This window comes from Amblyomma maculatum, chromosome 11, assembly GCF_055883805.1.
Source record: "Amblyomma maculatum isolate TAMU_Amacu chromosome 11, ASM5588380v1, whole genome shotgun sequence".
Lineage (NCBI taxonomy): Eukaryota > Metazoa > Arthropoda > Arachnida > Ixodida > Ixodidae > Amblyomma > Amblyomma maculatum.
The window spans coordinates 118,377,614-118,449,702 of NC_139354.1; the positions used below are offsets into that span (position 1 = coordinate 118,377,614).

At 48.7% G+C, this 72,089-nt stretch overlaps 1 protein-coding gene across 1 annotated transcript; it reads right to left on the reverse strand.

Moving 5' to 3' along the window:
* Positions 1-7,347: 7,347 nt before the first annotated feature.
* Positions 7,348-52,895, reverse strand: LOC146174848 (G1/S-specific cyclin-D2-like). The gene is made up of 5 exons (XM_084584019.1): positions 52,476-52,895; positions 48,145-48,360; positions 35,961-36,117; positions 10,231-10,376; positions 7,348-8,951 (listed from the first exon to the last, which is right to left on the reverse strand). The coding sequence occupies exons 1-5, from the start codon at positions 52,683-52,685 to the stop codon at positions 8,739-8,741; spliced, it is 942 nt and encodes a 313-aa protein (XP_084440145.1). The 5' UTR covers positions 52,686-52,895; the 3' UTR covers positions 7,348-8,738.
* Positions 52,896-72,089: the final 19,194 nt, after the last annotated feature.

Consider the following 72,089-nt stretch of genomic DNA (forward strand, 5'->3'; position numbering starts at 1 on the left):
AATCACCTCCGGAAATTGCACAAAATAGGGAAGACGGAATAAAATTAACATGTTACATAGCTTGCTGCTTCTTATGACCAGCGGGCACTTCATCACCTTGCTAACAAATGTGCATGGTGATTTTCAGATACCTTAGGCGTCCATCATCAAGAATTTTGATAAGTCCAGGGTTTTGCAGGAATCACAAGGCACAAAGTTAATAAATGGATGGGGACTAATAAAATAAAGTTATTGACGCTCTAAAGTAAGCACTAGAAGTTATTTAAACTTTGGTAGTATATAAATAATGAAAACACGGGCAGGCACTGAAAACAGAATAAATAAAAATGTTTCATGAGATTCTGTAAAACTATTCATACTTTCTGTTCAAATGGACGTGCAAGGTAACCAGCCAAGAATGCAATCGGTGCTAACTCTATGTCAGCTGCTAGTTCGCACCACACATGAATGAGTCCAAGCTGACTCGAAAACTCTCTCGCAGCAGACGTGATGTGGCAGTTGGCAAGGTACGACTTTCATAGTCACGAATGCCAAGTTTTATAGCTGCCTATTGTTGATAGGTGCATTTGCAGACAGATGCTTGCAAGTTGCTAACCTGCACAAAGCATGGCAAAATGTGTATAATCTCAGTCGATATATATTTTTTTCGCTAGTGGTACCTTCAGTATTTTCTCCGAGGTGAAAACGGCAGCCCTTGCTTCAACTTTGTCGTTCCCGCTATTGAATTGCTTTAGGCTGCTAAAAAGCGATACTATAGACCCGCTTTCAGAGCCTGCTTTAGGGCGTATCGGAAGCTGAAAATAAGATTCGGTTAAATGCAATGCACTAGTAAGGCACACAGAAGACATTGTTGTAAGCTAGTTGATGTGATCAAGAAGGTACTTAATTTGCGCCACTGTGGATCTGGTTGTCATGATTGTTGCTTCGTACGTTTGTTTGGTAAGCCTTTGCTTCGACGTGCCTCCTTGGACCTGAATGTCTTCGATATGGCAAAGTTCAGCTCTTACCAAGAGAGTCGCTCGTCATATCTGATAAATAGAGCGGCTACTCTTGGTGTCTCCATGGCTTCACTTATGCGATGTTGGGAAAGGCATACCATTTTGATATCATCGCCATAAAATTGATCGTGGCGCAGCTATCTTGAAACATACATGCTCCAGAATGACACGGGGGGTTGTCCAGGAGAAAAGGAAGTGTAGCTATAACAAGTGGCGAAAATAAAGCTATTGACCTGCGCACATTAATTTTTTTTTTTTCAAGGTTGTTTGGCTCAACATGAGCCCGCGTGAGTAACTTAACTTGTAATGTGGGCAGTTCGGGAACACGGAGGTGACGGCTGAAGGAAGCAGGATCTTCAGTCTTATGTTCTTCCTGTAATCGTCATCTGTGAAGTGCAGTGGAGTATACCAGCGACTTGTCACTCGGCTCCCATCGGCTTCCTTTTCCGTCCTAGTCCTCCCGAGATATGTTTTTCAGCCATGCTGCTCGACGTTGTGAATCGCACGGGAACTCATGGTAACCGATCTTTTCTTGCTTTCGTGGTGCATAACGGCACACATCAGTTGCCTGGCATGGTGCTGCATACGCTTAGGACGCTGTTGACGCAGACACCGATGACACGCATGCAGAACTATCAGAACCACGCGGTTATGCTGAGTAGTCAAAACGATAACATACGCCAACCCAGCCAGCGCGCTCCTTCCGCGTCGTCTGCTCGTCCGTGCGGGCGGCGCCTTGTCCTGGAGTAGTGGCGCCCCCGCGGAGAATGACGGCGGAAACTGTAACTTCTCCCAATACGCTCTTCCCCAGCCATTGAGGCGCGACGCGACGGGCCGCACCAAGTGCGCCTCCATTGAGCGGCCGTGGATAAATTCAGCTCAGCCTTAACCAAGCCGTAGGAAAGTGCCCTTATGTCGTGGAGGTGGTGTGTCTGATCCGGGGTCCGTGGGCCCCGGAGGGTGCGATTTCAACCTCACACTCCCTCTATGAGTTGGCAGGCAACTCAGCCGTGTCATGTGATCTCTAGCATGACATCACACAAACCGCCAATCGGTGACTGGCATGTCACATTGCCAACTGCAACCCGCCAGAGGCATGATCGTAAATTCTCGCTGGAGAAGGAGACCTTCAACGCTCTCTTAAAAAAAAAAGAAAAAAAAAATCCCCGTGCGGGGATATTTACCCAAAAATTACGTATGCTAAATTTGTTTTAATACCTCTTTGCTTCTCCTTCAAAGAGCTGCGGCCTTACGGCAGAAGTGAGGTGCTCTGAGATGGTGGGGTTACTGGGGTGTACATAGACCCCTCTCCCCTTCCTCGAGGTTTAGCTAAATTTTTGGTTGCAGGGTTTCGCGTCTTTCAAACGGCGCTTATGGCATTATAGTGCACAGAATACCAATAATTTGCATGCACCTACTGATGAAATTTCTAATAAGGGAGCAGTTACTCATTGACGTCCACTCAAGCGCAGCCATGCGACTACAAAGGGAAGCTGTACACCTTTCTCAGAAACTTCGTAGTTAAAGAAAAATTTGTCCTGGTCGATCCTGGTCCTAGTCGAAATTCGATCAACACCATTCCCACTTCAAGTCATTGATCGATTCGCTCTCGCCCTACCACCTGATTTGCTGACCGTCCTGGTTAGCTCAGTGGGTAGAGCGACTGGCCCAGAAATGCGGTGGTCCCGGGTTCGTTCCCCGGAGCAGGACAAATTTTTCTTGAACTACGAAGCTTCTTAGCCGTATGGCTGCACTTGGGTGGATGCCAATGAGTAATTACTCACTTATCACAAATCTACTCCACCTTGGGGGATTCCCCAAAATATTCGATCAAAACTAATGAAATTTGAGTCGAATTTCTTTCCTCTCATTGTTCGCCTTTTAAGAAACAAGTACTGTATGTTGCACGCCGCGGTGGTCTAGTGGCGTTCCGCTGCCGATACAAGGACCGGGGTTCTACCACGGTTTCGGGAGCCGCGTTTTGATAAAGGAGAAGTATGAAAATGCCCTGTGCTGTGTGATGTCAGCGCACATGACAGGGCAGTTAGCGGTATGTATTAAACCAGAGCCCTATGAGGCAGCGGCCCTTCAAGCAGATTTGTCACTTCGTGGCGTTAAAACTCATAACTTAAAGCCCTTTTCATCAATTCTATAACTCCGAGCCCGTGGGCTTGCTTTTTTTTTTTTTTTGTCACCTTAACCTCCGCGATAATCTCCGCCGAATTCCGCTATGACATCGAATGAAGAAGCAGCTTTAGTATAGCAACTCGTGTATGACTCACTTGACTTCGATTAATATTAATTTGGCGTCATAAATGCGGTTCGACTGCTGAAAGCTGAGCAGAAGTAACATGACTGATAGACTTCAGTTACAGTTTATCTGGCGTAGGAGAACCTTAGTGGCGATTACTTTTACCAATACTTTTTGTTGTTGTCAAGTTCGCCACATGAGAATAGTACATGCATAATAAATAAATACAAAAAGAGATTCAATAGAGAAACATTGCACCGGAACTGTCTGAACTAAGTAGAATGATTTATGAACTTGAAAAAACGCACAGTCAAACTTTCCTGTCTGTACCCCTTCACTGATCAAATCCTTCGACGACTATGTATCGCATAATAGTTTGTATCAAGCGAATAATTATTTTCCGCTCATTGTCGGACCCAGAGCCTTTCTAAGGCTGCGATGGATGCTCTTTCGAAACGCGTTCCCCCGCAAAGCTGGAGAACTAGAGCCAACATCGGCAGAGGTTAATTTTGTAATCCGCGAGATGGGCGATCGGCGGCGATTTCTCGATTCAAATGACAATAGAATGGTGAGGCCGAGTTGAATGTATGAATAAGCGCCCGTTACGCAGAGTAGAATATGTGCAACCTGAACCAAATACATCTCAGAGAGACCGCTGACGCAGACGGCCTATTTGGTGTCCAGTAGCGTCGTAGGCCTTGGATTCACTGCACGTATACAAAGTTCGTGTTGAGTATCTGCTACGTCACAAGCCTCCGCAAGCGTCGAAAGATTTTCGTTCCAGTTTCTGGTAGATTTAGGGGATATAAATGGGTATACAGCCTTAAATACGAGTCACGTGCTTAACAGCAGTACTGGATTACCCCTTGGCGAAACGGCACGAAAGTAATGTTGCTCTTACTAATTCGGAAAAATAAAGCAGCGCTGCAAGATTAAGCCTATCAAATAAAATGACGTTTTCATCATAACAAACGGTGAACGCTTGGCGCTGGGCATCCCGAGGCTGTGCAAGTGGCAATGTGCCTATTGTAAGACGACCACTGTTGATGGTAAAGCACCTGATTATCCCACGAACTGAAGGCATCGCATGATTTAGGCATGCCTTGTCTGTGACGTAGGGAATCAGAAATTTTACGAGATAGACGCTCGCGGAGTCGGAGAAAATGTTAAAGAATGCAATGCCGTCCACAACGCCGGAATGCCACCTCTCTTTGCTGACAAGAGTCGCCACCCATACGAGCAAATGCAGGACGTCATCCTCGTCGCACCCGAGTAACTCCCGAAAGTGAGCACCAAAATCCAAGCATTGCGTAAGGTCACATTGTAGTAACAACAGGCGAACGGACTACACTTGAGGGTCTCTGCTCTCCGCTATTCAAATCCAGCTTTCCTGAGATATGGGCCCATGCTAATAACGTGTTTACTCTGGGGAAAATTAATGCAAACAGGGGAGCGGGTAGGCGTCGCTGTGCTCCTTTTTTTTTTTTTTATCTCCCGTGGACACCAACGTTAGCGGCGACGAATGTTGAATCTTTGCCGCAGACAGGAATCACTGACCTGAAGTCAAAAAAAAAAAAGAATAAAAATATTAAAATAACTTCGAATATTCTCCCCGGAATAAAACGTCGAGTGGCTGCTAAATTTTGAGGAATAATTTAAGGAACAAGAAATCAACATTTCAAGCTTCAATAGAATATAGTAATGCCGAAACTCTTTCGGCACTGCCCTTTAATAGTTCATCTTAAATCAGAAATGACATTGCGCTTGGCCCCAAGCTTCCGCCAATCACATTACCGCATTTCTGACACATGCCTTCTTGAATCGTGCACCATCTACACGCGTCAGTCGCGACAGAGGGTGAGCTACATCAGACAGCGCACTTCTCCACAGAGCCAAGCTCTTCCAGTTTTCGCTGCAACTCTCTTGCACAAAGAGGGTGGAAAGCGTGGTTCACTTCCCGTGCTTGGATTCGTCATACAATCGGAGCTCTCATCCTCTGTTGGCACAGAGGCATCTAATGCCATTATCCATGGCATCGGATTTTATGAAAATACACAAAGTTCAATAGAAACTTCTTTTATTATAATATATTTCATTTCAAAAACGCACTTGAAACTGTCCAACCTGAACATCTGCAGTGAAAAATTCACAAAAAAAAAACAACAACTGCAAAGCAGAAACACGTCACATATCAATCTCTCTGTGTATGTAATCAGACTGGTTCTGCAGGTGATATCCGAATGAAGGGCAAGGAAACAATGGTGTATGTACAGTAAAAAGAGAAACCGTGTAAGCCGAACAAGAATGTGAAAATGGCAAACATTTATGGAGCAGGCCAAGCTAAGGTCCTGGTATGCTGGATGAACATGTGAAGGCACATAGGCAGTGCTTAATTAAGGCAAGGAACAACGGCACTTCTCACCTGCATCGTCAAAACTGGAAGGCTAAGTTTAGTTTGCTTAATTTAAATCAATGTATAAGTTAAGTCATCAGCCTATATTTGGTCCAGGCAACCAGATTCATGTAAAGGAAACAACAGCGTTGTACACTCACAACTGTTCAGAACAATGAACTTGGAAAAAAGCTGAAAAATTGTGAACACCCGTGGTATGCAGCTTTTGCATTGTTTCATACGATACAAAAAACAAATGGTTTCCGGGCATATAACAGTACACTGGCACGCCAAAGGGGAATGCCTTCAGGGAGTCTTTGGCAGTGGGCTGTGTCAATAGTGGAATGTAATTATTAACCCTGCATATGAACACGACAAAGTACAATGAAACAGTAACACTTCTCAACAAGGCATCAACTCGATGCTCAAGAAAGGGTTTAAACCACGCAGAAGAGAACAGCAATGAGTTGTACAAATGTTTTTCGTCAGTGCAACAAGAGAACAAACTTTGAACATCAGTAAGACGCAAAATGCCCAAAACATCGAACACAACTTGTGCGGATGTCTATGAAAAACGCAGCTCGGCCAAAAAAAAAAAATCATGGTTCATCACAGACGAGTAATGTGTGAGGGGTAACGATAAGGTAAACAAACGACCATTGAAACGTCATAAATGTATTAGAAAAAGGAGTATGAAATACTAATCAATCCAGAACAACATTATCGCAAAATATTGAGCTTTTTTTTTTTTTTTCATTGAAAATTCACTGCAGAATCAAATCTGTATTAGGTATGCCACAACCAACTTGAAAATGGGCACACAGAGAACTTTTCTGTTGCCATTGCAGTAGAACAATTCATCCGACAACTATCTTGTTTCAAGTCAAAGTAAAGTTTCTGTTGAGTAATTTTAAATGCTTTCAGCTACATACCTATGGTTGGAAGCCCCGTTCTGGAAGGTAAAATACCTCATTGAAGTTGGCAGGACAGGTCTGCTCACATTTCAAACAGCGGTGACATTTCGTTGACAGAAAGGAAGACATTGGAAGGGACCTAGTCAGCCCCCAAATGGGACTTTTCTGACTCTGTTCCACAGAGCGGGCAAGTCAAGCTTTATAATGCTCAACTCTGAAAGCCTGAGTACACTTGTGTTATCACGCAACGATTGCGCGATATATGAAGACAACTGTGGTCTCAGACAAAGTGACAAAACAATATATATATATAAAAAAAAACGTGTTCATCAAAGTGATAAGCACAGTTGGTGATTTATGTACATGTGAGGGTGCGTCACTGGGATGCTACTCTAGCAGCAAAAAAAAAAAAAAAGGGTATTGGACTGTTTATTTAGATTTTCTGTTTGTGTGCGAGGTGTAGACTAAAGATGTGTGATGCATAAAGGTGGGCTGGGATGGAATGCAGACTAGACACAGCTAACCATTTATACTATTGGTGCAGTGGTTAACTCAATAAATTACAACACAGCTCGTGGAACAAAAGACATACTATGAAATTACAGCATGTAAGCAGATCACAAACAATATATATTAAGACAAAGTTTCGGTAGCTACTCAGCGACAAAAGAGATGGTCTTCATGTAGGGAGTAATCTATAATAAAAATATTAATGTGAACTGTGTTTCAGCCAGCTTAAGCCATTACACTGCCTCCCCCTTCCCCCCACCCCCCTCTACCCAATTCTCTTCACACATGGAATGTTTCTATATTGGTCTATCTCCTTGTCAGTTTCGTTATTTTATCTGGGAATATTGAGATAAAAATATGTAGCACCGGTTTGAAGAGTAAATTACAGACTCTGGCCAATACATCACATTTCTTAGAATACATGTAATAATATGGACTCTCATACCCGGGGTTGGCCACAGAGAGGTGAGAAAATAGCATCATCTGTAGTTTCTTGAGATCAGATATAATATCGCTTATTTCCAGGGAAGGAATGATGCTTCTTCCCGAGTGTAGACAGAGAAGACAAACAACGAACCGCTCGCGAACAAATACACACAAAAAAAGAACACATGGACTAGTCGGTAAGGGTTGTAAGTCACGTGGGATAAACATCAATAACTTAGTTGCGTTAGGCAATATGCTGATCGTGATTGTGATGCAGATACTCTGTCACAGGTGCCACTTTGGTTTTGGTTTTGTCAGGCAACACATTACCTCATAAGCACATATAGGAGACAGTAGTGTGAACTTGAACACACAATATACACATATACATGAGACAGAACTGAGAATCTGAACATACTACTCCAAACTTATGTTTCCTCCGAACACCCGAAGTTCCAACTAGTTTTAAATATGTCAACTTCTTTTTTTTCTCTCTTGAAACATTCATAAGATCAGAAAATACTTAGCTCGCTAAAACATAAGCTGAGCAGCGTCAAACACAACCATACAAATACGAACGAATTAAAAACTCTTTTTTATATTATATATGAGTACGATATACTCTTTTCACCAGGCAAGCTTTGCACAAAAGTTGAATGGTTGCGTACAACCAGAGTACAATAAACTGAGAACACGCAAATACAACAGCGTCAGGTCACCGTTGTCAAACAACACACAACACGTTAGCCTCACAAAGAAAAGAACAACTGTGCAGACTGTGGACATAAGCTGAGTACATAACGGCTTTTGAAAGTACACAGTGCAAATGTGTATGACATAGGATGCCTGAACACTTACTGTACTTCACTTCTTAACAAGGTGCAAACCTTGGCTAAAATTGTGGTCCAAAATTGATGAGAGCGGATCGAACATGACAAAATTTTGTTTGATCACAAAATTTATCAAAAATTGGGAGGCATTCATAACCCAGGTGAGATCATTCGGCAGACAATGCAGTACTACTAATATTGCATTTCATTTTCTTTCTTTTAAACTTTCCCATAGGGGAAGTCCACAATCGTGCACAAAGCACTCATGTTAGAGAAACATTAGGAAAGACACTGTAAAGCGAGGTGCAGAACTGCACGGTGTCAAAGAACAGTTGTCACAGTGGACTTAACAAGGACGACTGGGAAGACGAGCGAAGACAAAAAACTGTACATAACAGACCAGACAGAACGAGTCTTCTAGAAGTTTATGTCTTGAACGTCTGTCGGCGTGTTCGGTTGACTGGAGGGGGAAGATGGCTCGGCACTCGGCGATGTCACCAGGGCATTGCTCTTGCTGATTGTGTACATCACCGAGGTGGCGTTCTTGCAGAGGGCCTGCTGCTGCTGAAAGGCAGCCACGCTGGATGCCATCAGCGTTTCGATTTCGAGGACGCAGCGCCGGATTTCAGTCTGTCGGACAAAATGAGAAAACAGGAAAAAAGTAAATTAGGTTACCTTAGTAGTCACATCAGAGCAGCGCTTCCCTCCTTTTGATACAACGTTATAGATTGGGGTCTCGGCAAAGTGAAAGCAATATTACTACGGTGCTCTGTAATGCAAAATTTGAGAGCAGCTGTTGGGATAAGTCAGCCATAACCAGTGACTGCAATGCAAACAAGCAGCGTCAAACTGGCTTGAATGGACGCAGTGCTTAGCGAAAACCTGAAAGTTCTACAATATGCCATATGAGTGCACTCCTGTCCCTAAGGCAAATTTTTTGCAGAATGTCCCCACTGTTGTCCACCTATGTAAATATATGACCATTTCTCATCCCATTAAGCGTGTTGCAGTGCTTTCCACTGATCTTTTTCTTTGTAAACATTTTCTATCCATAACTTGTTCAAGGTGGGAGTCCGCTTAACTTCTTGCATTTGCTTTCTATCGCCTGACATTTATTTACTAAAACATGGATAGTGTCTACTGCATGGTCGAATCGAAGCGACCACACTGTTCCCACAACTGGTGTCATTAACTGAACCTTTTCTGCCATTTTGCAAACAAAGCTTTAAGCGCCCTCAAATTACTTGCTAGCAGCTTTTCAACTGACCTTCTTCACTCATTTTGAACGGAGTGATGCTCTATTTAGCATGCACAGGTCCAGGTATCTGGTATGCTTCTCATTGTGAAGCATGCTGTGAGATTTCATAAGATACTGTTATGTCCATTGTTGACAGGAATGATGTAAGCTTCTGAAGCTTGGAAACATTTTGCATTTAAGATTTTTCCTGCACCCACAGTGAATGATTAAAACTGGCTTAGGAAACCAATGCAAAAATAACTGTCGGGCAACAGTGGAACACTGTAAGACCGCTTTTATGAACATATTAAACAAAAGTTTGCTTCTACATACCGAAATTTCGTGAGTGAACTTAGTGCAGTAATCGCAACGAGAAATCAAGACTGCCATAACGAACTAATGGGGCATGCGGGCATGCTTCTGAAAATGAATACAGAAGCGAGAAGCTTGCAAAGGGAAAATGTGCAGATCATTATCTCGATGTTAAAGAACCCGTGAAAAAACAAGTTAAATTCAAGGACATCCTTTAAAAATGTCCATAATATCTGAATATGGCCAATCATTCAGTAGATCCTGCAGTATTTGCGTCAGTATAGTTGTACTCGGCGTAAAGCAACACAGTGCCCCAGAGAGTCAGCCACGGTGACAGGCGTGCAGGCGAAAGACACTCACCGTCCGGACGGAAGTGATCCTTTCGAGGGAAGAGAGCAGCTGGTCTTGTGCGCTCGTTGTGTGCAATGGTCCGCTGAGCCCGTGGACGGCGGCGGCCACGCTCGAAGTGGCCAGGAGGGCGGGGCTGTAGCTGACGAAGTTGTACTCTGCAAAAGGTAAAACCAGAAGAAAACTCGTTAAAATTGCACTTTGAACATAACTCGCAATAACACGAACGTCGCGCGATTTTCAATGTTCATTCACACATCATCTCCCACAAAGTTCCAATTAGCTCCAACTGGCGCCACACGAGGTCCACCTCACCCTGAACTGACATCATGTAGTCACCTGCTGCATATTCCTCTTTCCGCAGTAGCCTCTTTGCAACTGAACAGTCTATCTCGTTACAAATGTATACCGTGCCAAACATGCAGCGCATTCAAAAATACCATCAGAAACTGAAACTAAGCTGCATAGTGCGCAGCTTCAAGCGAGTAAAGGCCAATTTTCGACCTATGACAGACGACTGGTAACACGTCAACCTCCAGCGGCAACATCGTGCGTGAAGCATTATATTTTATTCTCACACTTCATTTTACAAATGCAATCAAACATCCCACTCATTCATGTAAGCAGACTGCAAGATCTAATCGGTTCTTTATATATTAACAGGCTATATTATTTCAGAAGTACACACGACTACGATATTCAAGTCGGCAGAGACCTCCTCGGAAAGACGGCAGCGGTCAACTTGCGGAACAGGACATCAGCCCCAGGAAAGGAAGCGGAGGGGCTGCATCTGGGGTTACGTTCCGACATTCCTGGGCGGTTTAAAGGTCTTCCGTTAGGGGGAGCCCTTGAAGGAAGCACATCCCGGCCTTTCGTTTGAATAAAGTTAGCCGAAGGAGCGTAACGCCGTAAAAAGAGGAGCGGGACGCCACGCGAACAAAAAGGGGGAAGTACAGAGAAGAGGAAGGAAGTGTACTTCCGGTCGTCCGCCTGGCCCGTCGCGGCAGCCCCGCAGTAAATATCGACGACGCCACCAACGCGTTTCCTTATGGTTTTTATTTCTTTGTCGTTTTTTTTTTTCTTCTAAATCTCCTCCCACCCTTCTCCGGTCATTTTCTTTTCCTTCCCACTTCGGCGGGAGTCTGCCGCACTTTCCAGACGGCGGAGTACACAGCAAGCGACGCGCAATAACAACAATCAGAAGGAGTTCAAGTAACTCGCTGTAAAATGACAGCAGCCTAAAGGTGGAGTCCTCGTAAGCGGCAAAAGAGAAAGGTATACGCACATTAACTGGATAACAGCTTATAACGAAAACAGGTCCACAATCCAGCATTCCGTTTGAGGAAAGGGTTATATCTAGTAATGGCAAGCACGAACGGATGCAGTAATCAGAACGACGTAGGAAAGCACACGCAACGTATAAAGGGCAGTACGCACTACTAAAGGTGGTCTTCACTGGAACTCCCGTGGAACCTCGCAAAACGGTAGACGTATGTGATTGCGTGCCACGCCCATAAAGAGACAAGTTTATATTACGCGGATAGCCTTTAGTCGAAGCCTGTTTCGTATGTGTCAGAAACAAGACGCAATGCGGACAGAAAAGAAAAAAAAAAAAAGTCACGAAACAGGAACAATTTCATGCAAAGCTCGGAGGCATCGAAAAATACCTTTCCAGCGAGTTTATCTTTCTCGTCAAATTTCCTTTTCTGTTTCTTTTCCAAGCCTCGCCCCGAGATGGGTTGGGTCAGGGGAGCGCCTATTCTTCGAGAAAAGATTTTCCGCGAACGCAACCTTTTCTTCATCGTGTGTGCCTGCCTTGAGGCGCACGGACGTCTCTTTGAGAGCAGCCCGCCGCAGACAGACGGGGCCGGAGGGGGAACGAAAACGTGCGTAGTCACGTGACCCCAACCTGAATTCCGATGTTGTGAAGTGTACAGAGCTGCAGGGTTTGGTCGAGTAGCGTGGTGGAATGTTTATGCCAGCGCTCTCGCAAATACGAATAAACAAAAAAGAGCCTAAGTCCACCAGCACACCATCGAAAGAGATGCTAACGTTGCGCGAAGTAAATAATCACAATCACCAAGCAACCTTGTTAACTGCCATTGATAATCACCGTTCAAATTCATTTTCACGATAGAGTGTTCATCCGTACTATTCATTAGTGTAAAAAGAGCGGGGATGTCGTACCGAAGCTGCTTATAGCGAGATTTCTGTGTGAGCGACATAAAGTGAAACACACATTTCGAAACAGCAGTCTGTCGACTTCTGCAGCGCTCACCAGTGCAAATTCCAGCGCGTGGGCGCCCAAGGAGAAAAAAAAAAAAAAAATGTCCCCCAAAACTCTCATCCGGCCGAAACGCTGTCATCTCAGGGCTTTCAGTACACGTGAGCGTTGAAGACTCACGCCAACGCACGTGAGCAGAAGGTCGGCATCTTCTCCGATACCCCCTCACCCATTCCGCTGTACCGCCACCTTTCTCGCTTCGAACTGCAACTGACGTCTCTGCATACCTGTCCGCAGCGCCCTTTAAACGGTAGCGCAGGAATAATAAAAAAAAAAAAAAAAAACGCCAACGAGCCTTCCTCTCCCTCTCAAGAAGCGGCTTCCGAGCAACCAGTCCTGCGAGCGCGTCGCGAATGCGAGGCAGGGGGTCTCGACCTTTTTCTTCTCCCCGAGTAACCTTCTCCTTGAACAGAGCGAAAGTAAAGATAAGATAAACACGAAGCAAGCGAAATATGAGCGAGCAAAGAAAGAGCGGCCCCACCCATTTAAAGGTCCCCGCCGCGACCACCTGTCCTGGTTTCGCCTCCGGAGGTGGGAGCAGCTGAAAGCAGCTCCCATGCAGACGGCGCCATTTTTAAAGTTTCCGGCCGTATGTTCCGGAAGCGCTGGATCACCTCCCCCCCTTCTCGGTCGATCCACGTCGTCGTACGTTTAGCGTCGCGATGGGACGCCGTCGCTGCATGCGCACGCCGTGGCAGCTGGATTGCACGCCTAATGCCTCTGGCGACGCCGCTCGGTTCGGACACGTGCACTGTGTGGGCATTGCGACGTCACGTCCGGTCATCGGTTTAATTTCGGCACAGAGTCCGACGGATCTGCGACCCTATTTTTTGGCTAGCACCGTCCAGTTCAGGCCCAAAGACGGAGCCTGTATCTAGTGCGGTGAAGAATTTTCAGTACTAGCTGCACCCTCGACCACCTTTGGCAGTTTACGCCCGAAGAAGGAGGATTTGCACTACTATATCGGATCAACTGAAACGCGAACGAGTCATTTCAAACCGTAAATCATAAAGAAGCTGTAAAGAAGAAAATATTCTATGCAATGGTTTCTCAGAACAGCACATCTCGAGAGACGCCGTAGTGGATTGCTCTGGATTAATTTCAACCCCTGTGATTGCTTGTCGTGAAAGAATAAAAATAAAGGCCACTGTAGAAGTGCCAATTAACAAAGCACGTGTATAGACCTCCATCCAATACTTTCGCATTTCGTTGCTCGCATGCCAGTCTTGCCTTTCGCCTTTCACTTGGTCATGCTTCCCAGTGAAGTCAACTAACCAAGTTCGATTCAGTAGCGTTTAGCACCTCACCCGCAACTTCCAGCTTCATCAATACGCGTCTCGAGAGCAATGAATCAATGAACCAACCATTCGATTAAACTCTCACCGTGAAAAGGCGTGAGGTGCATTCCCGTTAATGCACTCCCGGCTGCAATATTTCTTTCGTGTCGCACTATATCTGAACGTTAAACTTGTCAAACTTTGGAATGGCATGACTGGTAGTCATAAATATGCGTAGATATTAGATATTAACCAAGCAAAAGAGCCACAAAACAGGCCCAATCAGGGTCAGTCAGACCTCGGTTGTGCGCAAAGCATCTCGCGCCGCAATCCGTGCGCCGGCCAGTTTTAAAAAAGCACACTGCCCTAACCTTCCTCCCATGGCGCCGCCTTCGTTCACTGTTCCCACCCCGTGGTCGCTCCGTACGAGCGTCGATAATGACCATCACCGATGAAACACCGCGAAATGAGTCAGCGGAACTTCCGCGGCCCTTTCCAGTGGCCACGCCAGTAGCGAATTGCCGGGCGTAGCCGCTACATTGCTTTTCTTTTTCTCTTTAACCTGCGCGGCTTTATTCCCTGCCTCTCGTTTCGGGCAGACTCCGTGAGGGACCCTCCCCGCTCAACCTCCGCGTATACCTCCGTTACGATTAAGGGTAGCGACCAGCGGCTTCCACTGCAATACCTGGCCGGACGCTGGCCGCTGCGCTGCCCATGAGAGACGGAATACCGTAGGAGGAATGAAAAGCAACAGAGGGTGAGAGAGGGGGCTTCACAATAGAGGGCGCCATCTGTCGCCGGGGCTCTCGCGCAGCAATCACGCAACCATGGCAGTCGTAAACGCGTATCCAACTCACATCTGCCTTTCTTTTTTCAATCTGTCTTCCCTACCCCTCCCCCCTTTCCCCTTTTCCAGCCTCCCTTCATCTAAATCCTCCGCCCACCGCCACACTAATGCAAGAACCCTCGTTAACTCTACGCCGGCCACAGCCGAGCGTAAACGCACGTCCATTACGGCCCCGTCTTTCTCCGCTAGTTCTGTTCTTCGTTGTGAGTTTCTGAGGTCTCGGCACGTAATGAGCGTCGAAGGATGATGTACGGTTCAGTGTAAAGTGAATAACAACCTTTTCGAATCTTAAAAGCGAAGATAGCACTGCGCAGTTCAAGGGCGAGACAGGCGCAGCCTACACGCCTGAAATGATGCGGGCCAAGACAGAGAAACAACTGAGAGATACGTTACTGCATGGACCTAATTTTCATTAAAAAAAAGGGGGAGGGGGGGGGGGGGACTGCGCAAAAGGAGTACATTCGCAAATAACGGTAATGATAACTGGATATAAGCGAAAGAGACAGAGGGGGGGAGGGGTGATCTTGGCAGCTTCAGTTCTTGGCATTATTGGCGGTCTATACGCAAGACGCCGTTTATACAGCGGACGGTCCCGCCCATTTCGATCACTTTGGTGACGCACGAATTTCGCCACCGTGACAGCACGACTGTCTAGGCATGTATCTAGTGATGGAAACAGAGCAAACCAGCCGAGACGTAAAATAGAAGATACTGAATTCCCTGTGTTGCAAACCAAACAGAAAAAAAAAAAAAAACACCTTTTTGTCCAATTGGAGGACGTTTAAAACGTCCCGTTTTTTTTTTGTTCTTTTTTTGTTGTTTGTTTTGTTTTTGTTTTCATTCTACAGTGCTGTCAAATTTCATTAGAAGCAATTTGAAAGGAAGCATGCTGAAATAACGACAGCAACCCGTGTTAAGCGCCATTTATCCGCTATCCGGACAATTATCCAGTACCCCTATCTCATAGTAAGATACGCCTTCGTGCGTTCCACACAAGAACAGAATCCCCCTATTTGCCAAAAATAATCAACAGTTTCCACATTACGTAAACTCACCGGGAACGGAAATCCCTAGTGAACACGTTCCTTACCACTATACCAATACTGATCACGATGATTCTTACAAATGTGTTTCATTATATAAGAACCGGCCGGTTTTTCCATGATGAGCAACACACACGTACAAAAAGAAAACAGGCTTGTGATTATTCTGTGCAACGTTTCTCTGCTCACACGCCACACTGGACTCCACAACATCTGCGCATTTCATTTCTTTGCACACCGAACAACTGACACGCCAGACCGAAAAAAAAGAGAAAAATGATAATAAACAGGCGAGGTCCCTTATTTCGAATGCAGCATCTGCCTCCTCCAAACAATCCGTTTGGCTCTTTCAAACTCGCCTGTCCATCTCACCCGCTCCTTCGAGCGATCCCAACTCCTATGCGACGCAGTCGAATAGCAACCCCATAAGTAACAACGACCGATGCGAAATTCAAGATGCCGGCCGGCTTACAGAGCACAGAACGTCGCCCCTCTCCGCTTCGTAACAACGCGAACTTCGCAAAAAGAAGGTTCTCTGTTTCAAAGAGGCGCGGGCCTTTTGATTTCTACGCGCCTCACGGACCGTCACAAGGGGGGAAGAAAAAAAAAAAAGAGTGAAAGGAGAGAAACGAAACAGTGGCGCCCCGTATATTCGAATGCAAGTGCGCTCGGCTAAGTCTGACATATCGTTTTGCTCAATGCGTCCTGGGAGGTGCAGTCGAAGCCGTATACGCGTCGAGCAGTCGCCTTCACCGGGGATGCAAATAAAAACGCAGATACGACCAAGGAGGGCCCCCTGGAACAAACGAAAGCGCGCGCCCGGCATATAGAACGCAACCATTGTTCGCGCCTTCTTCGCTTGCACCGTCATGCGCGCGCAAGGTGCGAGACTCAGCCAAGCCGCGAGTCAGGCCGAATCCGAGTATGCCGCGGAGCCCTTCTCTCTCGGTCGCTCTTTTAACAATAACAAAGCGTCTCACAATGGGGATATCACGCAAATCCCTCTTTCCCGCTCTGGCATTCCACCAGGTCGGTCTGTCCTTTCGCCATTGAATTCACTGGCACAGAAGCCAGGCGCCGACTTCCAAAGGAAGGGTCAGTTCATGGGAAACTATGGCTGGTATGTTCCCGTAGTCGTTTTTTCTGATGCATCTTGGCATTCTCCATTTGTAAGCTGCGGCTCCCTCCTTTTGAAGGCTTCGTTTCATTCTACTCTGGCGTACGCCTTGTCGTAAGGACGTGGCCAAGGTGTCGGTCGGAGACCGTTTTCCACCTCAGCTAGGGTTCGTCGACACCGGTCGCGAGCCTCGAGTAATGCTACTACGCATTCCAAATGCCACATTCATGTGAGGCCTGTCCTCTCTCACTTCCGAACTCTTTCCCTTTCTTTTGAACGCTTCAGCGAAAAGAAGGCTCTGGGGAAGGGACAATCAAACGTGAGCAGAGGCTAATTTTTCAACCATTCACGCAATGTCTTCAAAGTCCTGGACCACAGCCACCCCTTCTAGAAACTTCTGGTAGGCAAGTCTTTTCCTCCTCTCGGATTCCTGGCACGCCACTGACTGGGGCTTCGGGCATAGACGTTGGGCGGTCCGAACACTACAAGAACCCTCCTGGTCGGGCCTTTGGAGTAGTGCGTAGGTATGGTTTTGCGGCCGAAGAAGCCAAAAGAACATATACAGAGTGCAAAGAACAAAACGGAGTCGGCAAGCGCCATGCACCAGAGAGGAAGTCGATGACGTGGTTTCATGCTTCACATTTCTCCTGTTCTAACCCTTTTGTGGAGAAGACTAATCGTACAGCTTGTCCGCAGCCCAATGAATTGAAGATGGGTGCGAACAAGTTGACGCCCGAGCCGATGCTGGTTCAAAGAACTGCGGGTCTGAGGGGAAAGTAAGAATAGGCGCACCCGCATAGCACTCCACATTTTTCCACCGTTCGTTCGCACATACGGAGCTGGCTGGGCGAAAGAGACACGGCCACTTTTTCCGCAGACAAAAGCGACGCTGGGAATGCGATGAATCCTGTTACCCCATAGCGTACAACCACGGAACCCGTTCAGATGTCACACGTTTCACCGACGGTTCGACAATAAGCCGCAGCTATATTCGAATGGGAAACTGTCGAAATGGCACATTTGTCGACCAAACCTGCCGAGACAAAAAGATGGTACAACGGACGCGCACGGGGAAGAATCGGCAACCGGTGTCCAACTTTGTTATTTGCTCATTTCTTTTTTTCGTTTTCATTGCTCTATCAGGAAGCGCGCGAGGATCTCGATTCGAGTACGTTTGTCTTTCCGGTTTGCAAACCCCTCCAGGGTGGGATAGTGGTTATGGAGAACAAGGCACGAATCCCACACCACGAATTCGAAAAACGAATCTTCCTTTCTTTTCTTTTCTTTTTTTTTTTTTTTTGCCTTATTGGCACCGGGGCACAATGCGAGTTTGAGGTGCGGAACACGTATCGAGCAAAAGGAGGCATTGTTTGAGGCTTAGGCACGAGTGGTATGTGGTACGCCTTGGAAGAGTATTTCGACTACCAAAACGGGCTTTGAGTGTCTCGAGTGGCTAGATCGTTGACTTGGAAGAAGTCAGCCTAGGGAACCGGTAGACGCCACTTTGGAATTCACCCATTCGAACATCCGGTTTCTCATTGCTTTTACCGGCGCTTTTACGGCACGCACCTGGGGTTTGGAGGTTTCCGTCGACCGAAACCTCGGTAAACAAATTGAGACCGGGTTAGATGTTAGATTTCGAAGCTACGCGGTGGAGTTCGATTCTCACGTGAACGCAGAATGCTCTGGCAAGCATGAATAATTAAGCAGTACCATGCTACGCTATAAACTCGCGCATACAAACAGGTACACCAGCAGCAAAAATAAAAATACAAAGCTCTCAACGCTCCTAAAGCAAGAATAATAAACTGCAATATCTGTCAGGTTTGGTGTCCCTTACGTGACCTCTTTCACACGTGAGAAAGTATACTCACAACGCTATAGAACGTGACCGCGTACCATACGCATCCATTCAATGCAGATTATTCGGATCGACTTCCGAACCTTCATAGAGCGTTTTTTTCTTTTTTGCCCGGTTAATGTACTCTTTTGACCCCTCATTTTTTTAGGCATCGTCATCAGCATCGCAAAAAAAAAAAAAAAGAAGAAAAAAGGTCATCACAAACTCTTCAAGCTGCAACCACAGATACGTCTATTTTTTTCTTTCTTTCTCCTTGTTATTCTCGCGTTCTCAACGAGGGGATCGTTGTGGAAGCGCTCATAAATTTTTTCACAACAAAAGGCGCAAGGAAAGCGACGCAGTGCCTAGCCACAGAGACACATTGTTTCTTCGGGGAACCTCCCTGACTGCCTACGTTTTTTTTTTTTTTTTTTTACCAAGCATTTTTTTTTTTTCTCACTTTGCGCGACTCCTTCGAGGTAGTGATAAAAAAAAAAATAGAGCGCCTTAAAAAAACAGCGCGCGCATAAAAGGCGTGTAGCCGTAAGTTCACAGCCGAGTAAGCAACAAAAGCCGAGCCAAGCCCCGGGAAAAGCCCCTCTATACACTACAAGTGGTCGCCATATGGGGGTCCATCCTTTAGCCGCAAAAAGTCATCCCCCTAGTGAATCAATGCCTTTCGCCCTACTAGGCGCGCAGTGTCATTAATCGCATCGGGTGTTTGTAGCTCTGTTTATGCGCAACCTTTTTTTTTCTTTCTTTTTATTATAATCAATCCCGTATAAATAGTGAAAAAAAAAAATACTAAACATCATCTACGCGAACAGAAAACAAGAACTATGCCGTGTGGCAATCGTCAATTCTGCGATATGGTACGCTCGCACATACACTTCAGCGCAAACAATGTTCACGCAAAGGTGGCGAAAATACACGCGGCTTCGTTCTCTCCCGGCTGCCGCTGCTTGAGCGAACAGCTGCGTGAAAACACTGATGTTGTTTCGGTATGTTCCCGCCAAATTAATACTCTGGCTGGTTCCTAGAGCGATATTGCACGCAGAAGAAGGCTTCCTGATAATTTTCTCCTGGAAACTCTCAGTACCGATATCTAGTGAAAATCCTCATCCGTACTTCGTTGGATGCCATCACATATTATCTGTGCTTCTTCGTTACAGTGAATCTCTTAGACACCGCGGCCGTATTGATAGAACGTTGATTTCTTAAGGATCTCTCTACAAGAATATACTTTTATGCAATTTTAAATTTTTCGAAAAGTAAACGCTAGCAAGGAAGCAGAAATAAGCACAGAAGGAATAGAGAAAGCGAAATATGGAATCCGCGCGCACAGGAGACCCCGATACGGGCCGCCATGATACGAAAATGTAGTTTCCATCGTTGTGTGTACGGTAACCAAAGTCAATCTCTTGCATCGCCGAGGACACAACAAACTGGGTTCCAAAAGAGGGTAACTATAACACAAGGAAGCGAATGGTTACGACTACTGCCCGCCGAACTTACTTCTACATGGTAGATGATCATCATCGTCATCAGCCTGACTATACCCACGGCAGGGCGAAGGCCTCTCCCATATTTCTCCAATTAACCCGGCTCTTTGCTAGCTGCATCCCTTTGACCCCTGCGAACTTGTTAACCTCATCCGCCCACCTACCTTTCTGCCATTCCCTGCTATGCTTTCCTTCCTTTGGAATTTAGTTTGTTACCCTAAGCGACCATCGGTTATCCTCTCTTCGCACTTCATGTCCTGCCCTTGTCCATTTCTTCTTGATTTCCACTGCAATATCAGCACCTTTAGTTATTTCTCTGACCCACTCTGCACGCTTCCTATATCCTAATGTTACCCTACCATTTTTCGTTCCATAGCGCTCTGGGTAGTCCTCAACTTAAGTAGAACCCTCTTGGTTAGCCTCCACGTTTCAGCCCCATAGGTGAGTACAGGTAAGATGCAACTGTTGTATACTTTACTCTTGAGCGATTCATCTTGAGATGATGGCTGTACAGATAATCGCACTAGCAGAGGCAGATCTATGCGTTGCGAAACATCAGGTAAAAGGCATGCACAATAGATGCGATTCCCGAACTGGATGCAACAACACACGGCAGCGCTAGGGAACGATTGTTGTCCCAGTCAAGCGTTATCAGTCTGAATCTCTACGGGGAGAGGTATACACGAAACCAAATCCCACAGTCAACAGGAAAACAGGTAACGTAACCGCAGGATAACAAGCGCACCACTGGAAAAGATTAAAAAAAGAAAAAAAAAAAAAAGAACGGACTCGCATATACAGGAGTCATGAAAATAGCTGAGCGCGGAAAACAAACGGCAAAGAGAATGATAACGGGCCGGAACTGAAGCGAATCGAGCGAAGTCCGCGCATAACCCTTTAATAAGCCGGGAGGGTGACGGAGGACGCAAGGCCTGTAGTGGAGTGGGACCAATATATACGCTTTGTATTCAAAAACCAAAATTGATGAGTTAAGCCAGACAATTGAGCCTCACGACGGGTCCTTTCCCTCTGATTTGGCTGTTTTGTTGCTCAATTTTCAACCAGATATTCTCTTCCACTCTGCTAGAAACGCAAATGGCCGGAACAGTGTACGCAGCAGTGCGGAGATCGGCACTGCATGAAGCACACCGCGGGTGAAAGTGTGCACTTATTACACTCGCCCTGTTCGGGTCAATTCAGGTGGCAGCCGTGGTTTGGTGGCTAAATCCGCCTGACGAAGATTGAGCGCCTCTACTGTTCGCTATGCTGAGAACCCACGCTTGAAAAAAAGATCTAAAAAAAAACGCTTTTTTTTTTCTCTCTTTTTGTTTTACTAATTATCGGCAGCGCTGCAGCCGCGTCTGGATTGGGCGGCTAGCGAAGCGAATCCGCACCGGAAAGCCGCCCGCACGACACATGCTGACTTTCCGCCTGCCGAGCGTAATTGATGCCACAGCTGAGCGGCTCAGTCTTTGTTGTACCACCGACAAAAAGCCCACAGATAAGCGCGGAGCAAGACCGGTTGCTTAGCAACCGTTGCTACGGAACTTCGCGGCGCATAATAGGCTTAATTTAATGGATTTCCGACCGAACTAGCTGACAAGGTACGTAGCAACCGGACAGATCCGCGGATAATTGGAAGATAACGTGGGGTTTTCTAACCTGATCCTGAATCTTTTTACGCGCGTTTCGTGCGTTCGGCCTCCGCTGTTGCAACGGGGCCGGCTGCCGAACCCGCGTCCTTGCCATCCTGAGCAGAGTATGCAACCATTTAGCTACCGCGGTGAGAAGCGCACCTCTATAAAGTTTTCCTTCAATAAATCCACTCGTTTCTCTCTTTTGTTTTAGCCAATTTGGTGCCTTATCTGACAAGCGATAGTTGCAAACCAAAAATCACACGTGTGGTGAAAGCATTAAATTATAGTGGTGAAAGTACTGAGGCATCTTCCTCCGTGCGTTTCCCGTGACGTCCCTAAGAATATTAATGCCATTAAGCACATAATGCAGAATGTCGCACGTTCTTGCGTACAGCCCAAGTAACATTCGACAACAGGAGTAAATTTCGTGTAACGTATTTTTGTGTGACTATTCCAGCATGGTGACTATTGCGCTGAATACAACGGCAAGGTTCCCTTTCCTTCCAGCGACAAATGACAAGGACACACACACACACACAAAAAAAAAAAAGCAATTATAAGCCGGTCGCACGCCGTAAAACAACGGTCCCCGATGAGCAAGCACCTGCCCACCCCAGCCCGGGACCCGCGCACCATCGCCGACAGCAATACGATGAGTCGATTTATTAGTGCGTGTCGCGCATGCAGCAGAGGACCGCTCGACACAGTGTGCGTAGACGAGCAGCGGATCCTTCCCCGATCAGCTGCGTCCGGAAACAGACGCAGGACAGAAATGATGATGAACGCTCACGCGACTGCTCGAGAGAGAGCGTCTACAGGTGGACAGAGTGAGGGGGGTCATCAACCGTTGTCTGGCCCGCGCCGCTGCAGCAGCCAGATGCGCGAGCGGTCTCCGCCTCCAACGCAAAACAAAGATTGCACCGCAAGGGCTCTGTTTCCTATAAAGTCCCTGAAAGTTAGATCACAGAAGAATGGCGGCGGAGCGATTTCGCGCACACCTCTCCATCATGAGCGATATATACAGTGTGTGGCAAAACGTGTCAAGGAAGTGGTATTTCTTAGCTGATTGGCCGCGAAACTGGACAATTATTTTCTTGCGAAGCCACCGTCTGAAGAGTACGCTTATTGGTGACACACTTTCGCGCGCTATTTCTTCCTTTCCATGCGATAGTCCAGCTGTGTCAAATTCGACAGAACACATTCAAGGACTAATCGGTAACGAATGAAACTTATTTCCAATATCGCGCCGAAGGCAACGAAATCAATTCTCCATTTCTGCAAGCAAACGGACATATATCACACGCATCCCTCCTTCACGGGCGGCCTAATAGCCTGCGTCAGGCTTCAGCCAATGCTGCAAACCAACCAAATGTTCTAAAGTTCAGTCCAACTTATTACAATTAGAAGCCGGCGTGGATCAGCTAGGTTTAAATGGAGCCGTCTAGTCTTTAATAAGGCTTGCTCCATTCTGACGGAATATCCGTTACAACGTTCTAGATCATAACAGCAACGTATGCACCGAAAAAGTGAAATACACCTAGCTGTTACTCGTGTCCGTCAGTCGCCCCTCCGCTAAATAAAGCCTTGAACGCCGACAACCCGCACCACTAGTGCCTCCAGCGACACCTGCTAGTATGGGAAATTGCGACGACGGAGGGGGCGCCCGCATCGACGTCGGCCCGCAATGTGCGCGGTCTCTCGTCTGCTCGTCGTCTGCGTCGCCAAGTGAATGGAGACACCCACCGACCGGAGCTAGACAGACGATTTTTCACCGCCTCTGGCAGCGCCCTCTCACCGCCATCATATCGGTGTGACAGACCACTCTATTACGATGGGGGAGGCAAAGTTTTCAAGGGCCACATGCGAACCTGCTGCCACCAAGATTGGCCTTCAAGTACGGGAACAGAAGCGAGCCGTATTGGCGAGCACTGCTCAGATGGCGCGGCCGTCGCCTTTATATAAACGCCCGATTCGCTGTCACATCCCGTGTCTGCAGTTATACAGACGGACAAAGGGAGACGTGAAAACGAACACGTGACTGCATAGGTGACTTCCAATCATCATCCTGCAAAAACAGACCGCTGTTTTACACTTACTGCACACGTGCAACCCCTGCAAGCCAGAGTTCTTCTAAGCCTGACGACCACATAACCAGGGGAAGAATTTCGCAGACTGATCATTGCGTGCTCCTGTCGCTTTTGATGACAAGCTTCATCGAAAAAAGGTCCCGCGTTGGATCAGGCGCGCCCTGTTAAACACGGGTCAAATGTAAGTACCAATCCCTGCAGTCAGTAACTTGGCCCCACACCCGTGTAAAAGCTGCGGCGCATTCATTTTTTCATATACAGCGAAAATGCGGGATTGTATAGGCGGTCAAGAACTGACCAAAAGTCGTCAGCAAAATATCATGAACTCATAACAGCCGCACAATAAAATCAACTTGGAAAATAGAACGCTAATAAAAACGTTCGTGAATGCCACCTCGTAAGTTAATTACATTGGAATTGCTTTACACCCAGACGTACGCCTCCAAAATCACAGAGAAATGGAGGCTTCTCAATAAGCGCACTTTTCTTTTCCGACCGTCAGAAGTGAACGCAACGCGATGGCCAGATCACGACGCAGTGTGAACAACTAACTAGATAAGACAGCCAAACAAATGGCATAAGTTCATACACACTATACGCACCTTCAAACTGCTGACTGCGAAAAAACAAAATTTAAAAAGATCGGAACTTCCATTCGCAGAAACGCAAGTGGCCCATTGCAACTGTCGGAGAACGGCTACAAATGCTCTTCGTAAAAATAGTTTCGGTTACAAAACGCCATCGTTAAGAAAAAAAAGAGGCTCCCATTATATAACGTTCGTTCAAAAGGAGCGCGCGCGCGAGAGCAAATGATCTGGCGAGCAGAAGAAAAAAAAAAAAGGTAAACAAAGCTGTAAGCACCGACTCGTCTGCCCAGATGTAAATAAATGCACCAATCATAGTCATCGTCTGCATGAGTCTGTTCGAAGCAGACGAAATATGTGCTTGCATGCGTAGGTCTGCTTTATTGCATATACGAGCCGCAGTTTTCGTCTGCTGCCAGTGCTAACAGACGAAATATCTTCGCGCAAGGAATAACAAAGAGGACTAAGGAAGAAAAAAGAACAAACTTGGTGGACGCCGGGCCATCTGGCGTTGCGCTATAGTTTACGCTAAAGCGTTTGTCTCCCTAAGGAATATGGCGCCGTAGCGGCTCCCTTCTCATTTCCCCATTCTCTTTTTTTTCTCTCTCTCTTACTCTCGGCGCACGCCCGAAGAGGAGCAGCAGGCACTGGGAATTCGCCTGCTGCAGGAGCGCGCATTGTCCGTCTGCTACCATAGAGAGAACGCCCGCAGCCGTCTCCTAATTTGCATATGACGCTCGCGAGGAAGGGGTCCGAGCAGAAGGGTGGGGAGATGTGAAGAGGAATGGTCCCCTCTGCGAAAGCAAGGATTAAAAAGAAAAGAAAACGAAAGGAACGTGGAGAGGTAAAAGACCCGAATGATAGCCATAATCTACAAGCATTCGCACCGGAACGACTCTATAAGGTCGGATAAGAATGGAGCTAGCAATTACTGCGGCGCAGAATTCTTCCCTGAAGTAGTCCTGGCTTCTAGGTCGTCTTGTCACCTAAACAAGAATCTACGCATCAGAAGAAATTATAGGCTACAGAATTTAGATGCTCTGGCTTGTTTAATACAGTCAAACAATCAAAATCATACGCCCTTCGCTGTTGTAAATGGTGACAGAAGTGACCCAGAACGTCGTGGACCATGGCTACGGTATTATGTGTTCCTCTTCAAGTTGTGTCTGGTCGCAGCACGTATATCCCTAGAACGATAATACCGTAGTTCGAAAACCTTCTGCACTTGTCTCATAAACCATTGCGCTCCTTTCTAAACGTAGAGAACGGTATCAATGAAGAAGACAGAAAAGGGCAAATAAAGAAACTAATGAAGAGCTTTTTTTTTTTTTTTCATTTATAAGCAAGGCCGTGCGATTATCGTGGTTCCTGCGCAGAGAACAAGTTGGATGCCAAATAGTAAACGCAAGAAAGCCTTTAACACTGCCTTTCCATTATGCATTACTGTTGTTATTTCTGCTTAAATTATTTCAAATTTTAAACTATTTCCCTAAGATCAGTACCCATCCCAAACGCACGTAAACGCACCACAAAGCCTTCACTACAGTTGCCCCTCTAACACTCCTGGTACCAACGACCCTTCGCGGTCTATGACCGTCTGGCGTGCAGAGGACTCGGACTGGTGTGGCGACACATTTATTCCACTTCCTTCTGTTGTTGGTTTTTTAAATATTTATTTGAATGCGGGTTGTTTGAAATTCCTGCGCAAAGTCGAGATTTCACGTTACTACCCTGTCGAACGATCGGGCTTTTTCGCGACCACCGCAGGACGACGGCTACCACGTCGGACTGCAGTATAGAGCAAACATCTTATGTTACGGCGTAAAAAAGAGACACTTAAATGCTGTCGATGGAAATGGCGAATGAGATCACGATGGATGCATGCAATAACACCGAGGAGCAGTGGTGCAGCGCTTGAAGTTAGCAGGTCTGCCTTCCAAAGAGCACATCTGCGCGCAAAAAAAGATAGGGCTGAGAGAATACAGGACATAAAAGAACGAGACACCATACCCTTGCTGAAAAACGAAAAAAAAAAAAAAGAATTCTAGCAGCCTCCTGCAAACAGCGCATGCGCACTAGTGCGTGCTACGACACTTCCCGTACAACTAAGGCTTACCCCCCGATGTGGGGCAAAACGGAGGGGGGCACACTTTTGCGGTGCATCTGCCGCTGGTTTCTTTTTCCTTTCCAGAAGGTTCCCTTTTATTTCCGCTACCACCTTCCCGACATGCCCCGCGAGAGAGGTCACAGCGATACGCAAGCAGCTACCGATGTCCTCTCCTTCCTCCTTGCATCATTCCTCCGTAGTTGCTATCACCTCTCTATACAACAATACACGGCCGCTCGCCTGCCTCCCTTCCTCGACAACAAACGGAGCAGACGAAGCGCCGCCAGTCAGGCGCGTAGGCACAGGCCAAGCCGGGTTTGCTGTTGTCGCAAAAAGCCAAGCAAAAACAGCGCTGTACCCACTGCCAAAAGTGGACGACTGGGATGTAGGAGGGGAAAGGTGTCTGCCGACTGCTGGTTCTAAACAACGCGGAGTGCCGGCTGGATTAAATGACGTCATGCGTGACGCCACGTGCCGGGCGACACGCGCCTGTTGTCACGACACGCCACCAGCAGGCCGCTCCTGTCATGGCAGCAGCCACTTTCTCTCTTTTTTGTCGTCTGTCCGCCTTGTCTGCTGTTTGTATTGTCTCGTCTGCGCCAGCATGACGGCAGACGACATCATAGGTGTGTCTGTGTGCCGCCTGATAGTTGTTTTCTGATTCTTCGACCATGCTTCGTCAAGTATACATTACACCCCTATTTCTTGTGGCACAAGTTTCGAAACAGAACGCGTTCATCGAGAGCAGCTCCTTTTTTTTTTTTCTACTTTCAATAACTTGCAGCGTCGCGGGGGTTCCATGTTGTTTCGCGTATACTTCCGTCTTTTCTGTGAAGCGACTCGCTTTACTTGCTTTCATGAACATACATCGACAGTGAGCGCCGCAATGTGGTAACTGTTTCGACTACCGATGCTTGACCCGGCCGAAACGAGGAAAAATATTAAGGCACAAGAACAATAAATGGCTCAGCAAATAAGAAATGCCCCCCCCCCCCCCCCCCCCCCCCCGTCTCGTTAGACGCGATTCGCATTCCAGCACAGTCCAGAGCACATAGTTACTTTGTAAAGACAGTGCCCGAGGAGCTCGTTTACAGATCGAGTGAACACCTACCACCTCGAGCACTGCAACCACTTCCTAAGTCGAACAAGCAGATCGACGGCCGTTCTCAACCCTCAACAGCGTTGCCAGCAAGCGCAATCGGGGCACTTTGCGTCCTTTTTATGACCCCTCCTTCCATATTCCGGCTTGCACATTGGGCCTCTGCTCGGTCCGGCGTAATATTGCCATCTGCTCAGTCCCGCAAACAGAGGAGGCCACGAAGAGGAGATAGGTAGGCGAAGAGAGAAACGCCGCGAAGGAGAAAGGAGGATAGATTTAAGGTGAAGGGGACGAAGGAAGGCTCGACGCAGCAAGCTGTCCAGGTGTGTCGGCCGACCCCCCTCCTCCCATAAGAGGAGCAAGGTGAAACAATAAAAGTAACTGGCCCCGAAAAGACAAGACGCGGTCAGCAGCGCAGCCCAAAGCAAATTTCCAGCGTGAAAGCTGCCCGCGCGGGGTGCTCGCGAGCTCTTAACAAGCGTTTCCAGCTGACAACCGGGGGCGCATGAGGGGGTTAAACAGAGCTACGAGACAGAGGGGCGGACGGACGGACATTAGCTAAACGCCGCCTCTGCGGGGGTTCTCTTTTTGCGAGGCATGTAAGGGATTACGGTGCATAGGCGATCGGAGGTAGAAAGCGGAGGGCTACGGGCGTTAAGAAGACCAATGGGTGTCTCGGATGTCCGGAGCAGTTCCCAACACAGCGGGAGATCTGAGCTCTTTTCTGTCGGTAAAGAGCTTTGCGAGGTAGGTGCCCCCGGTTGGTGGGGGGCGCTGACCGCCCGCTAGCCCAGCCGTGGAGTAGGTGAACGGCTCAATGGGGGCTGCGGTCTGACAGACGTGGGGCGACGACCACTAGCGATACGTGGCACTTAACAAGAACGCCACTGTGAGTTAACTGTACCACACGCACTCGAATCAGAAGGATGAAAAAGTGAAAGTACTTGCATTTCGAATTTAATTGTTAAGATTACATACGCTGCATTTATGATCGCTTGACCGATAGCACAGCTGTAATCATAGCGTAACAGTATATGCAGGAATATATATTCGCTTGACTTTTTTTTTTTCTTTTTCACGAAGATCATGACTTCCCATGATTGTGAAACTTAATTTCGCCTCACCCAGATATGAGGAAATCTCTAAACACCAGCCTAATAATGTGTTCCACAAAAATGGACCTATATAAATCATACGGTGGCAAAGAATTTCGTTAGGAGAAGGTCCAGATAACATCAAAACTCCTGCAATACTCGTTAATGAAACTCCGCACACTTTCCCCTTAACCAGAGCCAGCTGTGTGGCTCTCTCTGCCGCCTAAATAAACGCGCGACCAGACTTATTCCTACAGCAACTATACCTACGAGGTGAAAGTTCAAACGCCCGGTCAACAACTCCTTGCCTCGACCGATGACCGCAGGGGGTTACACTCGCTTTCCGTCTCACCACTGCGGCTCTTCATTTTAACCCGTTCTTCGGCAGCAGACCGTGAAGCCATGTCTCCCAAATAGTGCTGGGGGACCATGGACCGCTGTAACACAGGCTACGCAGGTGGCGCTGACTGCCGTTCGGGTTGGAATAGGGGAAGAGGGATAAAGGGGGGCAGGAGGAATGGCGATTCAGTCTTCGTTATCTCTCCACTTCTCCGCCGCGTGGCTTGAATGCCTTGGACCAAACATGCGTCCCTTTTCACTTTTCCCCTTTTAGAAAGTGCCTCCTGGCGCGTTAGTTTACCGACGATCAGGGCCCGGACATCGGTTCCTGCCCGGTGCGCAGCAGGGCCCTCTGAATACCGACGGAAGAGGTGTTCGAGTGTGACGGCGTCTGGCGATAAGGGACGCCCCCACGACAAGCAAACGCCGATAGACATCTGACGCGTATACGTACCCTTGTATACTATCCGCAAGCCGCCGTCAAAGTGGGTGCAAATGAGAGATTTCCGTCCCATTACGGCTCTCGCGACGTATATCAGATAAAAGTGAACTTCGGGGCCGCTTCCTGTGGTCGTCTGGCGAGCTGGACGCCCTCAATGCATGCCCGTGCACCAGTTATAAGACAAGTTGTTAATCACCATTTAATTCACTGAGTGAGTGCGCCGACTTTAGGGGGGCGATCTAAATTCCTCGTCGTTTTAGGCGACTAATGATTGCTGTAGTATGAACTCGCGCCCACTTTTACGCGCCTTACTTCATTCAAACGACGAAGGAGGGGGATGGCATGATATCAGGAGGAATTAAGAAACTGTCGCAGAGCAGACAGCTGGGTGCGATGGAACATCCAAATCATGGAATTCAGCGCGACACAAGTGAGCGCGCGGCTTTGTTCCGATAATATTAACAACAATACTAAAAAAAAAAAAAAACTCGAAAGGAAACGAATCTAGCACAAGACACGAAAATCCTGACAGACGTTACCTCTGGTGAAAATGAACGACCAAAAAAAGAAGCCAATAAACAAGTTTGCTGCATCCCTTTGTTGACGCCTCCTATCTGAATGGAAAATCACACGCGCAGAAGCCATCCGGCAGTGCGTGCAAGTGGATAACGGGGCTAAAAATAGAAACACGAGGAAAAAAAAAAAACAAATTCCGTCAAATCAGCAAAACAGTAGCTCATCCGCCCCGAAAAACCTGCCAACCAACCATCCCAGTAGCAGCAGTCGGAAGTTGGAAAGCCACTCGACCTGACTCTGACTGAGCCTACGGCACCCAACACCTTTACCGCCACAACCACAGCGTTTGAAAAATAATAAAGAAGAAAACAGGGTCTTCATTGACGGCGGCAGCTGTAAATAATCTCAACAGCCGACGCGTGCCGAACACATGGCACAGGGGGAGAGGGAAGGGGGGTAGGTTCGATCCACCACGCAACACAGACAGTAGCAACGCGCACACACGGCAGCCTCGGAGATAACTGCACACAGGCTGCCCTACTGCTACCACTTGGGGTGCGGGGGACAAAAAACAATCGATTAGCACCGCTATGTGCATGGAGCACCCGGCGACTACGACGCTGAGCGGGGTTCGCACCTGGATGCCGGCACTGATGAGTGCCTGCACTCGGGGCCGGGGAACCACAAAAAAAAAAAAAAAAAAAAAAAAAAGAAACCTCTTTCCGGATTAGAGACGAACCGAAGCCGCGTAGCGAGACAAGCCGAGCCGATAACGGGAAAGAAAAGAGATAGCTAAAAATCAAGCTGCACAGAACACTAGCAGAAAAGAACAGGCGAAGGGGAAATGGCCGAGAGACGCTCAGAAAAAGGAATGGGGCACTACGAAGTCGACGTAAGCCAAGCCAAAGTAATAAAGAGTGAGACAAAACATCGGCGAACGAGAAAGAACGAACAAAACCACGAAACTACCACAAGAAAAAAAGCGGAGGATGAAATCGCAGGGAGGGGAGTTAACAAGCAGGTTTGGCGTGCGTAAAATTGGGTCTTTTTTTTTTTTTCTTTTTGTCTGTTCTTATTTTGCGGCGCCGCAGTGCAGTAGTCAGCTTACGGTAGCCGGCAATGCGTACGCTTCATGAAGGGGAAGTACAGGGTGACGCCCTTGCGGTGGCCGCCTACCGTAATCAAAGCGTCCCCACTAAGCTTCACCACCCTGGACTGGCGGACCGGTTCATCCACCTTTCCCGGTGCTAACTGCGAAAGCTGTAGCATCGCAAGAACAACCACGGTGTATTTATTTTTCACTTCCCTAAATAATCAAACGCTGCATTCTCGACCGAAAAAAAAAAAAAAGGAAGAGAAAAGACCGGGCACGTGCGAGCTATTTCTTTGAAAGACCACGGATATCCCCCCCCCCCCCCCCCTTTCGTCTTTTGTACGGCAAAAAATCAATAAGCGTGTCAGCCCTCCGGATAGGGAGCGCAGATGAAGAGAGATCGACAACAGGCAGCCCGAAAAAGGACCGGAAACAGCTGGGTCCGGGCGTGCGCCCCGGGATATGCAGCGGTGTTCTAACCCCCCGCCGACATGGGCGACTGCGGCACCCCAGTATATCTGGCCCCGTTTACAGTAGCCGGACGATTCCCTTTCAGATATCACTTATCCGCTTGCCCCCGGGAGTTCCGATACGCGCTCACCCTTCGCTAATAACTCCTCCCTGACAATGCTAACTCTGCTAACCTTGAGAAAGGGACATGCACGAAGCGGGCCACGCCGCATACGACTGTTACAGAGTGGGAAAGTACAGTCTGACGCAACTTGAAGGCAATGACCTTCCTATGGGTAGAACATGATGGGGAAGGTTTTCCGGGAGTGATTAAAGCTAACTACTACTAAAGGTAACGGAGCACCATAACGAAACTAAGCGGCTGTTAAGGTCACGCATTTCACTGAACTTATATATATAAAAAAATGACAGCTTCTGTGAGACTGAGTAACGCCTGGGCTCAATAGCTAAAAATACTGCTAGACTGTAAGAAATTTCACGAAATTGTCATCATAGCAGACGCCGCACACTAACCGAAGGCTGTTTCTGCAGTCCAATCTCCGTCTTAAAGCTGATAGGCATGAACCGCATCGCAAGCAATGGAAATACCCCTCAGAGCACGACAATGGATAGCGATTATAAACAAAAGGCTACAGCAGACACCTCGGAGCCACGTGCGGCAGACGACGGGGAACCGGGGAGCAGACGACGCAACAAACCAGGGCGGGACATAGCAGACGACGCGCGCGAGACAAGCGAGAAGGCCTGCGGGAGAAGACGGAGGAGGGCCACAGCACCGGGGCCAACAGAAGCCCGGACCGTCCGTCTTCTAACTATGGGGAAGTATAGAACACAAGTAAAAACTTGTTCCGCAATGCAATAGCGGCGACCCGAGGATAGCACAAAAGACGGGGGGTGCAAAAGCGTCCCTAGGCACGCGTGTGGCGCGTGCCGGCTGGCCCAAAGCCCATTGTTGGAATAGGGGAGGAGAAGAGGGGGGCTGGGGCGGTCGTAAGGGGAACTACTTGGATGCGTCCAGGTGTTCTTTCTGTCCATGGTGAGGAGGATGTCGCGCCATTGTCCGCTGCGCCAGCAAGGGGCATAAGCGCGTACGCAGGCACGTATACGGCCGTACTGCTATACCTTCCACACACAAGCATATGCGGAGGTCCCGGGATATAGCGTACGCGGTGAATTCGCGTGCCAGGCGGCGAAGACAAGCGGCTGCGTGCACAGGCTGGCTGGAAATTGTGATAGGGAAAGCGTGCGCGGAGAACGGGCGGGGTGGTTAGGTCAGGGAGGGTCGAATCTCCTTTCAATACCGCTAGCGGTGTGATACCACCCGCAGGCAGGCAAGATGCAATGACGCATGCGTAGTGCTCGTCAAGGCCGAGGAGAAAAATGATGGTTTGTGGAAGAGCGAAACGCAGAAAAAGAAATGATCTTACCAAAAAGCTAAGCAAACCGCAGGTCCCGCCGCAGCAGGCGCAAACACCAGAGAGAGGGAGAGCTTACCGAAGCGTGTCAGGAAGACGCCGTAAGCCAAGCCTAAAGCCGCCCAACGCTAACACAATGCACTTTGGCTGTGGCGAATCAGACGAAACTTTAAAAAAGATGAATAACGCCGCCAAAGAAGCAACCAAACCCGCATAGTCAGTGCCAACCAAAGTCCAGATGGAACGGTGATTCAGTTACCTCCTCGTCCTCGTCGCCGAAAAAATCCCGTTTTCCCTGTCGTACAAAAAATGAAGAAAGAAAGAGCTTCTAGACGGCAGGCATCCGCTCTTGATGTAGTTCCGGTCTGTTCGTCTTTAAAGGGACGCTTCTGGGTTGAATCCTTAAAGGGACCGCTGTTGTCGGGAGAAACTGGTTTCGAGCAGGTGATGGGTGTTCGGAGAAGGGGCAGACCAGGATGCACAAGGGGAAGCAGAAAGAAGTGCCCGGGGGCATTGTTGGACGGCGTCGCGTCTGGCTAGGCCCACAAAGGAAGCCTCGAAGGCGCACGCGGAACGTCAAGGGGTGCACAAAAACCTTCTGTCTCGAACGAAGAGCTCCCGGCTTCGTTACGCGCTAAGCACCGGTGTGCTTTCGCTACGAAGTCCTGTCGGGCTTCCCCTGTCTCCCAGTTGCTGGCTTAGTAAACCGCTTTCTTTAGCGCTGCAGATTAGCAGCTAACACCTGGTCGAACAGCCCGCGTGCCTGAAAGGTTAAGGCAGCTTTTGGCACACGTGGTGGACGAAACCATTTTTTTTTAATAATTGATTATCAAACCGGTCGCAGTGGCTGGGATGCTGTGACATCATGAAGACCGCGGGTTCGATAGTAGGCCATTCGTGGGCTGCTACATATTAATGGCAGGAAAATGCAGATGTGTGCGTGTAGTTAGCAATTACGTTTGTTTGAGAAGAACAACCAGTGGTGGCAGCAGTTAATCCCGTGCTATTTTGTACTGCGAGACTCGTGATTAATAAACGTCTCTTCACGCTCCAAGCGGTGACTTAATCGCATCAAAGGGAGTTATTGAACAATTATAGTTATGGACTAACCGTGCTGTCAGTCTAGAAACGAAACGTGGAAGGAAGTGTATTGTCCCCAAGCAGGCTCTCCTCTGTAACCTCCATCTCGCTCACTGTTTCTTCAACTTGGGGAGAATCGCTACAGCGGAGTACAAGGACCTCGGGTGTCGCAATGTGGACCGACGCATAGGTAGGGAGCCGGCGAACAATACCCGGGGCCACGTGACGGCGCCAGCTCGCTTCGGCCGCAAGCAGTTCAATGATCCTTTTGCAGCACATGCGGCCGCCACGAAGGGGTCTTCCCCACTCCCTCGCGTATCGATTGCGCGGACGTCGAACCTGCCATCTTTCCAAAGCGAATAAGCGTGCCCCGTGCGAATTACTTCTATGCTATAACTGCAAACATACACGAAATAAACGTCTTCAGGGTTGCTCCAGCTATTTCAGTTTTCCACCCCCACTCGGAAAAGCGATTTTATATTTATTAGCAAAAAGAGAAACCGATACTAATGAACGCTACGAGACGCATATTGAATTGAGTTTACCTTTATTTCTGGTAGCATCTCTGACTTCGCGCTGTTCTTTTTTTTTTTTTTTTTTTTGGTATTGTGACCCGCGGCATTGCTTCCAGCTGTCTCCTACTGATCCCTCGTAACTCTTGTTTATTTTGTGCTTTACCTCTCTTGTATTTGCACGTATTTTTCCTATTCATTGCGCACTTTCCTTTCCCTTCATTCGAAAGCACGCAAGAAGGCGCCTGTGTGTTCTAGGTGTTTGCACTCTCACCATCTGTTCGTCTTTGCGGCTGCCAATAGTCCAGTTTTTCTTAAACACGTGATATCGCGTGCAGTAACGCCCACCGTTCTATGCACTCCGGGCCCAGACTGAGGCGTGTTATCTCCGCAGAGGCCAGCCAACATATTCGCCGAATGCCACGGCTTGACAAGCGAGTTATCGGTCGAGTGTGCGGGAGGGTTGCAAACACGACAGAGCGCCTAAGAGACTGCGCCCCTTGAATGGACCTAGTGCCCTTTCACGACCGCCGCCAATTCCAAGTGTGTATTACACAGCCAAGCTTCAATAACATACCACCGCAGTCAAGTACAAAAAGGCGCGCATAAAATATGGCCTTCAAAACTGAAGACAGGCATTGCACGCGGTCGGGGCGCCGACCAAAGCAAGCGTCTGACAACAGCCTTCGAGGGGACTACCCATCAGTGATCATAGCGAAGGACTTCAGAAGCGGTAAGTCGCGGCCTTCCAGGTCGTGCGGCAATGGAAACGCTGACGGGGTTTACGATGAATACACTGAGGTCACTAAACGGACACCTCGCAACGCAAGTACGCACTGGAAGAGCCAGTTTTGGAAAATGCCAGCCAGCGAAACACACTATCATATATTATAAGGCCACTACTTGGCACAGGATGTGACGCTTACAGCTCTTTTTCCATGGTGGTACTTGAAAACCCCTAGAAGCTCGAAGCAATAATCAGGCCATCGCGCGGGGGGGGGGGGGGGGGGGGGGGGGGGGTTACGCAGCATTCGCGGCAGCTCACGACTCAAGCCTTGGGGAGGAAAGTTGTAGGAAAGCTCTCACCGTCTTCTGAAAAATTGCGCTCGGGACGACATGCCTGAAACCTTTTCAAAAATTGTGCGCCCAGCAGCCAATAATATTATGGGTGAAATGAGGCTCTATACGAACAGCACTTTGTGTTGATAGTATCATTCGGTAGTTAACGAAAGTAGTAGTTGGAGCAAGTTCATTAGTCCGGGAGTGACTATCCCCCGCAGCCCCTTCAGTAATTTCTCGCCCGTGTGTGAGGACACCTATGAGGAACCGCGCAGGCTACGCAGAAGAGAGACTCACCGGTCGCGCACAGGGAGATGAAGGTGTTCGCGTGCCTCCGCACGGTGTCGGCGTAGTCGGCGAGGCCCAGCATGGTGACCAGGTGATCAACGAAGTCGTTGGCAACCACCGAGGCCACGTCCCAGCCAAGCTTGTCCAACACTTGGAGCTCCCACGCCTGTAAAACAGAGAGAAGACAAAGATTGACGGGGCGCTGAGGACCAAGAACCGTGCTCATAGCCAGGACATCTACGACGCCTCGCTGTTGATATACTGCCAAGGTGAAGAAAATTTCATCGTTAGTGCGGTACATGTGCAGGAAGTTTTCAAAGTTCACCCCCACCCGCACAAATGGCTGAGTATTGGCTGAATTGAAGAACCTTTAGTGTGATGCGTGCCAGTAGTAGCACTGAGTTTATGTTAAAGCAAGCAATAAAGAAAGAGAATACCACCAAGATGAAGAATTCTGTAGTATAGAAAACTGGGCGAGTTGGATAGGATTCATCTTAAAGCAGCGCGAAAACACAGGACTAAAAGGAACAAGAGACGACACAAGCGCTTTTCTAACAACTGAATTTTTATTCGTAGAAAGGTGTAGTTATATAGGAAACAACCCAGATAAAATGAAGACGAGGCACGTGAAAACCACCGCGGTGCCCCTTTTAGAAACAGTGCACGCGCGCAAAGTCAGGATTAAACACTTCAACACAACAAACCTAACAACCTCCCACATGACAAACACCCGCTAACACTTCATCGCTAAATATTCACCGAGAGCGTGAATCTCTTTTTCTTCGAGATTAACGGAAGGTGTAGCTACGCACGCGTCTAACTCTTTACTTATCAGAAACGCCTCGACCAGCTCTCTGCATATCCGTGACTGAACAAGATAGTGGTCCTGTTCAATTGGGGGAAACAATCTTTACACTCCCGGCAATGAGCGGCAAGGTTGGACGACACCGCTGCTTTAACTGATCTGCGGTGTTCAAACAAGCGCTCATTAATACAACGGCCTGTCTGACCAATGTAAGTTTTTCCACATGAAAGCGGGATGGAATAAACCACAGCCGTGTCGCAGTCGATGAGCGGTTTCCTGTGCGCTACTGTGCACTTCATCCTCGTCTGGGCGCCTTTTGAATCCAGCTTCCTTCGCACTGCACAGTATGAAGTGCACAGTAGCGCACAGGAAACCGCTCATCGACTGCGACACGGCTGTGGTTTATTCCATCCCGCTTTCATGTGGAAAAACTTACATTGGTCAGACAGGCCGTTGTATTAATGAGCGCTTGTTTGAACACCGCAGATCAGTTAAAGCAGCGGTGTCGTCCAACCTTGCCGCTCATTGCCGGGAGTGTAAAGATTGTTTCCCCCAATTGAACAGGACCACTATCTTGTTCAGTCACGGATATGCAGAGAGCTGGTCGAGGCGTTTCTGATAAGTAAAGAGTTAGACGCGTGCGTAGCTACACCTTCCGTTAATCTCGAAGAAAAAGAGATTCACGCTCTCGGTGAATATTTAGCGATGAAGTGTTAGCGGGTGTTTGTCATGTGGGAGGTTGTTAGGTTTGTTGTGTTGAAGTGTTTAATCCTGACTTTGCGCGCGTGCACTGTTTCTAAAAGGGGCACCGCGGTGGTTTTCACGTGCCTCGTCTTCATTTTATCTGGGTTGTTTCCTATATAACTACACCTTTCTACGAATAAAAATTCAGTTGTTAGAAAAGCGCTTGTGTCGTCTCTTGTTCCTTTTAGTCCTGTGTTTTCGCGCTGCTTTAAGAAGAATTCTGTTTTTTATTTCAAATAATTCCCAGGGTTTCAGTGGCAATCTGTTGTGTCATTTAAGATGAAAACATGAAAACGTGTCCCCTCCCTTGAGATACATTTCTTACCGGGTTGTCCGTGCGACCCGTTCCCAGACCAGAGATAACCGTTGTGCCAAAGATCAGTATTTAAGCGACCCGAGTACCTGTCGCCTAGCGCTTGCAGTTTCACATATCACATGAGCCACATCGATTTGTCAACAAGGTATAGGATTCGGACACGTGAGCCAAGGACCAGTTTGGTCTGCCTACCATAGGTTATGTACCACTAAAAGCATTCGATACAGGTGTCACAAATTAGTGGGCCATTGCCTTTTAACCAACGTGTAGCACACACAAAAGTATACAACCACGTAACCATCGTCCTTTGAAAGCAAAAATAACACGCGTCAGCGAAGACAGATGACTGCCCACAGATGTGAGAAAAGGTGCGATCCCTTCTCTGGCGACCTGCCAAAAGACCGCAAAAGCGCAGCTGCACACGTACCGTTCATTCTCCGCACGCTTCCTTTTAATCTCGGGTCATTTACTCGGCATCTTTCTAAAGGTCCGCCATACGGACGAACGGACGCAGGCCCCCGGCGGCAGCCACGTCGCTTGAGCATCTGGAGCTTGACTGTCTTCGACCCCCGATCTTGACCCCTTCCCTCTCGGGCAAAAGCGTCCCCCCTTGATATCACGCCATTAACATGCGGGACCTAGCATAAGAGGTGAGCCGACCTTCCACGCGGTCGTAACCTCACTTCACGCATCGTTTCCTCCAACCCGCGAGCAGCTAGAGGGCCCGCAAAAACAGATGATAAAGGGTGTCAGAGGAACGGTGTACGAAGGCAAGATCCGACGCTTTCCCACTGTGTCCCGACCCACCTGACACGACAAAGGTGCACCTTGCTTCGCCCGCCGCTATGTGCCGTGTCACAATGCTGCAGTCGATGCACCGACCGAGGGGACCAGGTTTGAAGGCGAGCACGGGCTTAAAGAGCATCGCCAAATCAGAGAAGGAGTCGAGGTCGGCGATTCCATTGGTCGGGAGTAGAGACGCGATTTAAAGGGACTTGCTTGGGCACGGCGGTTCTGCCCTTTAAACGTGTGTGTCACGAGTGCAGGGGTTAAAGGGTCGAGAAGGATTCTGCGTCGCCATCGACCTCGCCGATGTCTAAGAACGCCGATTATTGAACGAAGCGAGAGAGGAGGCGGGAGAGGTTCCTCAAGAAAGCCGCGTACCCCTATTCAGCAGCCGCCGATTCACCTGAGACCCCGCATGCCTCGACTCGAGAAGAATCTCCCACAAAGAGACGACCGAAGCCATTCGCGGGAGAACTGTACACAATGTATGCGACACACACACACACACACACACACACACACACACACACACACACACACACACACACACACACACACACACACACACACATGGTAGGAACAGCAGCATTGGCACGGCTCATTTTGTTTCGTTTCTTTGCGGTATGCGGTGCGCCCGTGCGTGCGACCCTCCAAACAGCGAAGGAGAGGCGCTGCCAGCGTCCGTACACGTGGTTAAACAGCGTACGAACACAGCGGGATAGACCATGCTCTGAGATACGAACGGCATCCTGAGGGGAAGGCAAGACTTGGCTAGGCAAGCCAAGCCAAGCCTAGGCCACACAGGCAACGAGGCGCGAACAGATGGCACGCTACGGGTAAAGGAGTGAAGGCGAGGAGATAGCAAACGAGCAAGCCCGTATTAAAGAAATATGATAAAAAAACAAGTGAACTGTGCAAGAAGGGAAAAAAATGGTCGTTGATCAGAGCGCGCACGCATCGAGAGCTTCCCAACACAAACGACGCCGCAACCTGTCGAAGGGTGGGCAAGTGCACGGGGCTGCCCGTAGCAAGGCGGTGATGTACGCTGCTTGCGTTGTGTATGTTTTTGCTTTTTTGCGAAGCCCTGTCTTCTTGTATTCCTTTTCGTTGCTTGTCTGCGCCGTTCACAGAGAAGCCACCTCAGTTATTTTTTTTTCTTCGCGATCTCGCCACATGCACGTGTGTGCGCCCTCCGTACGTTATTTATGGGGGTGCAGCACAGAGCTTCAAATAGGCTCCGACCGGGACAATATCTTTTTTTGAATGGATGTACACGACGTTGCTCACATATGCAAATAAGAAGGGTCATTCATAAAAAATGGCCATGCTACACACGGTCATTGCCAAACAAAGGCTCAACTGTTCAAAGTTAAATGTACAAAGTTATAGCGAGGTTCATGCCCTGAAGTAGAGATGAAAAAAAAAATCAAGAAACCTCATGTGAGCCGGTGCGATGTGTCCTTGCTTGGTCTTACGTGTTCGCCATTTATTTATTTTACAAAATACAGAAATTGAATTACCCCCTCCACCCCTTCCTACGTAATAAGGGACACACCGAACAGTAGGACTGAAGAAACTAATGTGCATGACCGTGCCTACGACCTTATGGCAAGCGCCGACTCAAAGCAGCCGCAGTTCCGCTACACTACAGCCATCTAAAGTTAGATTAAAGACGGCGATGCTCTACGGCAAAACATAATATATTTTGTTTTCTGCATGCACTGAGCATGTACAGTTTTAAACCACTGCACTGGGCAATATGTGGGGTTGCACCTGAAAGTCAGTAATGAGTAAATAGTGTGTGAAAGGAGAATGCCATATTTCAGAATACATATCGTCGTAGCTTTAGACTGAGATGCAGAGCTCATGGTTGTAGTATTGCGATGAGCGTGATATATAAGCCATATCATACCATACCATGTCATGCCATACCGTTGTCGGTAGATTGCTTTTGTGTATGTGCAGTTCGGTCATCCTTTCTATCCACCTCAAGAAAGACAAAACAAGACGGACGGACAAAGAGAAGCCGAAGCCAGGTTAAGGCCGGCTTCCCCGCAAATCGTGCGCGACCTCTGTCGAAGGGGAGAGGAGGTGCGCGACTTCCAGGCGCCGTCTACATATATAACTGCCGCCTCGAGTCGCTGTCGAAAGCGACGCAGAAACAAGACGATCACAGAGCAAGCGAGTGACTTCGACGGAATGCGGCTGTGACAACAAAAGCCACCGTCGCTGTGTTTACTGCGCGAGGAAAGGATCGCTTGTTTACACTCCCATTGATAGCGCTCATCTGGGTCGAGATCCTCTTCGCTCCAGCGCTTATTGTCGCTGGAGAGGAACGACTACCGACGCCCGAAATGCGTCGCGCGGTGACATTCGCCGTGTTAGATCACGTGCCGCTGTCCAGTTTCTCGCGTCCGCTGGTTTTCGCGCGGCCCGGTACGCACACACATATGTACTATGGGGAGCAAATGTCTCTGGACCACACGTCCGACGATTTTGGACTTGAAGCACGATATAAACGAATTATCGCCTTATTTCTCCAGAACACGTGAAAGAACTAATGTCCAACTTTCACATCGACAAGTATGGCCCGAGACAGCTGGCTGATATGAAAGTTATGCGCTCTGGTTGCAGTTTGCGTGGTCCACAGACTTTTTTCCCCGACAGTACACCTCTGTAAAGGTCAATGAACCGCCAATATTAACCAGTGCTTATCCCTCCACCAATACACTTCTGATCAATGCGGGACTCACGTCTCAGGAGACGTTTAGTCCCCAAGGTTACATGACCATTAACAGGAGCACCGCTAAAATGAGCGGAACGGCAAGTATACCCCCGTATAAAAGAATACCTTACTGCGCACTTTCAAGCAAGCAGGCATGTCGTCATAACCGCGCTGCAATTCATACCGCAGTGCTTCGTAAGGGAGGTTTATCCGAATGCAGCGCGGATTGACTTTCGAGGTTCTGAAATTATGCGCAGGTGCATGGGTTTTGTAGCGTGTATGTAGGGTCATGGAGCCGTATACATCCTAATGTTCGCCACTTCACACTTGACGGGAAATGAGCTCTTTCGGCACACGCCGAACGAACATTCACTAACGTGCTGCTGACTGGCCGTTCCGCAACGCTGGATGAAGCCACGAGGGCAGCTCGTTTTGCCCCGATGGCGTTGCCAACTGCCGAATGCGGCATGAAGTCTCCCTCTCACTGTCTCGCACTTTAAGACATGTAGGGATGTTGAGGAGCCCCGCCAAATGGCCAGTTAGTAGACCTCTAGCTGGCTGTATAGATTTGGCAAAGGCTGGACAATCCAGCCATGTGAAGCGATCGGCATAACAATATCGCAGGAGGCCTTCGCGGGTCGCTTTGCTCACCGTAGAGGGAGTTCCAAGTGGCCCATGCGTACGCGACAATCAATTCAATTCAGCGACTTTATTCGACTGGATTGGCACAAGAACAGCGCGAACATGCATTGCACCGTTACAGAAGAATCTCCATCCTGTCCCCAACAACGACGCCATGCAATTGCAACGCGTGCGGGTGAAAGACTGTGAAAATGACGTGAGAGCTATACGAATGACGCCGTTGGTATATATATGCATCGGGAACGGGCAGTGACGTCAATGCTGCTTAAACACGCACGACACAATGACAGTGAGCGAGCCGAAGGAGTAAGGAGCGATTTCGCTCTAAATGGCGCAGCTGTAACGGTGAAGTCGAGGGACAAAGAAAAAAAGGACTACAATCGCCCACGCAGATGCGCAGTTTACATCTTGATATTCTAGTCTTGACGTTTGCAGTGAACTTCAAGAACCACAGCCAGAACAACGGCACTGTGCACTTTAATACTCAAAACCACGGACGTCAGTGGAAGCGGGGAGGGGGACGAGATGAATCAACTCAACAGATCTCCCATCATCCTCCTTCCGAATTATAGGGAGGGAATATACTGGACAAGTAATGGTACGCTACGGATGCCACAAACTGTCATGTCATCGCAGCAGTACACCTAATTAGGCTATGCCAACGCTGTGCTCAGCCAGAACTTTTCAACACGAATGTCACGAGAGGGTAGTAGTATAGAAAGTGGACGATCGCCAGCGACGTATAGGTCGACGGTGATGAGTGGATTGCATAACAAACGTTAAACAACACGGATTTCTATTTGTAGTGAGCCTAGAGGTATAACTAATTTCATAGCTTTTTTTTTTCTTTCCTGCCGAATATCGACTGCCGTTTAAAAAGACGCTGACGACGCTCGCGCAGACGCTGGCCGCAGATACGTCATTTGCGGCCTAACAAGAGGACTCTGGAAGCGAACCGATTCTTCATGTGTTCGGGGTTGTCATGTCGCGCTGCAACTGTGCATATTACCGTCTGTGTCGTTTCACGTTCCCTTACATACAGCTGAACTGTGGCGCCCTGAATAGCGCGCAGCTGTTAAAAAGAAAACGCTAGCTAGAGTTAACCGTGAACAGGCCACTGGAACGCAAGAGGCAGGCAAAAGAAAGAGCGCTCTAAAGAAAGGGAGAAAGGAAAAAATGGGGGAGGAGGAGGGGTGGGGTGGGGGGGAGGCAGCTTCCAGGAAGCTAGCACTGCGTAACGCGAGATTGAACTATTTGCGTTCTCCAGGAGAATGCCTGTGACGTTATTGGGATGCTACATCACGCTTCATAACGTTCGTATCTAACCGAGCGACGTGTCTGGTATAATGTCATGCGCAAAGTTGCTGCAAGCCGACTATATAGCGTGAAGTAGCACTGGCCGCTCACGGGTGATCGTACTGTGACGTCACAGAATAGTATTCAATCAGCCTGACGCGGTGCTATACGCCAACGCCCCAGCAAAAGTGGGCCACGTTTACTGAACAGCCGGAAGAAAGAAGCAAGGAAGATCACTCTCTGAACCCAGTCTATGCTTCGAGACAGATAACAGCGACAACTTAGTAATTAGGAGAGGTTCAAATCATCGGATTCACTAACTTCGCGCCTAAGGCGAAAAAGGTAGGCTACCACCTGAATATACAGCGCCACTCGCTCGCGCAGTGCGCTTAGCGTTGTGCACTGACAGTGGAATGACACGCCCGCACCATAAAGAAAAAAAAAATCAACACAGTCAACCCGCGTTCGAACAACAGCTCTCTCCATCGCGCGCGAGAATTGACTGTCACGGATGTCACAAGATTCCTCTGTCGGGCGAGAAGAAAGAAATTTCCAGAAAAGTCAACCAACGGCGACACTGTGTCTTATGCCCTTTCCACACGCACAAGAAAGTTGGCCTGACAAAGGGGAATGTCAAAGCCCACTTTACTCAGACTGACGCCCCCTCAGCAGCAGTGACAGAGGCGCATCTGCGGGACATCCTCGTCACCATGTCCCGACTCTTCCCCATGCAGCTATACCCGCCCAGCTGCCGCTCAACCTGACGGTATAGCATTTGCCAGTCGCACACGAGGAAGAAACAGCTCGATCGAAGAAGAAAACAACGCCAGAGCGCCCGCGCAGGTTTCACCAGAAACAACAGCAACAGTACCCCAGCACACCTTCTGGAAAGAGCTGCAGGAGGAGGGCAGTGCTTCTGTGCACTGTGGAAAGGCGATTCATCGAGCGCATTTGTTTCCCCCACGGCGTCTCAATCTCGTCACGCACGAAGGATTCTGCACAGTGCCCGCCAGAGGGCAGGCTTTTTTCTCTACGAACGTCGCCACGTATACTGACAAGGGCAGAGACAGACCAGGACTGAGGGCCTAGGACTGTCTGCTGTCGTGGCAGACACCTTTTTTTTTTTTTTTTGCACTGCGCGGTCTCGCTTCGATATTAAAAGTCAGATGACTCCTGGGGTAGCTAGGCGATGGATGGAGAGAGGGGAGAGCCGGTGTCTCCGCGTAATTCGCGCAACAACTGCTCGCGCCTGGTGCTTCCAGAGAGAGACAGCGAGAGACACAGAGGAAGTAAGATCTTCCATCAACGACGGGAAGGCACAATGCGGCATTGTTAAGGCTTCTCCGGCCACTATCGCGGAAAGAAAAATAGAGGTAAAAGCAAATTTCGAGAAACACATTCGGCGCTGCTTCGGTGTCTACTGCAGGCCCAGAAAGAAGGCCATTGTGCGGCTTGCGCTCCGCTATGTCTAGCTCGCACCCGTACAGTCGTCGCGGTGGCGCCAGTCGCAGTCATGACACTGCGTCGGCAGCTGGCACAGCATTGCGAGTAAGCAAGAAAACAGTTTGTGTTGAGCTTGGGCCGGGGATCTTGACATTGCAGGTAATGACCTTGCGCGCCGCGTGGGGTGTTGCAGACAGAGAGACGGAGTTTCCTGAGGAAAGTAGCGTTTAATAGCGGCTTCTATACGCCAAGACCGGGTGTCCTTGCGGTGATTAACCGTGTGGCTGGTGACCACTGTCAAACTGAACTCCGAGGGGCAATAGCTTGCTCTTTAATGGTCCGATGTGGGAAACCCCAATGTCCCGAGGAATAACAACTGTGCTACTATTACTGCTCTGCGACGTGCACACTAGGCTGAATGGGAGTAAAAAGAAGCTGCAGGAGTAAACCATTCGGGAATAGAGACCCTTGAGGAAGCAACCCTTGCTCTTTCAGCGATTGATTACAAAACACAATCAGCCACAGTCAAACTGTAGTGCACTCAGTCCTGCTTCAGAGCAGTTTTGGCTTAGAGTTGTGTCGTACAGCCATCTCCAATTTAAAAGGCAACGGATCTGTACAATTCCTTGAGGCATTTTCTCACGAGTGAACTTGAACTGAACCGCAGCACCGCATAAAATCGTCACAAGGGGCCCATTGACTACGCACTGTAAGGCCCACCGAGCGGTCAGTTTAAGGATCCGGAGGTCGCCATCGCAACACACTGCCCTCAACATTGGTACTGATCTTTTTAAAGAGGTTAGTAGAGTAGTTACATCCCGAGTCTGCAGGCTTCTGCTTCCGTTCTTTTCAACCTCCGATAAGAAACGTCAGCTGATACCCCGGGCTATCGAAAACAGATGTCTTCGCTATAGTGGCTAGTATTTTCGCTGTGACACAACCACTACGTGACGGCAAATAAAGGCAAAGGCAGACCCGTCACGTGACTGGACACTCTCCGGTGAGACAATCACGCAACTAAGCGAACGGTGCGTGCGCGCGTCCTCAAGTCTGATCCAGCGTAACTGTAAAAAAAAAAAAAAAAAATAAATAAATAAAGAAAAAAAACATTTACTACGAAATGCATGTCACAATGATGAAGCCGCGCATCGCAACCTGGTCCACCCGCGCACGTGATTTGAATAATCGGACGCTAAATGGTACGCGGCCCATTAGACGGGGTCACGAAGGTATCTTTCTGCGTCTTTCGAGCCCGTTAGCGGTGAATCCCGTTTTAGGGATTCGTGCGGGGAAAGAAACGGATGTTGGCTCGATAGCGATCGAGCGCAAACCACGCCGCCTAACGGAGGCAGGAGGTGATAAGACGGTAGCGGAAGAGAGGGTAATTTGTCAGAACGGCGGAAGAGAAGTCGGACAGAGATATCGCTTAAAAATCGCGGGCTGGACGGCGGCGGACGTGGGCGGAAAGACAGACGTTTCCTCCCGTCCAAATAGGAAACTACGCCTAATGCGGAGAAATTTTTCATAATCGTGACCGTAGACAGTTGTTGGCAAGGAGGACATTGACCTCGGCGCACACTTGGGGGAGAAAGATGCGGAGATAACGGAAGGAGGCAAAGAAATACAGACGGATCGTTAACTACTACAGCAGACGGGAACAGCTAACACTTGGAAAAAAGAGTTGGGGTTTAAACACAGCATCGAACAGCTGGTAGCTAGAAGGCTACAAACCGAAAAAGAAGCACGCGACGAAAGTACAAGCACAAAAACGGTAGCAGGAGTACAAGCGCTAAATGTTCGACAGACGAGGAGAAAAAGAGCAAAAAAAAAAATAAAAAAAGGTATTCCAGACCAAAAGCGCGCGGTCAGAAAAGGCAGCAGACAAAACGTGCACAGCGAGCAGACGGAAAGCAAAAACCTTGCGCGGGACAACGCCAGACGTGTCTACAACAAGCGCAGCCATAACAAGGCGGTCAGAAAGAGAGCTGCCCAGACCGGGAGAGGGCAGGCAGACCCTCCTGACGTCAACAAGCGCTCGACAGTCGTCGCCGCACCGCCACCATTCAGACACAGGTAGACCGTAGCGGGACTTCCACGCGGTTCATCCAGAGCAACACAAATGCGCCCGAATATAAATAAACAAGCTAAGACCAGCCCACAACCCTTCGTTATAACAGAGTAGCGAAAGTGTCAGAATGCGCCCCGCTCGCTCGTCCATCCTGGAGGGAAGAATGAAAGGTGAAGTCCAGTCTGCGTCTGGCTCGCTGTCCCCCCTTTTCTCCCCTGCCCGTCACTTCCATTGACCTCTGCAACCCGCTGAGCGGCGTCACGAACTCTCCTGTCGCCGTTCAGCACAGACACTCTCTCCGATTTCGGTCCCATAGTTCTCTCACCTAGCCTGTCTCGGAACAAGGGATTCCCCCGCCGACATCGCTTCTTTCGCTTCACCGAGCGCCCGCCGGACTCGGGCACGCGGTCGCTATTCGAAGACCTTAGCCTCCCGCTGGTCAGGGTCAAAGGTCATTCGCACGGTGGGCCCGCTACTGGACCCCATGGAGGAGGTGAGGAAAAGGGTACACAGACACCCCTTGATGTGGCGTCAGTGCAGAAAGAGGTTCTGATTTCGAGATAGGACACAGAATGCAGTGAGGAACTAATTTGGCGGCTTAACAGACCGGATACTTTTCGAAGATATTGAACTGATAAGAAACCCTTGGCTCAGTGCGGATGGAACCGGCGAAAGTACGCGCTTTTCAGCCGTTTTGCGGGCTATTTTTTAGACCTATTCCTTCACACAATCGGGTGGTGGGTTGACAATGTGATTGATACTGCACCCGCGTGCTCATCATATAGTCTGCGAAGCACACGGCATTTTGACTTTGAGGCCCTCCTTCCGCTCACTACCTTACTCTACGTTAGCGCATGTGGTCATTTAGTCCGGGTTTCTTTCAGACATCCTTGTCATATTACTTAACGGTCCGTCCTTACTAATCAACCTTAATATTCCCAAACAGTCTGTGGAACTATAATAATGCATGTGTGCGTAACTACTTTTAGAGGCCGTCCTGTATAGGGGAAAAAAATTTTCAGTCATCATTTTCCTTTCGTCCATTGTGAACAATTATATGCAACTTAACTCAGGTTCATGGGAATAAGACAGTTCTCAAATAAATCAAATCTTTCTTTTTTTTTCTTTAGTAACAGTCGCCTTCGATTATTTTGGACGGCATTTGCACGCACGCTCGCAGTAATTCCCATTTCAATCCCAGCATTCTCCACTGTCGAGAAACTGGGCCCACACGAGGTGAGTGGCTTGTTAGCAGTTAACGAACTTTGCCCCCGCCGTCGCACTTAGCAGCAAACTCAATTCCAGAAGAGACATATAGGAGTAGAAAGAGAGAGAGAGAGAGAGAAGGAGATGCGCGAGGCAACGCACCTGTATCTCCTGGTGCATGACCGAGTCGTCGGTGAAGTAGACCAGCGCGTCGACGGACAGAGCCCTCGTCTGGCGCATCTTGGAGGCCAGCAGCAGGCAGACGCAGCCCAGCAGCTGCAGCTGTGTCTTGCGCACCGCGGCCAGGGACAGGTACCGGTCGAGCAGGTTCATGGCCGTCGGGAACACGGAGTCCTCGCAGCCCTGGTCTTCGCACACCTGCGCACACGCGAAAAAACACGACCGTGCAAGCCTCTGTAACTGCGTGTATTTTAAAAGGAGGTGCGCAAGTCGATCTGGCGGCACATTCAGCACAATTCCGACTGATGCATGTCTATGGAGAGAAATATTTGTGCCAACTTAATATTTTATCATCACTAATAACATTAACAAAACACTGCCATATACAAATGCGAATAAGGTCACAGAAACGGCTAGGGCAGACACGTAGAGAGATTCATACAATTAGAAAGGATACTTCAGTTTCCCGAAAAAGGAAAAATTCCGAGCCCCCCCCCCCCCCCCCCCCCCCACACACACACACGCAAAGAAAACGTGTTACTAGAGCAGTATTATAGCCCTCAACCAATCAACCTCCCAGCTCCACCTATTAGTATTACTGTTCTGCTCCAACGCTGTCAGCCGCACGGCTTCGCATGGGTGGATGCTGTGGGGTTCAGCGTAATAGTTAACAAACCATAACTTTTACCCGCACTATGCCATAGAACTGTGCCGGTTTGTTGACCGTATACTGACGCCAGCTGCATGGGCACTGCTCGGTTGACGAGACAGGATACAGACGCCATTGCAGCCTGATGCTTTTACCAGATATGCGAATTAGTGAAGGTGCCGAGTGAAGGAAGCTGACACCTGCCTACCCAGGAAACTCTGCTAATTTCTACTCAGGGAAAGGGGGGGGGGGGGGGGTTATTCCGTTTCAGTGACAGCGTTTACTTCTCTTCTGTGTAAGGCGGACCGAATTGAGCCGTGTTCCAAATTAGGCCGAGTTAAGCGAAACCCTCACCCTCACTTCTGGTCGCAATCTGAGGAGACATACAGCGTTCAATACCGAGCTGTAGCTCGCCCATGCGCACAAGGAAGCAGTCAGAAACAACCAAACCGCCCACCAGTAACCACCTCGACTGCCTTCAACTAAGTGCCGTCGGAATTCAAGGCATACAAAACACCACGAAACTGAGAAGCATTCAAAAACGCATAAATCAAGACGCACGTATGCGGGTTACGTTAGCCGTACTGAAGGGTCAACACAGCAGTGATAAACGACGCATTTTTTGTTCAAAGACTGGCTGCAGAGTCTTCTTGCGTTCTGTTCTATTTTCTCCTTTTTTCTTTTTTATGCGGGGCCTAGTCGTCTTTTATCGAAACGTTTAAATCAGGCTAAAGAAAAACGAAAAAAAAAAAGAATCGGAATGTTGAACACAAATATTGAGGAAGGCGGAGAAGCCGAATTTGTCGGGTGACTCTTCTAAATAAAAAAAAAAAAAAATTGCACGCCCATTTGGAGTATTTCTCACGTATCACAAATTGAACCGCATGCAGCAAAACACTTCTATAAACAGCAAACAATACAGGCTGCACTAATTATACTAAGATTTGAAGACCAGCTTTAACGCAATCATTCAACGATGGCCACGATTTATTCCTTACACTGAGCAATACGATGCGTGGTCAGCTTCCCTGTGACGCGGAAGGCAGCCTATCAGTGCATCGGAGGGCATGTACCGCGATTTCTCGCTCAGAACACGCGCGTCAACTATCCCCACAATTCTCGTTAGAGATATCTTAAATTCACTTCGGCTGCTCGGTGAAAGTTCAAGACAGTTAAGCGCATTCCAAGTAGTTCTAACCCTTTCGATAAAAACAAGAAAGGAATCCAGACACTAAAGAGAGACAACGACTGACGCGCGTCACGTGTTCGACGGCAACTAAGAAAAAACTTGTTACCAGAGTGCTGACAGGAAGATTAAAACACGGGTGCTTCTTCAACGGAGACTTGTGAAAGATGAAGTGCAGCCGTTCGCGCTCCATGCGGTAGTCGAAAGGGCAGCTGAGCAGACTTCAAGACAAGAATAAGGTCACCATAAGACGAAGCAGCGCCTTCCACGGGAGGAATTTCTCGACGACTCGTTTTCGTTTTCGAAGAACATACTAATATTAATAACAGAAATAGAACTTCACGAAACAGCAGCTACCGATATACGCAGTGATGACGTGAAGGATGGCGTTGCCCTATGCGTACGCTGAGACAAGAAATGCCACAAGGTGCCACGCGTCGAGCTACAATGTTGCGCCTCGAAGTTCAAAGCATGCTGTTACTGGGAGGCTTTTAAGAACCTTTACAGTAACATTCCTTCCTCAGTACTTTCATACGATGTGGCCTTCAAACGTGTGACCGACTGAGAAAACGATCACCTTATTCTAGCGTAATTCAAAGGAACATGGAATGATAAGCTGTTCCAAAGCTAACTGGTCAAAAATGTCGACCTATCATGAGTCTTTCGTTTTAATTGGCGCGGAATAGCAAAGCTAACGAAAAGACCACCTCGGCACATGACGCGGATGAAAGCCTTTAAAGAAATGAAAGGAAGTCATCGCCTGTTTGCGTGTGCTAACACGAAAAACTATTTCATCCCATCAGTTCTCTCTGAAAATGCGAATAGCCCAACTGGCCACGTAGCAAGCGTTTACAGATGGCTGCGCCATCCGACTGATTGGCCAACAAAAACTGTCCTTGATTGTCGTCATTAACTTCTGAAACACTGGGCTTTCTTCTTTTTCACATAAACTCTCTCTTTCTCAGACTTAAATATACTGACTTTGCTTAATGCATCTGTTCCAAGAATGTCGTGAAGCACTAGTAGAACGCCCGCGCAACTTAAGCACATCATACATCATTTGACCACGCAGGCCGCGTGCCAATATCCTGATTAGAGACCTGAGACCACCGTATACATGGACTTCATTAGACGTTCCACAAGTCGAAAAGGCAAAGAACCTGGCTAATGCGTCCTCCATACATGATCACAATCATTACCTGTCACGCCTAAATATACTCTATAATCAGCTATTCGGCACGATATCACAATTACTTTCCTCTCTAGCTAACCGCCAGTACTGTATTTCTGCAAATTTCCCGAAGTCACGATCTAGTATGAATACCGTGCGACGTTAGCGCGAGTTAAAAAAGCTGTCGGGCAATCGAAGTTATTCCGGAGCCCTCCACTACAGCATCCCACATGTCTGCCATGAGTCGGTTGAGGGCGTTGAACTCCGTATCTCAACACCCGTACCGACGCACGCATACTTTTACTACGCGCGAACGCCAGGCGTAAAAATAACGAAAAAAAAAAAAAAAAAGCCTCCACATTTTAGAAAGAGCGAACTCAGAGAAATTCCGGAATGACGAAGCTTATTAAAATCGTTAAAAGCGCTGACGACGAAACAGCGCTTAAACATGACGTAGTAAGAGCCCTTGAAAGAGAAACCTGGAGAGAAAAGTGCGAACTCAGCTGCCAGCGAGCCGGCTGCCGTCACAGCATACGCAAGATAGAATAGAGAGAAGACTGAAAGCATAACAATACCGCACTGAAGCGCTCCAACGTTCAAACAGACGCACGGCCTCTTATAACGATCTAACCGCCTCAGAAAACTAGTGAACTACCTTAGCCCCCGCGCAAAACATGGAACAGCGAAGGCAACACGCGCGGCTGCACCCCTGCCAACGCCGAGCCTAACCCAAGAACAGCAATAAATACCAAGCTTGAAGAAGCAATTTTGTAGCCGCATACACGTTCTCGAACACGGCAGCTCGATTCGTACATTGAGATCGCCTTGGCCGCGAGTAAAAATATCCATCTGAATCCGACAAGTTCTGGTACAAAAACGCGAATAAAGCAGTCATGGTCGCCACTGGCTGAAAAATGCACCGAACGGGGGCGCTGCAACTCTTTGGTCCGATCGGGGGACCCCGTTGACCACAGACTCATCATTATCAAGTCGAACCGCGCAAACAGGCACATTCAGAAACTATGACGCCGCGCTAACTCACCTTTTCGCGTTGAATTATGTTTGCAGTTATTCGTAATCGGAGTCTTTTATCTCGCATCCAAAGGATTCAGTATAGTACGGTAAGAGCTAATGACAGAAAAGAATGAAACTTTGAGCCGGTTCAATTCGGGACCGCCGAAATGTTCGAGCGCGCCGTTAAGCCGTCAAGTGGCACTAGCGAAACCGGTTGTCATTCTTAAGCCAGTCGCAGTTTCCTTGCTTGAATTTACTTAAAACAAAAACTTCGAAGACAACAGACAACTCACCTCTGACATCCACATGGCGACTGTCTTCCTCATGGACGAAAGCACCTCGGTCTGGACTCGCTTGCAGTAATCGCACGTCACCGTGTAGCGCGCCTGAAGCGACAGGAGTTTCGCCATTACCGAGTCCGAGCCCACAATGGCAGAATCGAAAGCGGCTCGCGGAACCGAAGGGCCGAACTGCGAAGGCTCCTCCATGCACATAAGTTCCATTTCCACCGTCGCCGCTGCTTCCGCGCTCGTCTGCTGGCACGCGTTAATCGTTGTGGGAGCCAGGGTGGCGGTAATCCGGAGGCAGGCAAATTCGAAGATGGCTAATAGGGAGTGCGCTGAAACTCCACCAGGGCCGCGAAGACAGGCCGCACGCCGACAGGCTGACAGCAATCACTGCAAAGTCCGCGGAGGACGGCTCGTGCGAGTCGTCTGAAGCGAGCGGCGAGTTTCTCCGCGGCCGGCAACTTTTAGCGGCGGCGCTGGCGGCGCTTCTCTCTCTCTCTCTCTCTCTCGTCTGTCCTCCGTTGGGCAGAGGATAGGAGACTAGGAGAGGAGGCCCCGTTAAGAAAGGGCTCACGGCGGTAGCGGAGTGTAGCGTTACGTAATAAAAAAAAAAAAAAAAAAATCGATGTTGGCGGAGAAAACTCGCCATTTCTGTTTAGCGCTTTTAATGCTATTGCGAGCTTCGTCGCAGAAAGTAGGATAGCCCGTGGCTCAATATTTTCGCGTGTATGGATTTTTGACCGAGTGGTCCGAATAAAGAGAGCACGATTGTTCTTATGTCCGCACAAGTATACTTACTGCGGTTTGAGCAGTTGCAGTGGCTTTGGGCAGTTTTCAAAGGGGCGGTGATGGCTGGCACACACTGCGCGTGTTGATTCGGAAGCGTGAAAACTTGCGACATTTACGTGTCTGGAGTGCGTTTTGTCTTTTTTTTTTTTTTTTTTTTTTTTTCTTTGCAACAACGGTGATTGGGCTTGTTCAGCCTTCGAAACATCCACAGGGCGAGTGTCGGATAAATTAATGTAACGGACGGAAGTTTTAAAGAGTCACCAGTGACTATATATGCTAAGTTCTAGAAGATGTCTTGCGCTGTATTTGAAAATATGTATGTCTGAGAGACACTGACAGAGTAGACACCGACTTGTTTGCAAGACTTGTAAGATCCTTTGGCCACAGTGGCTCCCGAAACTCTCGTTCTGGGAATCTCTGGTAGCATAACTGTGTGATATACGTGAGCTATAACGATAGAGGCCAAAAGACACGGTCGAAGTGACTCGGACGGAATGATGTGAGGCATTCTTCTGCCGTCCGTGGAATAAGGCCCTGGGTGAAGAGTTTTTAGGAAGCGAAGCAAACGAATGGCATTACTCGATTTTCTTAGTACTACTTTGCATTCAGCATTCACAACATTCGGTTCTAACGGTCTGAGTACATTTTGTTTAGTCCAGAATTTTCAATAATATTCCTAGATTGCACCAGCTTTCTTGTTTTGTTGATCTGCACTTCTTTTTTGCACCATTTAGCTCTTACACGACTTCAATATTGCCACTCGGCATCTCTTCTCTCTCCTTTTCGGCGACAAACCGAGCTACATTGTAAAAGAGAAGATTAAGCGCACTCTAAACGAACGCAGAGAATAATCTCAGTCTAACATTCCGCAAATATTTTCGACCACGGACAGAATCCTCACGCAGCTGACGGTAGTCTTATTCTTGTTTTACCTAAGCGTTTAGCCTCGGTTTATTTAATTGCGCCCGACGCAGTGGTTTCGATTAGACGACATCGAGTTCTGAAGATGACCGCAATAACCACTCATCTCTCAGCATGGCAGGCGAGTGGCGACAAATGAGAACAACTCTATTTTTCCTATGCGCCGAATTTCATCTATCCTATAAAATACAGAAGGCGCGAAGAACGGCTGACAAGCGCATGGAAACGAGACTCTCCTTCGCATTTTGGACGAGCTCACAGCGCTTTCTGGACATCGCTGAGAAGAAACGGACAACCAAAAAGTAAGTCGTTTGCACAGCGTGCATGACGATACGACACCAAGAACCAGAGCGCGAACGAGCGCGAGAACTTGGATGAAACAGCTCAAATTTCAGCAGCAGCCGACAACGCAAAACGGACAAGCCGCCGTCAAGTACGGCAGACAAAACAAATAAAAGCAAACGAGTAGTTGAAAGTGGACTGGCTGTGCGTGAAGGGGAGGAGATGGGAGGCAGGAAGGTTGGGGGGGGGGGGCGGGGGGGAACGTTGTTTTGGACAACTCGGCTGACCTGAAAGGAGAGGCGAAAGCAGAGAAAGTAAAACAACTAAATGCAACATGCTGAACCACTCTAATTGGTCAGCTCCAACCGCGCGACTGCTTGCGGCTGTTGCTATGTGGAAACTGCCTATCTTGCGGGCTGAGGCCGGCGCTACACGGTAGAGATCATTTCTCGAACGATTCGCATGTCAATGCGAAACGTACCAGAAACCGAATTTGTCCGCCAAACTCGTGCTACTTTTGCATGCGTGTTAGCGCAGTTTCTGTCGCGAATGCGGTAAGTGTTCTTGCTTAGCGGGTGCGCATTCTGAATCGGGAAGGGTGGACTCAGTGCTTTTGGCATTAGGCAGCAGCGTACGAATCGAGCGATCATATCTCTACCTCAGCATTGATGTCACACATCAGGGAAACACAAAGCGTCAACTCGCTGCACTTTGCAAGTGTACAGATAAAGCACCAAGCCCACCTCTGAGGCACCTGTTTCTCTCGACCATCTTTCACTCCCTTCACGCCGAGGCCCCGCCGGGGTGGTGCAGTGTGGTAAGACGCCCGACTACTGTGCCGGAGTAACCGGGTTCGAACCCAACCTCAGCGGCTGAGGCGTCCGTGTGCTGTGCGATGTCAGCGCACGTTAAATATCCCCAGGTGGTCGAAATTACTCCGAATCCCTCCACTACGGCTCCTCTTTCTCTCTTTCCACTTTCACTCCCACCTTCCCTTACGGCGCGGTTGAGGTGTCCACAGAAAACAAGTGAGAGAGTTACTGCGCCTTTCCCTTCCTATAAATACATCAATCAATCACCACTGAGGCACCTTTCACACATTTCGTGCATCCCCGCGATGTACAGCTCAGCTGTTTAAACTGAATGCGAAAATTATCGCGTTTTGCTTCCCACATGAACCACAGTCGCATGCCATCGTAACACCATCGATTACAGTGTGCATTTGAATTGACTTAATTGACGCCCGAAATGCAAAGTGCACTCGTGGAAGACAAGATGCTGGCTGTAAGCCCCAGATACAACCTCGTCGGCACCTCTGTCTGCGGTCTCTGGAACCACTGAGTGCTGCCGATCAGAGCACTATAAGTCCTACGGCAGTCATATTGCTATTGCACTAAATATGTTACACTAAATATTACATGATAAACATAGATCAATGTACAGTCTTTGTCAAAAGTATATGGCCCAAGAGGTTCGCTTCTAAGCAAGCACTGTAACGCGTCTGCTGGCAGCACTACTGGAATATGAATATAAGCTAGAGGAGAATGAGGGCGAGATGTGTTATCTAGGAGAATTATAACGCTAGAGTTGCTTTACGAGCCTCGTTACTGGCTTAGAACAAAAATCATTGGGCCGTATACTTTTGACTAAGACTGTACACTGGTAGCCCATTTGAATCATTAGAACCCCTTTTTGTCTGTGCTGTCTTTCGAGCAAACTGGTTATTTCTGGCAAGGGGAGTAAAACAGTTTCGTACGGGTTTAACCATCGGTGCGTAGTTCGGGAATAAATACATACTTATAGTCACATGATAAGATGAACTCCATCTCTTTCAGTATAGTTTATCTGGCACCTGTGAAGTAAACGACAGAACCGGCCCAAGTCACTGCTCAACAATTACAATGATAAATCTTCAGCCTTCAGACTTCCTTGCCAGGGCATGACGGTGACCAAGCGCAGTTTTTACAATGTCTTCGCAGCTACTGATTCGGGGCTTGCACCTTGACGCTACTGAAAATCAATCGCTGATAATCCTAAATTTTGTCAAGTGTGTAAAAGTTCTGTCACATAGAGAAATTCATTGCCATTGAAAAAATTACCGACGATTACGTTACTTCCTAATGCGAAATTTGAGCGCAGCAAATAAGCTGTTTCACCTTTTCGATAGATTGAGGCAAAGAAATCGAGCAATACATGTATGCGCTATCACAGAATTTTTTTATTTTATTTTTCACACGTATTCCTTTAACAAAGACTCCACTAACAGTTCTTGACAGTCATGAAGGAAGCTTTCTGGTCGGAGAAATAGACTGATATATGTTCGACTTGGTACACCAATTGATTCTCAAAGACGAGATCTATACAAGTGCCTCGCGAGGTTGTCACAGCCGTGGGACACGTTACGAGCGAGAGGAACGGGATGTTCTCCCGCATAAGTGTGAAGAAATTCCTGTTTGTCTTTATGTCAACATTCGTCTCGCTCATGGCTCAGAAAGAACTGGCAGATAATTTCGCAGTGGCGAACGGCAGCGGCAATTTCGGCTCGGGCGGTGCACATATACAGATCCGCCGCCACCGATCTGGCTCTCTGATTGCCACCGCACAGGGGTTGCATTGGAGGAGGAGCGAAGAAAGGAATTAAGTTCGAGCCGGCGCTTTGACAACCGGAGACTCGCAGGAAGAGGGGGGAGGGGGGCGGCGTGTACACCCAGCGGCAAACGATGGGGGCAGAAGTGCGCGCAGCAAGCGAACAACGCGATAAGGGAGGAGGGTAGAGATAGCAGCGACTGACTGATGCTGCTGACGCCGATAGTGAGTCAACCCCAGCTGCGGAGTTGGTTTCAGGGACAACGCCGCCGATGCCGACGCAAACAATATGATACCCTCGCTTCCGCAGCGCCAAGAACCAGGTCTAGCCGTGGGAAGGTGGTCACGTATTCGTCGACGTGCCGGGGCCTACGTGAAATAACCGGCGCGTCGGCAACTGAAGAGCACCCTATCCGCCTAACAGGAACAGGGGGGGGAGGCCCCTCCCCTCCTCTTTCTGCATGGCGGCGACGGTGTTCTATGCAGTCACGTTATCTTGACTCTCTAGCGGCGTCAGCGGCATCCAGCGGTATGAGTCGGTCGCTGCTAGCGCTGGGGGGATGAAAGGGGGGCGGAGCTGGTTACGAGGCCGACGACGACGCCGACGCGAAACCCAGGAACGGACGCCAAAGAGCTGCGCTCTAAAAAAATATTACACTACTAATTTACCATTTATAAACATCACACACGTTAGAAATTCCTTGTACTTCCCTCGGTTTCAGGAAACCATTTAGAGCTATGTCACAGTGCAACACAACCAGATTATCTGCCGTAAGAAGCTATCCGCTTGTTGTGAGCTCGGCTAACTGAATCCACTCGCCGCTCTACACGTGAGCAGTCAGCTTTCCTGTGCGACGAGGTTTCCTGTACAGTGTCGGCGTAATCTCATTTCTGGGGAATGTTGTCTAGCCAGAGTTGATGTCCACTCAGTCTATGGCAACCCGCCGGACGCTGTCAGTGTTACACTTAACCTGCTTAATCGTTGAGTCAACTACGATATAACGAACCAGGCTGCCTAAAGTACTGCAGGTCAGAGCAAGACACCTTGTATCTCCGTCGGATATACACCAAATTTGTCTGCCTCACTCCTATAAACACGCGCACGCTGTTGAAAAGGCGATATGTCATGTTCAGGCCTGTAAACGCCGTAGAATGAAAAAAAGAAAAGTGTGAAAAATGATGCCAGTAAATCTATGGTGGCTAGTAAATCTAAAAGACGGGTAGTTGCCAGCCTTGTTTTCTGAAAATCTGCGCATCGAGTGACCAACAGAGCGCTCAAGAACCTCAACGAAGCGGCCATCGAAACGCTCACGAACTTCTACAACAAGTGCTGGCAAGAAGGAAGGCTACCCAAGCAATGGAAAGCAGCCAAGACGATCCTCATCCCCAAGCCTGGCAGGCCGCCCAACATAGAGAACCTCAGGCCGATCTCGCTCACTTCGTGCGTGGGAAAGGTCCTCGAGCACGTTCTCATGAACAGGTGGCAGCGTTACCTGGAAGAATCGGAGTTTTACCCAAATTCCATCATCGGGTTTCGGAACAAACTCGGGACGCAAGACGCCATGATCTTACTGGAGAACGAGATCATCGACGATACGACGGGCACCAAGGACAACAGAGCCGTACTCGGGCTGGACTTGCAGAGCGCCTTTGATAAAGTGAGGCACTCGGCTATCCTGGCCCAAGTATCCAGGCTAAACATGGGCAGGAGGACATATCAGTACATCAAAGACTTCCTGACGGAACGGACCACCGAAATCTGTGCGGGAGACCTGCAGCTCGAAGAGAAGAAGCTGGGCAGCGTCGGAACTCCACAGGGGTCGGTAATCTCCCCGCTACTCTTCAACCTCGTGATGATCGGGGTGGCCACCCGGCTAGAAAGAGTAGCGGGAGTCCGGCACACCATCTACGCCGACGACGTTACGCTATGGGTACCGGGAGGAAGCGACGGACACATCGAGACAATGCTGCAAGAAGCGGTCAACGCCATCGAGGAGCAGCTGGACGGGTCTGGACTCGTTTGCTCTCCGGCCAAGTCAGAACTGCTGGTGATTCCCCCGAAAGGATCGGGCAGGAAAAGAAAGAATATGGAAGTCAAGTACGAGCGTCCCAAGATCACGGTCAAGACGGCGGGAGGACAAGTAATACCGGAGGTCGAGAAGATTCGAGTACTCGGGCTGCTCATCCAGCGAAACCGAGCCAACGGTGGAACGGTCAACAAGCTCGCGGGCAAAGCGGCTGCGGCAATGAGACTCATCAAGAGGGTGTCCAACAGAAAAGCGGGGATGAAGGAGGAGAGCCTGACTAGGCTCGTTCAGTCCTTCGCAGTTAGCCACATAACGTACGTGGCCGCCTTCCACAACTGGAGGCCGAGTGAACGTAAGAAGATAGACGCCACCATACGCAAGGCGTATAAAGCGGCACTCGGTCTCCTCGGGGGCACGAGCACCGAAAATTTCATGGCGCTGGGAGTCCACAACACGCTGGACGAAATAGCCGAAGCACAGAGAACGGCGCAACTCGAGCGTCTCTCTGAAACGAGAACCGGAAGACAGATACTGCGGGACCTTGGCCTCGAACCGAGGGAAGGCAAGCAGCAGAAAGACGTACCTATACCAGATAGCATCAACAGAAAGCTCAGGGTCTTCCCGATCCCGAAGAACGTGAACCCCGAGCACAACAGGGAGCGGAGGTTGGCGAGGGCCAGGGCTCTCGTAGACCTCCACGCCAAAGAAGGCGCCGCCTCCGTGGACGCGGCGGAGTATCGAGGGAACACCAACGCATACGCGGCGGTGGTTGTCGGGGCATCGCCGGGTGCAACGAAGACCGCGGTGAGCGTCCGGACTCGAGAAGCGCACCGGGCGGAGGAGGTGGCCATCGCCTTGGCCGTTTCCGACCCCGGATGCACTACAGTGTTGTGTGACTCTAGAACGGCAGTGAAGAACTACGCCAAGGATGTAGTGAGGCCGCGCGCATACTGCGCAAGGCCGAAGACACATCGGACGCAAAAGTCCTGTGGTGATCAAGTGGTTTCCGGCCCACATGGGCAGTGACGTGTCGGAACGCGGAAACGTGAACCACGAGACGGCCAACTCGGCCACGCGAGGACTAACCAACCGCGCGGCTGCAACCACGGCCGACTCGGAGTCTTGGTCGCGGCGCAGTGCCAAGGACAAGATGACCACCTTCAACGAAATAGTGAAATGGTACAGACTGAACAGACAGACTATGCCGCCACCTCACCCGGGGCTTTCCCGGAAGGAGGCAGTGTTATACAGACAGTTACAGACGGGGTCCCTGCTCACCCCGGTGCTAGCTAAGCACATGTGTCCGAGTGTGCACGCGAGCGACATGTGTAGACTGTGCGCGAAGGAGAGAGCCACCGCGGCTCACATCCTTTGGGACTGTAGCGTAAATCCGCGCGAAGCCAGCGAGAAGACGACGATCCCGCCGCAGCTAGATAGAGGCTGCAACGAGGAGCTGTGATCAAGAGAAACAACTCAAGGCCGTCCAGCAGGTCTCGGCAGCTCTAGAGAGGCAGCGACCGAGCGAAACCAAGGAGAGGGGGGGCAGCACCCCCAGGAAGGGGGCGGCGGCCCTCTCGAACCCGCGGAAGTAGCGAGGGACGTAACAAGACCTCAAGGAGCACAACGCACGAGACTGACGTAGTGGCCGCGTCACGGTAAAAGCTTGTCCTCCCTGCTTGGAGGGAGCCTAACCGATTCTGCAGGCATTTTAAATAAAAGTTGTTCTCTCTCTCTCTCTCTATTCCTTCATTTTTTTATTTTTTTTTTGCTGCTGCATTGGCGATCAATCCACGGAAGTTTTCTATAATATTGGAACACTCTCAACAGTAAGTCGCTAATGTATTGCATCAGGTGATTGATTGATTGATAGGAAGGGAAAGGCGCGGTAACTTTCACTTGTTTTCTGTGGACACCTCAACCGCGCCGCAAGGGAAGGGAGGAAGGTGGGAGTGAAAGCAGAAAGAGGAGCCGTAGTGGAGGGCTTCGGAGTAATTTCGACCACCTGGGGATCTTTAACGTGCGCTGACATCGCACAGCACACGGACGACTTCGTTTCGCCTCCATCGAAGCGCAGCTGCCGAGGTCGGGTTCGAACCCGGGTACTCCGGCACAGTGGTCGGGCGTCTTACCACTGCACCACCCCGGGGGGGGGGGGGGGGGGGCAATGTATTGCATCAGGCACGTTTTCATCGCCAACAACTCGTAAGCAGACACGTACGCCGCATGCGTTTCTGCGAGCGCCGCCGGCTGCCGATCCCCACTAACGGAGCGTCGGTGGCGCTACCTCTAGGCTGATCGTAATAAAACACCAGAACCGAAGAGGAGTCAGGAGACGGCGGCACGGCGGTTTCACCGCCCTGAACGCCGGCCGAACTGCTGCTCGGTAGTGCGTGTGTTTGTGCGGGGGTGTGCGTATGTGTAGGAGACGGCGGCACGGCGGTTTCACCGCCCTGAACGCCGGCCGAACTGCTGCTCGGTAGTGCGTGTGTTTGTGCGGGGGTGTGCGTATGTGTGTGCACGCTCTGGCGCCCTAACCAGACGTGGACGCCTGACCGCCAAGACATCCAAGCCGACAATGGACCGCGAACTGGCGCCGATAAGGCGATGACAATTCCTGTTACAGCCGCCGCCGAACCACATATTGGCGCCGCGGCTACCAGGTTACGAGAGCTCACGCAAGCTGGGGGCCTGCCTACTACGAAGGATGCAAAAAGAGAACGGAAACAAAGGAAGGCCTTGGATAATGGAACATGGCCAAGTATCGGACAGACGGTGGCTTGCAAGATGCCGAACGAAACGGTCGTCGGTGTGATTTTGTGTACACTTTCTTGATATCGTGTTTGTTAAGTTCACCTGAGTTTTCTTCTGTGACCTGCGGCAATCTCTGCGCGCATAAAAATAGTGTCTGTTCTCTTTTGTTGAGGGAAACTTCAATGTCTTTACCTCGTTTTGTGTATTTGTTTTCTAGAAGTCTATGAATTAAACATCCTAATGGAAAATACTTTTCAGCGCCGTTCAGTGTCTTTGCTGCAGATTCCGGCGGAGACACCATGATTAAGGTGAAATAAAATAATGAACTTACATACCTCTCGCATACCTCGCTCGATAAACAGGGAAGCTTCGTGAAACAAACAGGTTTTGTTAAATTGGGAACTCTAACGCAATCGCACCAAAATTCGATCTTCTCCGCGACTCCGCAGTTCAAGGGCAGCTTTCTTATTTCAACTTCAGCAGGGCAAAAAAAAAAAAAAAAAAGACACCATTCTTTCCATTTGGTTCAACTCGGGTTCAACGTTACCACACAGTCTGTAAATTGAGCTTGATTGTTGGTTAGTGTGCTGGCAGTCCCTGCTTGCCAAAAGCCGCCGATGTCGAAAAGGGTTGGGGAGCGTGGTGGCGCTGAATGCGTCTTAACTGGCAAACGAGCCCCGCTTTCATCGCGCTTCATGCAGTGCGGAGCGTGCGCCGAGATAATAGAGAGATTTAGAATAGGGGGCCCCAAGCTTTGGGGCCCCCAAGGAGCTTGGGGCGTCGAAATGCGCATGCGCAGAACGTAAGGCGCGCTTGGGGTGTTGGGTTAACGCTAGGGGCGGCCCCTATTTTTCGGAAATAGCGTTCGCCCCAAGCCGCCGTTGGGTCGCTTGGGCACGGCCGGTCTCGAGGGAGAGAGCGCTTCTCTTCTCTTACGGCCTCTCCAATGGGGTCTGTTTCAACCGCCCGCCGCGCCTCGGTGGGGTCGCAACCGCCCCACTGCTGCTTCTCCGCTACAGCCGTTCACGCGCAAGGGAAACGCGCGCTCGCTTTTAGCTTCGCCCGCGTCAGTTGCAACTGGCAGGTCCTGTCATTTCGCCCCTTATGGCTTATACAAAGTCCGTCATCAGCATCGAACATTTATCGTGTACGAGGAATAAAATACAGTCAACAATCCGCTCACGCGCGCGCTCCTTCGTCAGTGCGACCGTGCACGGTCGAATGAAGCTTCGGGTACACTTCAACATTTTTTACCTCTAAGTTCTGCACAAAAATAAATTTACCAGGCTATGCAATCTGCCTTTGAATGTTTTAAGCAGGTGTAGCGCAACCTGACGTGAGTGCATGGTGAATTGTTGGGTGGAGATTCTGTCAACCGCTACCGTTTTCGTTTAGATCAGAAGAGGCACCGGCAAAAATTTATGGCGCGTCTCAGATTCAGAGTAAAGAACAAAAATTTACTCATATAGTAAAAATTTCACTTGTCTAGTGAAGTGGGCTGTTCCAGCTTCGTTCAAAACATATCAATCGGTTGAAAGACCGAAGATGTATATGTATTCTCGCGACTACTTTTAACCAAGGAAATAGGCATAAACAGTTAGGCAAAATCGAAAAGAGCGGCAAACAATAACAAAATTGTCCTTCAAAGTTACACATTGCACTATATATTCATCAATTCATCAAAATGCGACCTGCGTCTAGAAAATTCAGGCTCAAAATCTTCCTGCACGGCTTGTGCACATAAGGAGCTGGACTTTCGGTGTTCTCTGTCACTTTCCTGGTATAATTAATTGAGAAGAAGAATTCTGGGAAATTTTTCAAATAGCAAAGAAACGGACCTAATAACATAGCTGTTGTCAATTCCTTTCTGGCAACTCAGGGTTGAGTTCTGAAATGCTGACTGAATCAGGATCTTAAGTACTTCGAGAACATTTGTGTGTAGTAGGTGCACGGCAGCGTTTTTGGAAAAAAAAAAAGAAAAGGTTTGTCCAATAGGGCAACAAGCTCTGGTTTCGGATAATACAGTCCACTAAAACATTGTCCTCGTAGAAGAGCGTACTACATGGGGCTGCTTCTTTCGCTAGTTTCAAGAAGAATAGCGCAAGCGTCAGACCCGAAGTTGATTAACTAAACGATATATCCAGCGACGTAAGGTGAACCGGAATAGGTGACAGTGAAAAATGGGATGGTAGGAGATGCCATCACTTCCATCCGTGCCTTGATTTTGCTCTCAGATGAAACGTCCGTCTTGACAATGTAGTCATGTGCCGCTAGCTGTTACGGCCCTCGCATCTCGCATATGTCATTCCCTTCCGCACATTAACCTTACTTTCCCGAAGAGAGCCTCAATGGGTCGCTATATAAGGCTTGAAATGAGTCTTCAGTGAGAGTGTCCTTCTTTAACGCTTTAGAAGTTTCTTGCATACTTTCGATATAGCAGGTGAACTCATTTGTAAGTCACTGCATCGAGTATCACTTCATCATTTATTGGCCTTTTTTTACCACTTCGAGCACAAGTGGTGTCATGAATATCAACCATTTTTTGTTTTCATATTAAGCATAATATCATGTAAAAAGTTCATTAAAACAATGTTTATTTGCAAAATTAAAATAATGTTTAAAATACCACACATTGCCAAGTATATGATTTGTAATAACACTTAAAACTCAACCCTACAACGTTTACTTTGGCTGTTATACTAATACTTTATATCATGCAAGCATTTTGCAATTTACATTACATTTTTATGAAATTATTTTCTTCTTCGGTGCTACATGAATGGTTTCGCATCTAGCGCTGAAAGACGGTTTTGCTGTTGCAGACGAGTTGCTGTCATGTTAGCCTTGAAGAAGCTTCGATGTGATCACTGCTCATTCAGTTTTCTTTTTGTTCCCATTCGTGTACAGGCTTGGGAAAAATTTGAATTAAAATGAACAAAAGTAGCTACCGTGCCGCAATGTATGCCATGCTTGTCGAACGTTTGCTGAACGACAGTGTTTTTTATATCCGTTCACGTGTGGTACGTTGACGACATGCCGCTGCAGCATCTACCTTCTGTGCTCTTTAATTTCGGGGCTGCACTCACCACGAAACTCGCGAGCGACAACACGAAACCAGGCAAAAACCACCCGCCGCCGCTGAAGCGGACGCGGAGCGAACAGTGAGCAGGTCGCGCCCCTTGCGGTGGCGGAGAGCGTAGCTCAAGGAGAAAAGTTCCCATTGTTCCAGCAGCGATTGAGAAGGCCGTTAGAAAGAGCGCGCGCCCTCTCCCTCGAGACCGGCCGTGGCTTGGGTTATGGCAACATGGCGGCGACCGGCCAAGCGGCGGCCGCTCGCCTCGGCACACATTCGTCGTCACCGCTCCATGGTGTCACGCGTTCATGGCAAACGAAAGGCCAACGAAGCTTATGCTATGTCTCATGATGCCCGCAGCACCAAATTTTAGCAATAAAACGCCCTATATTTTCTGATTGCTTCCGGATTTACCGAGCTGCTAGGCCTAGCGAGTTCGCCTCGTTCGGTTGCCATGGGGACCAGACGGCGGAAAGCGCGGAAGGTTCAAATGAGTTTTCCCGGCCTCGGCCTGGATTGACAATTGGCCGATTTCGTCTTGTATGACAAAAACAGTTTGTATAACTGGTAGTTTTAATATATTTTTGTGCAATAGTAGCACCTTTTGATTAACAAAATAGCGTTGTTGGCTCTTATATATTTAAACGCTTTTTCTTGGTTTACCGTCGTGGCGCTGCAATCGACGAACGCAAGCCCGGCTCCGCTGCGTCGGGAAAACCCCTATTCTAAAACTCGCCGCTCGGCTAGCACGTTGCGCCGCCGCACGCTATTTCCTTGGGGGCCCCAAGCCTTGGGTCCCCCTATTCTAAAACAAGGTATCAAGCCCTGTTCTCCAGAGAAAATTTTCGCCCGCACGAGCAGCCTTTTCCCAGAACTGTAGCGGAATGGAATGCTCTACCTTCTCATATTTTTCTTCCCCGGCAATATTGAAGAGAACTGGAACGTCACCTCTGTATTTAACGAGTTTTTCGTCTTTTATTATGATGACTGCCGTTATTTGTCCACTTCTGGCTTTTCATTTGTGTTTATTTTTTTCTGCTGCTATATTATTTGCACATGCTTGTCATTTCTTCGTGCGCCTCTTGGTGGAACCATACATGGTCTGCAGAGCTTGTGATAAATCCCCCGTCTGCGTAACCGGTGACGGAATTGTGAGCTGACAATCACGGGAAGGCGTTGTGTGACCATGCCTCCCTGCCTGCCTGCTTAGCTAACATGCTTGTGGCTATAAGTGTAATGACCACAATGACTAGGCCTGACTCGCCATGACTCAGCATGACTAAGCAAGGACCAGCATGTCGAACGACAACTTCTAATGGCGGCAACTGACTGGAAATGAAGAAAAAAGAGTGGCAATGACTACAATTACTAGGAATGACTCAGCATGACTACGGAACGACCAGTATGCCAAACGACGACTTGTAATGTCCGCACCTGACTGGAAATGAGAAAATATGCTTAGCTTTGAGTGGCAATGACTACAATGGCTAGGCATGACTCAGCATGACTATAGTACGACTGTATGTCAAACGACTTGGCCGCAACTGACTGGAAATGAGTAAATATGCTTAGCTATGAGTGGTAATGACTACAGTGACTAGGCATGACCTAGTATGACTCAGCATCAGTGCGGAACGGCCAATGCGTGAAACGACGACTTGTAATGCCCACAACCGACTGGAAGTTAACATTAAATTAAATTACGGGAGGAAGGGCACGCTTTCGCCATTCTTCTCTTAAGATGGTTTGGTTTGAAGTGTTTAACGTCCCAAAGCGACTCAGGCTATGAGAGACGCCGTAGTGGAGGACTCCGGAAAATTCGACCACCTGGGGTTCTTTACCGTGCACTGACATCGCACAGCACACGAAAGTCACTCCGTTTCGACTCCATAGAAATGCAGCCGCAGGCGGTCGGTATCGAGCCCGGCACAGTAGTCGGGCATCTTGACCACTGAAGCACCGCTGCGGGCCTCTCCTCTTATGAGATATCTAAGAGATCCTCTAGTTTCTTCTAATTGAGCAACCAGAAAATGCACCGATCCAGTACTTCGATATCAGACTAGTGCTTCACGAAGACCACACGTTTTGGTTTTATAGGACACGAGAGGCAAAGGGCCTTCTTCCATACGACTCCGGTCATACTAAGTTGATCAAGCGGGGGCTGGCTATGTCTTGTTTACGGCAGGCGCTGATCAAATCCTGCCCGCACTTGATGGGCGACAGTGTCAACACACAGATTGAGAAGTTGAAACGAAGCGGATATCCGAGGAGCATGTTGATATCTGCGGCTGAAAGCTGTATGAAGAATATGCCACCCCGGACAAGAGAACGTAATGAGAGTGTAAAGAGAAGACAGGTTGTTGTCCTGCCCTACGTACATGGCATATCACACAGTCTTAAGAAGATAGCCAGCCGATTTGAAATTAAGGTCGTGCTGTCTGCAACCGAGCAAGTTAAAAAGTATGTGCCGGAAGGTGAATGAAACGAGCGAGACTAAGAAAGGATGCGGAGTACTGCACAGGGAACGCTTTGTCAAATGCCGCACAGGTGTCGTGTACAAGATCCCCCTGACATGTGGGAAGGCCTATGTGGGGCAAACAGGCCGATGCCTTAATGAAAGGCTAAAGGAACATAGCAATTCGTGTGCCGCATTTTCGGCTCCAGGAAACCTGGCGACTCATTGCTCTCGTTGTGGAACGGATGACGCTCAATAGGACTCAATGGGTAAACATGTGTAGCAATGTGCAGTGAAACCAAGGGGCTGGCTCGGGCAAAAGACACTTTGAAAAGAGAGGTTCTCGAAGCATTTAATATGATTTCGGGTCAAGAAGGGGAATGCATGAGTGTTCCGTCGGGGGCGCTCTACAGCAAGGAGGTGATACTGCTTCATACGGACAATGTGACAAGAAGTTAGACGCAATTTGTCATTATTTTCGTTTTATTTTCATTATTTTTCCTTCTGAATTTATTCGCATTTTTAAAATCTTTTGTTTACTTATTATTCTTATTGTAACCCTATGTTTTTTGTGATGTTTTCTTCTTCCTCGTATCATAAATAACAGCCAATCGGTAGTGAGCGCATCATCGGTGTGAACGTCTTGGTTTAATTTTCTTGTGTGTTTGTGTATAACTATGCAGCGCCAGAGGTCGTCGGAGTCGTATAGCCAACTATAGCCCGCTTGCAAGTACTACTGTCCTCTAATTTTTTCGGCCCATTCATGTCAAAACATGTCCCGACATAACTACATCACTATTCTGACGCCCTCATAAGTCACGTGACCGGAGGTGAGGCAGAGTATTACCGGAAGTGAGGTATCACGTGGTCACTTTGGACGGCGCCATTACCCTGGTTGGCTATTTCGGCGCCCGATTGAGTTAGTCGGCTCTAAGAATTTCCTTATTAACCCACATACTCCAATATTTTTCCAGATGCGTCGTCCTCTAATACAACTATTCTTTTTCGTATAACTTATTTCTTTCGAACATAATCGCGTGTACAAACTCGTGATGACACGAACCGGCCGACATACGTCCACTTAATTCTTATGTATTAATAATGAGATGACTGAATAAATAGTAACACAGCATTGACGAGGACAAGTATAAGAAAAAAAAAAAAAAACTAAAGACGCCGGTAACATTCCGTCATTTTCGAATTCGGAGGATAGCTCTTCCGGAAAATATTATGCATGTATACAAATTTCCTTCCACAGAGTAATCTACAAATATAATAACCAATCCTTACTATAACAATGAATGAGACAAAGCTTTTATCAGTGAACGTGGAAGGCGGGAAAGCGGACGAGGCGGTTCGTGCCGTCTGTGAGCGAAGTGATCTATAGGTTGTTTTATCGACTGTGTAGCTGCAGCAGGTCGTCACATAATGAGATTTGGAACGCGTCGCCCCTGCAACGAGCCGTGAGGCTGTCACGAAAATCGCCGCAGATTTGAGAGTCCAGTGCGAAGAATATAAAAAGAACAAACGGCAAAAACAAAAAGGGGACGGCGACGACGATGCTTTGGGCACGTGCGGGGTGCGAGTACTGCAAAAGAAAGTCGAGGAGAGAGAGAGGAAGACGCGCGGACAGGACTGCAGAAAGAGGCTTCGTCCGAGAACGACGTGTGTAATCATGTCTGAATATATCCAGTGTTTTTGTTACCATTAAACAGTTTTGACCGCCTGCGATTTCGACATTCATTCGAACCCCAAAAAGTTTAAAGTTATAGTTAGCAAAGTTCAGTTTAAAATTTACTACACGGTGCCCAAACCCAGGATGAGAAAATAGTGGTGAAATCAGAAAACACCACGACAGATTCCAAACGGAAAAGCTGAAGGCCAAGAGGCGAAATCCGCGAGGGCAGAACACGATTATCATTAACGAGGCCACAGCAGCATTCCTCACGTCCAACAGTTGACAGCTCTCCTTCACAGACTGGATGTCAGCAATGATTAACTGCGGAAGATCAATGACGAGTTGGAAAATTATCTACCGGAGGAAGCTTTTTAGACCGAGTTTACCGAGAGCGTTGAATACGACGACCGTGCCGTGAACATCATCGGCCAACGGAATTGGCTCGGATCGCAGCTTCACAACAAACGCCTGAAGTACACAACGCAGAATCGACGCAAGCGTCGGTGCGACGCCCAGACACACTGAAATGAGGCGTCCGAAGCTAAAGCTCCAGTTTTCAACGGTGAGTTAGCCAACTGGAAGTCGTTTTGGGAATGTTTCCGCGAAGCGTTGCATGAGAATCATGGCATATCTAAAGCGGAGAGGTTCCATTACTTAAAAAGCCTCTTCAGTGGGCCTGCCTAGTCGGCACTTGAAGGATTATTTGTTTTTTATATATATATTTATTATATATTTCTTATTTTTATTTATTTAGCGAATACTACCGCCCTGTTTCACAGGCCTAAGACAGGAGTGGGGTACAAACTTCTTCGTAAAAACAAGATGAACATTACAACAGAAGCAGGAAACAATCAGAATCAAAACCAGAGCATGCCACACAAAACCGAGTGCAGAGGCAGAGAGTTGAGAAACGATGTCTAAGTTGACAACGAACAAAGAGATTCAGCTTGGCCCAAAACGGGGAAACATAAGAGCCCTATGCTTCATTAAGAGCTTGTAAAAATAGATTCACGGATTCGCAACTGACAATGTCTGCGGTTAAACTATTTCATTTAGTGATGGTATGGGGAAAGAAGGAGTATTTAAAAACATTTGTTTTACACGAAAACGTGGCGACCCTTTTAGAATGGTAGGAGCGTGTAGGGCGACGAGATGTGTGCTCAACTAAAATTCCTTCCTCTATTTTTATTTCACTGTGACAAAATAAGTAGAACAACTCAAGATACAGGCAATTGAGGCCCGCTACCATCCTTTATCACCTGGAATATGCACGACCAAGGAAGTTACGAAAACGGCGAGCTTCATGAAGGACTCCTTTTACGTAGATGATCTGGTGATGGAAGCAGCTACAGTAAACGAGGTGAGGAGATAGCCACTGGGTGCTTGCAGACGTCGAAGCTATGATTAATTCTCGGCGACTGGCCTAAGCCTCCGCAGAATCAAAAGAACCATCGGTCCTCACGTCCTCCCATCTCCTCAATTGAAAACGATTGACCACCTTGCCCGAAGCGAAAACAGCGTCCGTTCCTTCGGTCACGGCAACAGACTTAGGTCAAAGGTTGAAATATCGACAAATGATCGCGGACTCGTTTTGGAAGCGATTTTTGCAACGCTCGGTCCACTTCTCCGCCTCCAGCCACGCGAGTGCGATCACAGTGGGTGGCTTGGTGGTCGTGCATAAAGAAAATGCGTCGAAGCATATGTGGAAGATTTCTCGCGTTGCGGAGGTGTTTAGGTTCCAGACATGGACATGTGCGGTCGCGCACAGTTGAGATGCCATCCGGTGCCAATTCAAGGCGACCAGTGCAGCTCCTCTATCGATTGGAAACACGCACAAAATGAGTCACACTCATTTTTGGGGGGAGGATGTAAAGGATATAAAAAATTGGCTGTGGCTTAGCTTGGTTAAGCCTGGTAATTGCGAAGCAATACGTGGCTTCTGCTATTGTACCACTTGTGGTGATGCTCTGGTTATGCTTATGCTAGTATGGCTGTGGTGATACTCTTGGCTGTGCTATGTTTCTACTATATTGGCATGGGTAAACACGCACAGACAAGAATGACGACACACACACGTTACTAGTTTTCATCTTTTATTCAAACCTATAAATACGCTTCGATGATCTGGGAAGAAATGACTCTTGGTCTGCACATCACTTATCACATATTCGTCAGAAGGTCTGTACATGATTAAGTCTAAACAGCCTCCCCACTGAGTTGTTGACACTCGTTGTAGTTGGTATAGTTCAATGGAATATCTGGAGTCGAGGGCTTCGATGAACGATGGGTCTCTTCTGGGATCTTTATTGAAGTCTCCTGTGCTGATGAGCATTCTTCTGTCCGTGCGTTCAGGTAAACCATTAGCCAAGATGTTGACGGCATCTGCCAAAGACGCTGAGCGTTTTTTTCGCCTGGCTGCATCTTGAGCTCGTCGCTTGGAAAGCCGTTCTTCTCGTCCTTCTTCTGTCTCCGTAGCTCGCTAATGCTTTCTCTTTGCAACCTGCCGAAGCGTATAGGCTGGAGGCGGCATCTCATGGGGTTGACGAGAAGAGCGGGAGTCAGGCCGCGGCCGTGGCTATGCGCCGCGCAAGGCGACGGCGTGAGATGGGGCCCCGTTTTTAAGCAGATGGTATGACGTCACATAGCGCGCAGCGCCCCTGGTGAGATGAGCGGGAGTCAGGCCGCGGCCGTGGCTATGCGCAAGGCGACGGCGTGAGATGGGCCCCGTTTTTACAGGGATGGTATGACGTCACGCAGCGAGGTCACGCGAAAGGTCAAGCGTGGCTATGCGTCCGCGGCATGGCACGGGCTGAGGTGGTAGCTAAAGTAGTATTGCTTCGCAATAAAAGAACAAACTGGACCCCTGGAGCTCAACTTCGGAACAAAAAGGGGCCGCCGACGACGAGGCTAGGCGCACGGGCGGGGTGCGAGTTCTGCAGAGGAACGTCGGGGAGAAAAAGAAGAAGCCCGGACGGGACGGTGCAGAAAGAGACTTCGTCTGAGAAAGACGTGTGTAGCCTTGTCTGAATTTATTCAGTGTTCGTTATCGTTAAACTAT

Bases quoted from the DNA above. Each gene is read 5' to 3' on its own strand.
- LOC146174848 (XM_084584019.1), bottom strand. From the start codon at position 52,685: ATGGAACTTATGTGCATGGAGGAGCCTTCGCAGTTCGGCCCTTCGGTT. The intron at 48,361-52,475 runs GTGAGTTGTCTG...GCGTGTGCGCAG, and splicing joins TCGCCATGTGGATGTCAGAG to GTGTGCGAAGACCAGGGCTG. The intron at 36,118-48,144 runs GTGCGTTGCCTC...TCTGTTTTACAG, and splicing joins TCATGCACCAGGAGATACAG to GCGTGGGAGCTCCAAGTGTT.